Here is a 72,089-nt window from a genome sequence, read left to right as displayed (position 1 = left end):
ATTCAAATTTAAACCACTTTCCCTCCCAAACCCACCCATACATGGCCGAACCCTACCCCTCTCTACATTCCTATATAAACCCATCTTCATTCATTCATTTTCACACATCATACACACTACTTCTCCCCCTTGGCCGAACCACAAAACCCCCTCCATCTCCTCCATTTTCTTCTTCTACTCTTTTCTTTCATCTTTTGCTCGAGGACGAGCAAGCCTTCTAAGTTTGGTATGGTAAAAGCTAAAGCTTTTTATTTTTCCATAACCATTTATGACACCTAAGGCCGGAGAAACCTCTAGAAAGAGGAAAGGGAAGGCAAAAGCTTCCGCCTCCGAGTCATGGGAGATGGAGAGATTCATCTCAAAGATCCATCAAGACCACTTCTATGAAGTTGTGGCCAAGAAGAAGGTGATCCCCGAGGTCCCTTTCAAACTCAAAAAGGGTGAATATCCGGAGATCCGACATGAGATTCGAAGAAGAGGTTGGAAAGTTCTCACCAACCCCATTCAACAAGTTGGAATCTTAATGGCTCAAGAGTTTTATGCCAATGCATGGATCACCAAGAACCATGATCAAAGTGTGAACCCGGACCCAAAGAATTGGCTTACAATGGTCCGGGAGAAATACTTAGATTTCAGTCCGGAAAATGTAAGGTTGGCATTCAACTTGCCAATGATGCAAGGAGATGCACGTCCCTACACTAGAAGGGTCAACTTTGATCAAAGGTTGGACCAAGTCCTCATAGACATTTGTGAAGAGGGCGCTCAATGGAAGAGAGATTCAAGAGGGAAGCTGGTTCAACTAAGAAGGCATGACCTCAAGCCCGTGGCTAGGGGATGGTTGGAGTTTATCCAACGCTCAATCATTCCTACTAGTAACCGGTCTGAAGTTACTATAGACCGGGCTATCATGATCCATAGCATCATAATTGGAGAGGAAGTAGAAGTTCATGAGGTTATATCCCTAGAACTCTACAAGGTGGCGGACAAGTCTTCTACTTTGGCAAGGTTAGCCTTCCCTCATCTCATTTGTCACCTCTGTAATTCAGCTGGAATTGACATAGAGGAAGACATCCTCATTAATGAGGACAACCCCATCACTAAGAAAAGGATGGAGCAAACAAGAGAGCCCACTCATGGACAAGAGCATGAGAAAATTCCTCATCATGAAATCCCTGAGATGTCTCAAGGGATGCATTTTCCTCCATAAAACTATTGGGAACAACTCAACACCTCCCTAGGAGAATTAAGTTCCAACATGGGACAACTAAGGGTGGAGCACCAAGGGCATTCCATCCTCCTCCATGAAATTAGAGAAGACCAAAGAGTCACGAGGGAGGAGAAACAAAGGCAAGGAAGAGACATTGAGGAGCTCAAGGACTCTATAAGATCTTCAAGAGGAAGAACAAGCCGCCATCACTAAGGTGGACCCGTTCTTTAATTTCCTTGTTCTTATTTTTCTGTTTTTCAAAAATTATGCTTTATGTTTTATTTATGTTTGTGTCTTATTACATGATCACTAGTATCTAAGTGTCTATGCCTTAAAGCTATGAATGTCCTATGAATCCATCACCTTTCTTAAATAAAAAGTGTTTTTAATTGCAAAAAGAAAAAGAAGTACATGAATTTCGAATTTTAAAACAGATTAATTATTTTGATATGGTGGCAATACTTTTTGTTTTTCTGAATGAATGCTTGAACAGTGCATATTTTTTAATTTGTTGTTCATGAATGTTAAAATTGTCGGCTCTTGAAAGAATGATGAAAAAAGGAGAAATGCTATTGATAATCTGAAAAATCATAAAATTAATTCTTGAAGCAAGAAAAAGCAGTGAAAAGCTTGCAGAAAAAAAAGAGGCAAAAAATAAAAAAAAATAGAAAGAAAAAGCAAGCAGAAAAAGCCAATAGCCCTTTAAACCAAAAGGCAATGGTAAAATAAAAAGGATCCAAGGCTTTGAGTATCAGTAGATAGGAGGGCCCACAGGAATAAAATCCTGGCCTAAGCGGCTAAACCAAGCTGTCTCTAACCATGTGCTTGTGGCATGAAGGTGTCAAGTGAAAAGCTTGAGACTGAGCGGTTAAAGTCATGGTCCAAAACAATAAGAGTGTGCTTAAGAGCTCTGGACACCTCTAATTGGGGATTCTAGCAAAGCTGAGTCACAATCTGAAAAGGTTCACCCAGTTATGTGTCTGTGGCATTTATGTATCCGGTGGTAATACTGGAAAACAAAATGCTTAGGGTCACGGGCAAGACTCATAAAGTAACTATGTTCAAAAATCAACATGCTGAACTAGGAGAATCAATAACACTATCTAAATTCTGAGTTCCTATAGATGCCAACCATTCTAAACTTCAAAGGATAAAGTGAGATGCCAAAACTGTTCAGAAGCAAAAAGCTAATAGCCCCGCTCATCTAATTAAGACTGATCTTCATAAATGTTTTTGGAATTCATTGTATATTCTCTTCTTTTTATCCTATTTGATTTTCAGTTTCTTGGAGACAAGCAACAATTTAAGTTTGGTGTTGTGATGAGCGGATAATTTATACGCTTTTTGGCATTGTTTTTAGGTAGTTTTTATTATGTTTTAGTTAGTTTTTATTATATTTTTATTAGTTTTTAAATAAAAATCATATTTCTGGACTTTACTATGAGTTTGTGTATTTTTCTGTGATTTCAGGTATTTTCTGGCTGAAATTGAGGGACCTGAGCAAAAATCTGATTCAGAGGCTTAAAAAGGACTGCAGATAATATTGGATTCTGACCTCTCTGAACTCAAAGTGGATTTTCTGGAGCTACAAAAGCCCAATTGGCGCTCTCTCAATTGCGTTGGAAAGTAGACATCCTGGGCTTTCCAGAAATATATAATAGTCCATACTTTGCCTGAGATTTGATGGCCCAAACTGGCGTTCTAAATCAACATAAAAATTCCTGGCGTCAAAACGCCAGAACTGGCATAAAAGCTGGAGTTAAACGCCCAAACTGGCACAAAAGCTGGCGTTTAACTCCAAGAGAAGCCTCTACACGTGAAAGCTTCAATGCTTAGCCCAAGCACACACCAAGTGGGCCCAGAAGTGGATTTCTGCATCATTTACTTATTTCTCTAAATCCTAGGCTATTAGTTCTCTATAAATAGGACCTTTTGCTATTGTATTTTCATCTTTCAATCAATCTTTTAATCATGTTTTGATGATTGAACCCTCTTTGGGAGGCTGGCCATTCGGCCATGGCTAGACCTTTTGTTCTTATGTATTTTCAACGGTGGAGTTTCTACACCCCATAGATTAAGGTGTGGAGCTTTGCTGTTCCTCATGAATTAATGCAAAGTACTATTATTTTTCTATTCAACTCAAGCCTATTTCTTCTCCAAGATATTCATTCACACTCAAGAACATGATGAATGTGATGATTATGTGACACTCATCACCATTCTCACCTATGAACGCGTGCCCGACAACCACTTCCATTCTACATGCAAACAAGCTTGAATGTGTATCTCTTGGGTTTCTAATCTAAGATTGGAACCTTCGTGGTATAGGCTAGAATTATTGGTGGCCATTCCTGAGATCCGAAAAGTCTAAACCTTGTCTGTGGTATTCCGAGTAGGATCTGGGAAGAGATGACAGTGACGGGCTTCAAACTCGCGAGTGTTAGGCGTAGTGACAGACGCAAAAGGATCAATGGATCCTATTCCAACATGATCGAGAACCGACAGATGCTTACTGTGCGGTGACAGCACATTTGGACCATTTTCAATGAGAGGACGGGAGGTAGCCATTGACAACGGTGAAACCCAACATACAGCTTGCCATGGAATGGAGTATGAATGATTGGATGAAGACAATAGGAAAGCAGAAGTTCAGGAGGAACAAAGCATCTTCATACACTTATCTGAAATTCTCACCAATGAATTACATAAGTATCTCTATCTTATTTTATATTTTATTCATCTTTTAATTATCAATTCTCCATAACCATTTGAATCCGCCTAACTGAGATTTACAAGATGAGCATAGCTTGCTTCAAGCTGACAATCTCCATGGGATCGACCCTTACTCACATAAGGTTTATTACTTGGACGACCCAGTGCACTTGCTGGTTAGTTGTGCGGAGTTGTGACAAAGAGTTGAGATTACAATTGTGCGTACCAAGTTGTTGGCGCCATTGATGATCATAATTTCGTGCACCAACCTTGCAAAAGTTCAGCGACGCGTACGCATGGGCGATGCGTACGCATGACAAAGCCACGTGCTGGACGTATCAAAAATTGCTAGGGGCGATTTCTGTGCTGTTTTTGGCCCAGTTTCAATCCCGAAAAGCACATATTAGAGGCTGTAGAGTGGGGGAATCACATTGATTCATTCACACAACTTTCATTAACATAATTTTAGGTTTTAGATGTAGTTTCTAGAGAGAGAGACGCTCTCTCCTCTCTCTAGGTTTTAGGGTTCTTAGGTTTAATTCTTCCAAATTTTAGATTTCTATCTTAGTTTAAATTAGTTTCTCTTCTACTTTTATTTGTCTTAGCATTCTAGTCTATTTAATTCCCTTATTGATTATTTTATGTTCCCAATTTAGTTTATGAATTCTCATGTTAGATTTAATTTTCTATTTAATGCAATTTGAGGTATTTCATATTTATTGCTTCTTCTATTATTTGTGAGTCATCGATGTTTGCAATTGGTTATTTGGATTTAATATTCCTTGCTAGTTTTCTATGTTTTTATGTTGTGCCTTCCAAGTGTTTGATAAAATGCTTAATTGGATTTTAGTGTAGATTTCTCTCCTCTTGGCTTTGGTTGAGTAATTGGAGACTCTTGAGTTATCAAACTCCTTTGTTGACTGATAATTGAAATTCGCCAGTTGATTTGAATCCCTCTAAAGCTAGTCTTTTCTTAGGAGTTGACTAGGACTTGAGGAATCCAATTGATTCGTCCACTTGACTTTCCTTTATAGTTAGAGGTTAACTAAGTAGGAGCAATGGACAATTGATGTCACAATTGATAAGGATAGCTAGGATAGGACGTCTAGTTCTCATACCTTACCAAATACCAAGAGCTTTTCTTAGTTATTAATTCAATTCCTTGTTATTTACATTCCTTGTTCCACATTTTAAAAACCCAAAAAGATACTTTTCCATAACCAATAATAAATACACCTCCCTGCAATTCCTTGAGAGACAACCTGAGGTTTAAATACTTCGGTTTATTTTTATTGGGTTTGCTTTAGTGACAAAAAAAATTTGTATGAAAGGATTCTTTGTTGGTTTAGAAACTATACTAGCAACGAGACTTCAATTGTGAAATTCTAAACCGTCAAAAATCCGTTCATCATAGGTCGCAACCCACCTCGGTGAGTTATCTGGTTGGTGATAGGAGCAGAGGATTCGGATACTTCTTTTGAGTCTTTTGATTTATTTTGAATATGTCTCTCATTATTGTATTTTGTTTTGCCTAGAGGCTTGTATTTGTTAGAACAAAACTTCTATAAGCTGTTTTTACTATCGGTTGTTATGTATGGTCTATATATGGCTAGTCGGCTTAAACTCCGCGATCCGTGGCTAGTTTCTTATGATATTATATACTTACTTTTTGTTATATTACCTTTCTTTCTTGTGCTTTAAGTTAGTAGCTTCGATAGTACGTTTTGCGCCATTTCAAATTCTGATTTTGAGCTATATCCTTCATCGGGCTTCTAGATATTATTAATTCCTTCTATATATGATATGTATAAGCTTAGAACTGTCGTAACCTTTGATTAACCTTTGCTTTACGATGCAAGGTAAGGCTTAGGCTAATTAGGGTGTTACATTTAGTGGTATCAGAGCGGTTCATCCTTGTGAGCCTGAGGGATGGACCGATTGTGCTTCATTGCATACTCTGTGTGTCTTTTCTTTTATGCTATTAGGTTATCTACTTGATATCACATAGCATGCTTGTTTGTGAGTGCATGTTTGAGATAATTGAAGCACTAGGCTTTTGATATTGAGACTGATCACCTTGATATCAATTGTTTAGTGTAGACAAGAACCCCAATGGCCACTTACGGATGAGGTCGTATGCGTTCACGAGGAGAGAGTAAGAATGAGCGACCGGCCAATAACCATGCTGAGTTCATGGTGGCAATGGCGAATCTTGTGAACATCATGGGGGCTACCGCTACTGCGACTCTGCAAGCTGTGCAGAGGTTAGGCCAACCGGCCAAAAACGGAAACAGAAATGGTGAAGGAAATGCGAATGAGAATGCGGAAGGAAACGGAGATAACACGGGAGGCGCTCCGATGACCTTGGCGACCTTTCTCAAGGTTCATCCTCCGATTTTTTGAGGTTCAACTAATCCCACGAAAGCGAATAACTGGTTCCAAGCTATGAAATACGCACTGCAAGCACAGCATGTCCCGCATAACCAATACGTGGAGTTTGCTGCTTATCAACTTCAGGAAGAGGCCCAGCATTGGTGGTAAGCAGAGTGCCGCTTGTTACAGCTTCAAAACGCCGACGTTCCTTGGGATGTATTCCAAACGGCCTTCTACCAGAAGTATTTTCCTGAGTCTGCAAGGGAAGCAAAGGAGATAGAACTGATGCAACTGAAGCAAGGTTCTTTGTCTGTGGCAGATTACACAAGCAAATTTGAGAAACTTTGTAGGTTCTCTAGGGCGTGTCAGGGTGCCCCGGAGACCTATGAAAGTTGGAAGTGTATCAGCTACCAAAGGGGTTTGAAGGACGACATCATAACTGATGTGGCTCCTATGGAGATTTGTATTTTCTCTGATTTGGTGAACAAGGCAAGAGTGGTTGAAGAATATGCAAAAATAGTAGCCTCGTCAAAGGATACTTCTGGAGGAAATACTAGTAGGGAGCGTAACGATCACCTTGGACCAAGGGGACAGAACTTTAAGAGAAATGAACACACTCCTCAGCATCTGCGAGGTCAAGGGGATTTCAGAAGAAACAACAACGATCAGTTCCACATGGCAAAGGGAGATGGTCGATGCTACACTTGCGGATTACCAGGGCACCTTGCTAAGGACTGCCATAGAGGGAGGAACCGAGGTGTGGGTAGGAGTCAACAACCAGGCTGAGATTTTACTTTGGGTGCACGTGATGTGATGGGGTCGGATCCTCTGACGAAAGGTAAGCGTATGCTTTGAGTATTATATTGCCGGGACCTGAGGATAGCTTGGTTCTCTCTTTTGCAAAGTCGTCGTTAGGGTTACGGGAGCTTAGAGTTGTGTTGGGAGTAAACCATGGGAAAAGAAGGATTTTAGTGGTGGTAGCCGAGGATTTCGGACTTGTGATGACGAGTGATCAGAGTGGACGTACCGGGAGGGTCACCAGGCATGACTGGAAGTCTTGTCGGTACCCTGTATGAGTGATGGGTGCGGTTCAGCACTAGTGGCAACGGAAGTACCGACTGACGCCTTTACGGTTTCTAAATCATGATTTTTGCGGTTTTAAGGTTTAGAATGATTTTCAAAATCTGGTTTGGGGCTTTGGTTTAAACAATTTGGTTTTGAAACTAGGATTAGAACTTTTGATCAAATGACACTATTTAGAAAGGAAAAGTGAGTCCTAAAATTTTGTTCACTTGTGAATTTGGTTTGTAAATTTTAACTTATCCAAAAGTAATTCAAATGGAAAGGTTTTGATTTAAGGGTTTCAATGAATTTATGAAAATCATGCCTTAAAATGATTGATTTACAAATAAAAAGTTATTGATTCTTTTGATAAGGTTTTAACAATGGACTCACTTAAATTGAGCTTGTTTTTAAAGGTTTTGAAAAATACTACAAAAATCAATATTTGGGTTAAGAAAAAATTTCGAGGTCTTAACAACGATAATCAGAGTGACGCAACAGAAGCTGAGAGAGAATATCGACACGGTAGGACGATAGTGGACGAGATACTTGGGCAACTTGTTGGGTTGGCAACGTCGAAAATAAGATGCTTCGTGGAGAATATATATATATATGTATGTATGTATGTATGTATGTATGTATGTATGTATGTATGTATGTATGTATGTATGTATGTATGTATGTATGTATGTATGTATGTATGTGTATATTACATCGCGTGGCTCGGATTTTCGAGGGTGAAAATCTTTTTAAGGAGGGGAGGATGTAAGAACCCGAGTTTTCACAAATAAAATTATTTAAATACCCAAATTAAATTCCGGAAAGTTAGGATGAGAATTTAGGGATTTAAATATAATTTTTGGACTCAGTAGGTCCTTTCGAGTCAGAAAATGTGTTTTCTGTGAAAAAAAGTGAAGAACCGCGAACCGGCTGTCGAACCGGTTAAACTGGTTCAAGTCTGCTCGGTGCTGCGCGAGAAGCAGTGAAAACAGCCGAAAACCTTAGAAAAATATTAGAAATGGAAAACTGGGCATTAATTTTAAAGGTTTGGCCCGAAGTTAGGCCAAACGGGTTAAAAACGCCAACGGATTGGATCGGGCCCAAATTGGGCCCAAGCCCAACATATAAAAGGTTCATTAATGAACCCATTTCCAGTACACACACATAAACACAACACACCCATTCTGAAATAGAAAGGGGAGAAGAGGAAGAAGAAAACACTATTCACCCATCTCTTCTCTTCGCGATATCTCGAGCTACGGTACTTTGATTTGCGTGCCATCAGTGGCTACGCGTTTCTAGTAAAGAGCTCTACAAAACTCGTTTAAGAAACTGGTAAGGAAAGCTCAAATCCCTCTCAGCTTCTCTCTTCAAAATTTTGGGTTTATTAAGGCTTTGGGTTAAATAAGTTTTTGTGATTTTGGATGTTTAGGTTTGCTCTAATCCTTGCTTAGCATTAAATTTTTGCTATCAAATCTGTTGGAAAAGGTAAGAGCTACTAAACCCTTGTGATTTTATGTTTAAATGGAACCCTAGGTTGATTTGTGATGGTTTATGCATATATAGTTTGATTATTGTGAGTTTGGAGCTTGTTGGTGCTTGTTGGAGTTACATTGGTGGCTTACTTGTGGTGGAAAACTCAACTTGTGCTATTTTGAGATTTTGGTGCATATAGGGAATCGGCCAAGGTTTGGTTTTGGTCTCCTCTATGTAGTATATAATATTCATGGACACTTAGGCTAGTGACTCATAGGATAAGTTTGGATTTATGTGGTTGTTGATGATGGTTGGTTGATGTTGTATGTTGAGATGATATTGCTATGTTAAGAATTAATGATGATAAGATATGAAGCTTGATGATTTTGAATTATTGTATATTGTTGGATATGGATTTAAAGCATGAATGAGTTTGATTATGTGAATTGATAGAGATGAGGTAATGATTGGAATGTATTGGTGGAGGATTAATTTTAGAGTCATATATTTGAGGATTGATGGTTGAGAATGGTGGTTGGTAATCCTAGGAGGTAATATGTGTTATAAATGGGGGTTTGGTATTGAGCTAGTTGGATGTGGCTTGAGAATTGGTAATTTTGAGTATATGTGAATTTGGGTAAAGAGGGAATTTTGGTGAACTTTATTTGATCATAACTTTTGCCTCAGTTTTTGAAATTGATTTAAATTTGTTTAGAATTAAAGATCTTTGAAAACCCTTTAAATTGATATAAAGTTTGTGAAAATTGGAATTTTGTAAAGGAAGTTATGATCATTCAAAGTTGGTGTTGAAAATCTGAAATTATGCAGAGTTGAAGAATTTCAGGATTTCTTATATGTGTGTATGCACAGCCTTGTGCTAACGCACAGTCCTATAAAATTCCTATTATGTGCGGGCGCACAGACCTGTGCGTACGCACAGGCAGGAAAAGGCTCTCGGGTTGCAGCATTAGCACAGCTTGTGCGCGCGCACATCAATGAAGGATTGCGACCTGTGCGGACGCACAGCCTGTGCGCACGCACAAGTCGGGAAGGATCGTCTGTTGGGAGCGCTAGCACACCCTGTGCGAGTGAACAAACCTTACAAGTTTTTATACCTATGCGTACACACACTCATATGCGTACGCACACTTTCAAAATTTTCCTGGGCGTCCGCACGCACACCCCTGTGCGGACGCACACACCTTGTTCCATAAATTTTAACTTTGTTTTCAACTATTTCACCTTTCCAACAAGGTTGTAAGCTTCTGTCACACCATTTTAAGACTCTTGAGCTTTTTTTAGAGCGTTGAAATATGGGAAAGGTCCTAGGGGTTTAAGTTGAGTTTTCCTTTGAAAAGTTAGCAAACGGAGGTTAGGTTTCTGGTGCATTGCTGATGCGTGAGCATCTTATCTATCTTTTCCTTATGAATTTGCACTTGAATTGCCAAGTTTAATCAAAATTTAAATATCTTTTAGCCACTATGGATGCTACTTTGAGTTGTGCACAATTCTATATATTTCAAGTAGCATTTGGATGGATTTGACGGAGTTTTGTAGCAGAAAAGGGAGAAAGCGAAAGATGCTGTCAATCCTGACCTCTTTGCACTCAAACAAGAATAACTTGAGCTACAAAGGTCCAATCGACGTAATTCCAATGGCGTTGGAAAGCTAACTTCCAGGGCTTTTCAACTATATATAATAGTTTATACTTCTTTTCCAGAAACCTCTGCCTCCTCCACATTGAACTTGGCCCCTGCCAAGTTCAGCGTGGAACTTGAAAGCTCCCAGGGAAGCACGCGCCACATCCCACACTGAACTTGGAAAAAGCCAAGTTCAGCGTGGACTCAAAGGGAAACAAGCAAAACGTTGTTGCCTCCGCGATGCTAAACTTGGGAATTTCCAACTTCAGCGTGGACTCAAACCTATGTGCACAAGACTCCACTGTATCATCCACGCTGAACTTGGGAAAAGCCAAGTTCAGCGTGGACCTCGACATCTCCAGTGGTCCCCATTCACTCCAACAAAGGCTACACGCAGAATTTAATGTATTTTTTATTAAACTTTTATTATTTTTATAATTAGAAAAAGATATTATTTAGTTTTTAGGAAATATATTTTACATTAATTATGATTAGATATAAAAGGGAAAAGAATCAACCCTTCAGGCTCATCTCTTCTCTTCTACCTCATTCCGCAATTTACAGTTTTTCAGAATCCTTATTTTTTCTCTGAACCATGAGCAACTAAACCTCCACTGTTAAGGTTAGGAGCTCTGTCTATTGTATGGATTGATACTATTATTTTTCTATTTTAATTCATGTACTGATTTATATTTCAAGAATTGTTTTTGTTATTTATCTTATGAATTTGGGTGGAATGGAAGTATGACCATTGTTCTAATTGAGTTCTTGTATAACTTGGAAAAGCGCTTTACTTGAACAACAGCTTGAAAACATATTCTCCTAAATTTCTAATTATCTGGACTTAACGGGATACGTGACATATAATCCTCTTATATTTGGGTAATTAGAATTTTTGTGGCATATAACTAGAATTAAACTTCACCCTCTAATTGGAATTAAGTGACCAAGGAATTGGCGGTTGATGAATTTTAGAAGAGACTAAAAAGGTCTAAAGAATTAGAGTTTAGTCACAAATAGTTTTCCATGAATTGAATCTTGCATGATTAAAATAGTCAGTAATAAAAGTCAATCCGGAAAATAGATAACTCTGAAGTCTTAACTATTTCTCCATATATTATTTATAACTTGTTTACTGCTTGCTTTCTGATATTCTGAATTTATTGTTAATGCTTTTGAACTCTCAAAACACCATTTTCTGCTTGTCTGACTAAGTCAATCACTTAACCATTGTTGCTTGATCCATCAATCCTCATGGGATCGACCCTCATTCATTTGAGGTACTACTTGGTACGACCCGGTGCACTTGCCGGTTAGTTTGTGGGTTATAAATTCCGCCCTAAGTTTTTGGCGCCGTTGCCGGGGATTGATTGTGATTGACAACTACTAGTTATTTGATTGCTTAGATTAGGCGCTTTAGCTTTAATTTTATTTCAACTTTGCTTTAGTATTTGCGAAAAAAATACAAAAAAATTTAAATAAATAAATAGCACTAATATTTTTCCTTAATTTCTGAAATTAAGTTTGGTGTCACCTAGTTAATTTCATTTTAATTTTCTTGTTTATTTTCCCTGTTATTTTTCGAAATTTTTTTTGTCTAATTTCAGTTATCATTTTCGAATTTTTTCTATTTTATTTATTTAGTATTTCTATTTTATTATTTTACACAGGTTACCTCACTAGGAGTTCTCTACAATCTGACGTAGAGAATTCCATCTTTTCTTGTCTTATGTCTGTTTATGAGCAGGAATAGGGACAAGGAACCTCTGTTAGACTTTGATCCTGAACCTGAAAGGACTTTTAGGCGACGTTTACAACAAGCAAGACTTTACAAGGCTACAGAGTCCAACATGGATCATAATAATCATGCTACTAATGCCAATGTGGAAAATCCAATTAGGAATGAAGAACCTAGAAGAGTGCTTGGCTCTTACACTGCTCCCAATGCAGATCTTTATGGAAAAAGCATTGTGGTGCCTCCTATAGCTGCGAACAATTTTGAACTGAAGCCTCAACTTGTCACTCTTATACAACAAAATTGTCAGTATCATGGACTTCCTCATGAAGACCCAAATCAATTTATCTCTGATTTTCTGCAGATTTGTGATACTGTGAAGACCAATAGAGTGAATCCTGAGGTGTACAAACTCATGCTCTTCCCATTTGCTGTGAGGGATAGAGTAAAACTGTGGTTAGATTCTCAACCCAAGGAGAGTCTGGATACTTGGGACAAGGTTGTCACTGGATTTTTGACAAAAAATTTTTCACCTCAAAAGCTTACTAAGCTAAGGGTCGAGGTTCAGACTTTCAGACAGAAAGAGGGTGAGACCCTTTTATGAAGCTTGGGAAAAGATTCAAGCTACTGACTAGGCAATGCCCTTCGGACATGTTCTCTAGATGAACTCAGCTGGATATCTTTTATGAGGGCTTATGTGAAATGTCCAAGATGCGCTTGGATAATTCTGCAGGTGGTTCTTCGCACATGAAGAAGACACCAGAGGAGACTACTGAGCTTATTGAGTTAGTTGCTAACAACCAATACTTATATTCCTCTAACAGGAATCCTGTGAACTCTCAGACCTCTCAAAAGAGAGGCGTGTTGGAAGTGGAAGCTGTTAATGCTCTTCTTGCTCAGAACAAGCTTATGTCTCAACAAATAAATTTACTTACTCAACAATTGAGTGGAATGCAAGTTTCAGCTGTCAACACCCAAAATCCACATCAAGAGGTCCCTTATGACATGACAGGTAATTTTATGCAAAATGAAAATTATAATTATGCTCAATCTTCTTCTGAACAGGTCAATTACATGGGGAGTGCTCCTAGAAATCCCAATAATGATCCCTATTCTAAGACCTACAATCAGGGGTGGAGAAATCACCCAAATTTTGGGTGGAGCGAGCAACCTCAGAGGCCACATAATTTTAATAATAATTCTCAGGGTGGTTTTCAACAGAATAATTTTAATAACCACCAGTTTCAGTCATCTCAGCAAGCAACTTCTCAGCCCCAGCAAAACAATGATTTAGAAGCAATATTGGTAAGTTTTAGACAGGAAACCAGAGCATCAATCAAGAACTTGGAGATTCAGATGGGTCAATTAGCCACAAAAGTTAATGAAATTGATCAGAGGACCACTAATAGCCTTCATGGTAACACAATTCCAAACCCAAGAGAGGAATGCAAGGCTATCACCTTAATAAGTGGAGAAGTGGCAAGTACGGAAGCACAAGTTAATGAGAAGCCAGTTGAAAAAGAAGCTCCAGAGGAGAAGAAGGAAGAAGTAGAGCACGTCCCTCCAAAGCGTGCAGACAACCCATTGCCAGACTCCTTGACACTTATCCTACATTGCCAAAGGCTCCTGAATACAAGCCTAAAATGCCATATCCTCAGAGACTTCAAAAAGAGACCAAGGACAAGTAGTTTTCAAAGTTCTTGGAAGTTTTCAGAAAGTTGCAAATCAATATTCCTTTTGCTGAGGTTTTGGAGCAAATGCCTCTCTATGTCAAGTTCATGAAGGAGCTGTTGTCAAAGAAGAAACCTTTAAGGGAGATGAGACAGTGGTCCTGACTAAGGAATGCAGTGCCATAATTCAGAATAACTTGCCAAGAAAGATGCCAGATCCAGGGAGCTTTCAAATTCCATGCACCATTGGGAGCACAACCTTTGAGAAAGCGTTATGTGATCTGGGAGCAAGCATCAATTTAATGCCCTTGTCTATGATGAAGAAGCTGCAAATCCAAGAGGCACAACCCACAAGGATAGCATTACAGATGGCAGACAAATCTATAAAGCCTGCATACGGATTAGTGGAGAATATCTTGGTCAAAGTGGGTAAGTTCTTCCTCCCAGCAGATTTTGTGATTCTTGATACAGGGGAGGATGAGAATGCCTCTATAATTCTAGGAAGACCATTCCTAGCCACTGGAAGAGCTCTAATTGATGTGGAAGAAGGTGAATTAGTGCTTAGAGTGCATAATGAGCAACTAGTCCTTCATGTCTTCAAAGATATACATTCAACAGGTGAAGAAGAGAGGTGCATGCAAACTGAGCTTATTGATCCAAACCTTCAAGAATCCCCTGATGATGCACAGCAGAAATTGCAACTCAAACCTCCTTTAGTGACAACCAATAAAATTTCTCCTAATATCAAACCTAAGTTTGGTGTCGGAAATGCATCATCCACCAAAGAGGAGGTCCCCAAAAAGAAGAAAGTACCCAGGGGATGGAGAAACAAAAGGATCTCCACTGAAGGTTTCTCCCCAGGAATAAAAGTGGTGTTGACTAGCAATCTAGTGTGGATTTATACAGTAAACAGAATCCTCTCTCTGGAGCATATTGAGCTAATTTATGGAGACACAGGAAAGAAGTTCAAAGTAAGGGGTGAAGAGCTGAGCCCCTATGATCCTCCTCCTTAGAAGAGCTGGCCGTCAAGCTAGTGACGGTAAAGAAACGCTTGTCGGGAGGCAACCCGATGATTTCGTATCCTTAGTTATTTTTTCGTTGCGTTGATTATATTACTTGTTTGATTTTTTATTGAGTTTCTACTGTTTTTCATTGTTTTACTTGTGTTTTGATCATGCAGATATTTTAAAACAGGAACCAGACATTTAGAAAAATTTTTGAACACTCTGGAGGAGGTTGATTCTGCCAGTTCCACGCTGAACTTGGGATTTTCCAAGTCTAGCGTGACATGTGCGTGTAATTTGGAAGGGAGTCTCTGCCAGTTCCACGCTAAACTTAGAATTTTCCAAGTTTAGCGTGGTTAGAAGCGTGCAAGGAGGGAGTTCTTACTGCCAAATCCACGCTGAACTTGGAAACTTCCAAATTCAGCGTGGCCAACGACGTCAATTAGCGTACACCAAGACTAGACTCCACGCTGAATTTAGGCTACACCAAGTTCAACGTGGAGATGCCAAATCACAACAAATCTTACCCAAATCCCCCATCTTGGTCCCCACATCTCTCTCAACTTTTCCTGATCCCCTGCCCCTTATTCATTCCCCATTTACTCTTTTTCTCCTTTTCCCAACCTGTACCCCAGCTCAAAAACCCCTTCCCCACACTATGATACCCCCTTTGACCATATACCCCCCATTCTCAAAGCCTCACCCATGACCCCTTCCCTCCTGAATCCAACACACCCTGCACCCTTCCATTAAACCTGACCCCCAACCCCTTCTATATATGTAACCAACCACCCCCCATCCCCTTATATATCTACGTTTCCCATTATATATATATATATATATATATATATATATATATATATATATATATATATATATATTACTACCCCCCCCTTATATTTATATGTACGTCCCCCCTAGTTTATATATATATACACACACACGTTCCCCCCCCCCCCTCCCTTTTATATATATAAGTAAATAAATCAATAAATAAATCATTCTATATATATATAATAAAAAAACACAAACTATAAAAGGAAAATAAAATAAAATAAAATAAATTATAAACTCTATATATATCTATATATATTTTAATTATTTTACTTTCTCTTATCCTTTTATTATTCTATTTTTTTACACTAATATTTGTCTTTACTCCTCCGTCTGTCTTTTTATGTTTCTCTCTGTTTTCAGTTCTTCTTTGCTTGAGGACAAGCAAACTTTTAAGTTTGATGTCGTCGCTTCGCTTGTGGATTTTCTGTTTATTTTAATGACACCAAAGGGAGGCGAATCATCTCCACGGAGGAGCACAGCCAGAAGAATGAGATGGCCACTAGGATAACTGAGGTGGTTAAGTTCCTTTCATTCTATATTTTTTTCCGTTCTTATTATGTTATATTCCTATTTTCTACTATTTTTGTTATTGCATGATCAATTGTTATTTCAATTCCTAGGTTTTAGTTTAATTTATTGTCTATTTTATTATTTGATTTCTTTTTATGCTGAAAAAGAGTGTCTCATGTATTGCTCACTGAGCTTGAAAATCAAAAGAAAAGAAAGAAATGATATAATGCATGAAAAGAGTGAGTTTATATTTAAGATTAACCTTATTTACTTAAATTTGGTGGTACTATTTGTAATTCTAAATGAATGACATAAATAGTGCATATTTTAATTTGAATCAAGAGATGTTGATGTATGAGGAACGGGGATTTAGAGAATTATTATGAGTTCTCTGAAGTAAACAAAAGCTTAATCCTTGAAGCAAAAAAAAAAAAAAGAGCAAGGTCCAAGGCTTTGACCATCAATGACTAGGGAGGTCTGACATGATTAAAAGCTCAAAGAATTATTTTCCTAGTTATATGATTGTGGTATTCTTGTTTCAAGTAACCTTTGAGACAGAATATTTAGAGTCGTGACCAAATGCATTCAGCAGAGTACGCCAAAGGCTTTGAGCACCACTGTCTGGAAGAAAAAAAATCAAAATTTAGAAAGAGTTTCCCAGTCAAGTGCTCGTGCTGTTTCTGTGTCAAGTAAAGCTTGAAACAAAACATTTAAAGTCACGGCTAGGTTCAAGGTGCAAAGCACCAAAGAAAAGAGAATTAAAGTAAATTTTGCTGTGTTCAAGGATTAACTGGAGTATAAAGATTAGAGAATTCATATTATGATCTGAATTCTAATTCCGAATGACACTGACATTCCTCTGATTCAAGGGAGAGCAAGATGCCAAAACTGTTCAGAGTTACAATGAATAAACCCCATTTTAAGAATAGACTTGAGCATGACTAAACTCTCACTTCTCATGCAAATTCACAATTTAATCATGCACTTATTTCAGTTGCTTGAGGACAGGCAACAATTCAAGTTTGGTGTTGTGATGCGTGAGCATCTTATCTATCTTTTCCTTGTGAATTTGTACTTGAATTGCCAAGTTTAATCAAAATTTAAATATCTTTTAGCCACTATGGATGCTACTTTGAGTTGTGCACAATTCTATTTATTTCAGGTAGCATTTGGATGGATTTGACGGAGTTTTGTAGCAGAAAAGGGAGAAAGCGAATGATGCTGTCAATCCTGACCTCTTTGCACTCAAACCGGAATAACTTGAGCTACAAAGGTCCAATTGACAATATTCCAACGGCATTGAAAAATTAACTTCCAGGGATTTCTAACGATATATAATAGTACATACTTCTTCTCCAGAAACCTCTGCCTCCTCCACGTTGAACTTGGCCTCTGCCAAGTTCAGCGTGGAACTTGAAAGCTCCCAAGGAAGCACGCGCCACATCCCACGCTGAACTTGGAAAAAGCCAAGTTCAGCGTGGACTCAAAGGGAAACAAGCAAAATGATGCTGCCTCCACCACGCTGAACTTGGGAATTTTCAAGTGCAGCGTGGACTCAAACCTATGCACACAAGACTCCACTGTATCATCCAGTGGTCCCCATTCACTCCAACAAAGGCTACACGCAGAATTTAATGTATTTTTTATTAAACTTTTATTATTTTTATAATTAGGAAAAGATATTATTTGGTTTTTAGGAAATATATTTTACATTAATTAGGATTAGATATAAAAGGGAAAAGAATCAACCCTTCAGGCTCATCTCTTCTCTTCTACCTCATTCTGCAATTTACAGTTTTTCAGAATCCTTATTTTTTCTCTGAACCATGAGCAACTAAACCTCCACTGTTAAGGTTAGGAGCTCTGTCTATTGTATGGATTGATACTATTATTTTTCTATTTTAATTCATGTACTGATTTATATTTCAAGAATTGTTTTCGTTATTTATCTTATGAATTTGGGTGGAACGGAAGTATGACCCTTGTTCTAATTGAGTTCTTGTATAACTTGAAAAAGCGCTTTACTTGAACAACAGCTTGAAAATATATTCTCCTAAATTTCTAAGTATCTGGACTTAACAGGATATGTGACATATAATCCTCTTATATTTGGGTAATTAGAATTTTTGTGGCATATAACTAGAATTGAACTTCACCCTCTAATTGGAATTAAGTGACTAAGAAATTGGCGGTTGATGAATTTTAGAGGAGACTAAAAGGGTCTAAGGAATTAGGGTTTAGTCACATATAGTTTGCCATGAATTGAATCTTGCATGATTAAAATAGTCAGTAATAAAAGTCAATCCAGAAAATAGATAACTCTGAAGCCTTAACTATTTCTCCATATATTATTTACAACTTGTTTACTGCTTGCTTTCTGATATTCTGAATTTATTGTTAATGCTTTTGAACTCTCAAAACACCATTTTCTGCTTGTCTGACTAAGTCAATCACTTAACCTTTGTTGCTTGATCCATCAATCCTCGTGGGATCGACCCTCATTCACCTGAGGTACTACTTGGTACTACCCGGTGCACTTGCCGGTTAGTTTGTGGGTTATAAATTCCGCACCAATTGCGGATGAGTTAGTTGAGAGAGAAGGAAGAGTGGTGCATATGGTGATTGTTGACAATGAATTGAGAAGGTGATGAACTAATGAGCTCGGAATGGAAGTGATGAATTGATGATGGTTATGATGAGTTGAGGACTCAAGGAGGAATGATGATCTCGTTGAATAATGAGAGTGTGTCAGACACTATATTATTGGGTCAAGTATGATAGTATGTAGTGTATTATGTCCCTGGGATTGAATTATGATTGATAATATTTTCTATTACAAGAGTGTGTCAGGCACTGTATCCTTGGGTTATGCATGCAAGTGTGCCCGGCACTATATCCGTGGGTGAATAGCATGTGCCCGACACTATATCTGTGGGTCAATAGAGTGTGCCCGACACTATAATCGTGGGTGTGGCAGAAAAGCGACATCCCAAAGGATATGTCGGGTTGGCAATTATGGACCGACAAGTGATATCACGAGCCAATAGGATAGACATTCATCATGTGCATTTTCTATCTGTTTGTATGATTTGCCGACTTGAAATTATATGCCTAAATGAATAACATGCCTATTTGCTTACTTGAACTACTTGCTCTATACGCTTCTACTTGTGTTTTACTTGCTTGCATTAATTGTGTTTGTCTGGTGCTGAGGAGATTAGGTAGGCGGTGGCGAAGGGATCGCATGGAGGATAGGTTGGTGAAGGCTGTGGGACAGCGGTATTTAGTTAGAATAGAAATCCCTTAAGCTAGAATATCATGTTTAGTTATGCTTATTTGGTTTAGAATGCTTTAAGTTTGAATCTTGTGATGGATATGGAGTCTAGGATTGCCTTTGGCGTCCCGGGTCTTATATCCTACATCACTAGGCACTGTTAACATACTGAGAACCTCCGGTTCTCATACCATATTTCTGTTGTATTTTTCAGATGTAGGTCGCAACCCACCTCGATGAGTTGTCTGGTTGGTGACAGGAGCGGAGGATTCGGATACTTCTTTCGAGTCTTTTGATTTATTTTGAATATGTCTCTCATTTTTTTTATTTTGTTTTGCCTAGAGGCTTGTATTTGAGAGAACAAAACTTGTATAAGCTGTTTTTACTATCGATTGTTATGTATGGTCTGTATATGGCTAGCCAGCTTAAACTCCGCGAGCCGTGGCTAGTTTCTTATGATATTATATACTTACTTTTTGTTATATTACCTTTGTTTTTTGTGCTTTAAGTTAGTAGCTTCGATAGTACGTTTTGCGCCATTTCAAATGCTGATTTTGAGCTATATCCTTCATTGGGCTTCTAGATATTATTAATTCCTTCTATATATGATATGTATAAGCTTAGAACTGTCGTAACTTTTGATTAACCTTTACTTTACGACGCGAGGTAAGGCTTAGGCTAATTAGGGTGTTACAGTTTTGATTATAAATAACTTTTTTACATGTCAAGCGACATGTGGCGTGCCATTTGTCACTGATCTGACACGTCAACCAATCATCTTGTGACACGTGGCATTAACCCACCATGTCATCATGCCACGTGGCATTTAACGTGACACGTCATCATCCAACTGATGGAATGACTAATGTGACCAAGTTGTGTATCTTTTGGGAATGATTTCGATTAATTTTGTCTTTCTAAGACTAAAATAGAGATCGAAATATCTTTTAGAGACGATTTTGACTATTAACTCTTGAAAAAAATGATAATTTATTTTCTTATTAGACGCATGCAGCCAAGCACCCTCGTTCATTTTTATCAAGAAGCTAATTAAGGACATTATATTATGGCATGTTGTGAGGCACTACTTTCACAGCCAGAAATACTCTTTTTTTTTTTTTTATAATTTGTAATGGTGTATCCTTGTCATTGATGAATTAAATTAAACAAGGATTTAGTATTTTTAAGCAACTCAAAGGGCGGTTAGGTAATATTTTACATCAAATGCATCTTTGGGACTTAATTAGTACAGCTAGACGCACATGTAACTACTAATTAATCATATATTAGTAGTAATAATTTAGTATACTATTATCCAAAAATGTTTATATAACATACCAACCGTCTAAGTCCTAACTTTTTAAAATGCGAATGGACTTAGCTGTTTTATACTTTAAAAAAATGAAAAATATTTTTATATTTTTAATTAGTTGATAATTTATTTATTTTTAAAATAAAAAAAATTAAAAACTTAATTATCGTTTATTATTATTATTATTATTATTATTATTATTATTATTATTATTATTATTATTGAATTAAAAAATTAATAAGATTATGAAAATTAAATTTTTTATAGATCTGATAAAATTAGATGTTCAAAAATTTAAGTGTTCAACCGAAACTCAATTGAAATTGAATTAGATATAATAAAATAATATATTTATATAAAAAATATATATTTCTTTTAAAAAATTTTTTGTATATTATTATTTTAAACCGATTAACCGTTAAAAAATCATACCGGTTCAATAGGTTAAATCAAATTTTTAACCAATTTTTCTAGTTTTTTTATCAGTTTATTGCTAGCTTTTTTTACTTTAACCGAATTAATTTGGTGACCGACTTGATTAATCTCGTTGAATCAACCCGTTTCGATTAGATTTTTAAAACTATAGAAATTAGTAGGATAATTTACCGAAATTTACTAGGTGACCTGTAGTCAACTTCACATGAAGCTGTTTCTAAATTAATGACACGTGTTATTATTTGGTTTGATAAAAAAATCAATTTATTTTATACAAATAATTTTTTTGAAAAAATCAGTTCGAATAAATCAAATAACCATCTTTTAATGATTTTTTTTTCAATTCTTTCTGCGTATTATTTCTAAATGATGAATTTGGTACGTTCTTTTCCATCCTTCTTGACCAAATTTGTTTCTTTAAATTTATCTTTTACTTTTATTTATTTAATTCTGGTAAATCTATGTATACAGAATTGTTTGAAAATGTAAAATTTGGTATTTTGAACAAAAAAAAAAAGCCTCACATCTTTTTGTTTGTATAGGATGACAAAGGAAAAAAAAATAGGAATCAGAATGAAAAGAAAAAAATTAGGGTTCACATGGAAGGAGAAATCGAGTTTACTATACAAATAAAAGTTCATAAATAGTACCATCTTTTTCTATTTCGTCCTAAATATCAAATAATGTGATGAAATGAACAGTTATGTATTTATTAAATGATTTTTATTATTCATAAAGAATTGAATAAAAACAAAAATTAAAAATATATTTGAAATAAGAAATTTGATTTAAAAATACAAATAAGAAGAATATACTCGATCAATTAAAAATTTGAGATTAGTTCTCAAAAATTGAAAGAGAACGAATTTTAAAAGTATAACAAAGAAAAAGAGAATAAAAAGTGCCACAAATTGAGCCTCTTTGAGTTTTGGAAAGTGTTTTTTCTTTCAATTCAACTATGAACTATCACTATAGCAGTTAATTTCGGCCAACAAATATTGAATTGCATTGGTCAAACAAACTTACTCGAACAAAACAAAAACCAATAGAGACGAAAACTACTTCAGATCTTGTTGCAAGTGATCGTTTATTCTCTTGGCTAATCCAGATTTGCCAAAGAGATTTGCACTTGATGATGCTCCGCTCTCAACAAATATAATCATCAAGCATTCTACACTTGTGATCCAATTCTTGGTTACACTTATTATCCATTTCTTGAATAAAGTCACGTTTCATAATTGTTGTTTATTAGTTTAATTAAGAACGATTATGAATCTATATTTGTTTGGGTCATTGCTTAGAATGAAGTAGATGTATATAATACTAATTATATATTGTGCAAGACTGCAAGGTTCAATATTTAGCTCATTACATGTAACTACTGTATATTTTGTTTGCAATGGTTGAAAACAGAAACTCCTAAGTCCTAAGGGCAACGGATTTTAGTAATTTTGGCTAATATTTGATCGGTATAAATATTAAATTATTTTTAATAAATAAATTTTATTAATTTATGTGTGTAAATTTTAATAATATAAATGTAATTTGTATTGATTAATATGTATAAATTTTGATAAATATAGATATAAATTATATATTTTTTGTGTACAAATTTTTGTAACGATAAGTATAAATTATTACGAATAAGTACTGACCCAAAATGACAATATTTAATGGACATATAACATTGTTAAATTAAAAATAAATAATACCACTATAATCTAATTTATTATGTGTCATATTTTTATTATTATTTTATATGTATTATTCAATTAAATAAATAATATAATAAATTTACTTATTAAATTTAAAGATTTATTATTATTATTATTATTATTATTATTATTATTGTTATTATTATTATATATTCAGTCTAGTTATATATCCAAGCGTTTTTGCTAATTAGATCCAATTAAGTTGACTCAAATTCAACGAAAAATTTATTCACAGAAGTTATCAGTTGGTTGAAATTAAATAATTGTGAATTATTATTAGATTATATCTTGGAGTATTTAATTATTTAATTTGGTTAAGGACTTTGTTACTGTGAAAGGCTTCTTGATTGTTAAATGTTAATTTGAGTTTATGTTTAATGGTTAATCAATATAGAAATAGGTGTTGTTGGAAAGAAAAAATTGTCCACAAGATTCAGTATGATAGCTACCCAAAGCGTCCCTTGGTGACGCCAACAAGATTGACTTCTAAAGATGATTCTTCTTTCGACTTAACTAGTAACTAATATTATAGCAGTGAATTTCAGCTAACAAGTATTGGATTGGTCAAACAAACTCACTCGAACAAAACATAAACCAAAAGAGGCGAAAACAACTTCAGATCTTGTTGCAAATGCTCGTTTGTTCTTGGTTACCTGATTATCCATTTCTTGACTCCAAAGTTCCCAATCCATAACAAGGTTCCCAAAACATAACAAGCTGCAAATTATAGATTGAAAACTATACTTTTAGCTTAAAAGTTTTAATAAAGTTAACACTTAAGAATAAAGTTGAAGGATAATTTTACTTTCAGCTATATATATTTAGACAGAATATTATTTATTTATGAAATTATATTGCAGCCAACTAGCTATGAATGATTAGTCTGTACTAATGTAATAAATTTGATAAATGTTTGTCATAATATCGTGTGGGGGTATATATATATAATTCACCAAATATGAATTCAGTAGGAATTATACATGTTGTAATAAAGTTTCGAGGAAAAATCAGAATCATGGCTGTTAAGGAGCAAAAGTTAACATACAGAATTACAGATACAGCAATGTATTTAATTGCTGCTTGTTCCACGTCTTCTTGCAAATAACCCTCTTTGAAGAATTCACTCTTATGCAGAAATTGCTAAGCTCATCATCGGATTCTGAATTGAGTTCCGACGGCACCTTGAATATAGTAGCGGATCAATCCATATCAGAGTCATTAGCAGGTGCTATGAGCACTTTATAGTCCAATGAGCAATGACACATCCAGAAAAAAGCATCATTGTAATAGAAACCAAAATTATATAACACATCTAGCATTCCTTAACAAAAAGAATGAAACTCTACATTCAACCCCATGGGGCTATTATGAACCTGAAATCATCTGCAAATAGGAATTTTGACTTGGATTGAAACTGATGCATCAGCACATGGTTGTAGATGTGTAGTATTAAGACTGGTGCTTATAACTCGTCAAAATTTAAGCATCAGGGAAGAATTTGCTTAAGATCTACCAGAAGAGCTTGATCCAGAAGCAACAGCAGTGTATGGATTCAAGAAATCCCTTCTTCTGCCATCTTCTCTCTCAATTTAGAGGCTTCATTAAGATCACCAATTCTACAGTAACCACCGATTAGTATGTTATAGGTAACAGCATTAGGAACTAAGCCCTTGCGATGAAGTTTAGCAAAAAGTCTATGCGCTCGACCCATATTTCCTAATTTGCACAAACCATTTATTAGTGCATTGTATGTAGTGATATTTGGAATAATCCCTCTTCCCAGCATCTCATCCCTTAAGTTGAAAGCATCATCCACATTGCCAGCCATGGAATAAGCATGAATTAAGGTGCAGTATGTGAAATTATCAGGAAGAAAGCCTCTAGATGACCATGTTGACAAAAAACTTCTTGCTTCCTCAACCTTCCCAGATTTACAAAGCCCTGCAATAGCTATGTTGTACATAATGTTATTTGGAAGAGAATTACACATATCACTTTTATCAAGGGAATCGACAATTTTCCGAGCTTCTTGACTTATGATGTCATTTTCAACAAACTTATCAGAACAATTATGAATTGTAAGAAGATCAAAATCCACCATTTTGTCCAGAATCACAGTTGCTTCGTTGATTCTGTCAAACTTATAAAGGCTGCTAACAATTTTGCTACAGATCACCAAATTAGGCGTGAAACCCATTTCAATCATCTCAGAATATAAATTAAAAGCTTTATCTAGCTTCCCCTCGTCACACCATCCAGAAATTAGGCTTCCATAGGTAACAGCATTTGGTGATAATCCAATTGTTTGCATCTCAACAAGGAGATTAGCGACATCGTTAGACTTCTTAGACTTAAAAAGTCCATCAATAAGGGAATTGTACATTTCGATGGACGGAGAAATTGCTTGTCTTTCCATTACAGCTTTAATTCTAAATGCTTCAAGAATATTACCACTTTTACAATAGCCATCACTCAGGGTCCTATATGTTATTTCATCTGGTAAACATCCAAGTTCCTCCATCCTAATTAAAATAGCCACTGCTTCAACCATTTTCCCCATCTTACATAATCCATTAATCATCGTATTGAATGCAACTGTGCTTTTAGTGAATCCCCTGCCTAAAATTTCTTTCCACACCCTCATAGACCTCTCCAAGTCTCTCATTTTGAGAAAGCAATCAAGAAGTGTACAGTAGCTGACCTCATTGGGAGCCACACCTCTTTGTATCATTGAATTCCAAAGGCACAAAGCATCGTCATATAAACCCACACGAACCAATCCCTTCAGAACAGTATTGTAGGTCACAACCGATGCACTAATACCTTCACGCAACATCTCTTCACAGAACATAAATGCTTTACTTATTTCCCCTTCTCTGCAGTATCCATCTAACAATGTATTATAGCTATAAGAATCTGGCCTCAAATTCCAACATGACATATTCCTGAACACTTCCTCAGCTTTGCAAACCTGGCTGTGCTTACAATACCCATTAATCAAAGAATTACAGACAAAAATATTCATTTTCAATCCAGCCCTCAACATCTCATCTCGAATCCTAACAGCATCATCCATTTTTCCCACCTGACAATACCCATCCACAAGAACACCGTAAACACGTTCATCCACAACCAGCATCTCATCCTCCTCCACATCACGAAGCACCCTTTCTGCTTCTTCCAACCTAAATTTCTTACAATAACCTTTCATCAACAATGTACAAGAAACCACATTCCTCAAAATCCCTTTTTCCAACATCAAACCAATCACCCTTTCAGCACCTTCTACATCCCCCACATTAACATACCCATTAACTAAAGCATTGTAGGTCACAACATTAGTCTCAAATCCCATCCTTTCCATCTTCTCCACAAACTCTACAGCCCGATCAAGCTTTCCCTCGCAACAATGCGCATTCACAACAATACTACACATGTACACATCTGGCACAATCCCCATCCTCTCAATCTGCTCGAAAACCATCAAAGCAATGCTTCCTTCATTGGTACTAACCAACTTGCCCAGCAAGAAATTGCAGGACCTCAAACTCGGGGTCCTACCCAACCTTCCCATTTCATCAAACACATGGAGTGCAGCCTTAGTCATCCCTTTCTCCGTAAAAACCTTAAGAATCATGTCAAAAACCACAGGCGAAAACCTAAATTCCCGGTAAACGGCAACTATCTCATCCCAAACTGCGAACGTCCAGTAATTGTTCTTGCAATATAGAGATACAAGCTTGTGCAGAAATGACCGCGTTTCGGGGTACATTCTGGCTCGGGCAAGAATATGGGCAATGAGACAGTAGGACTTGAAGTGAGGGCCATAGGTCTGGTGGTTGTCGGCAATTTGGAAGAATTCGAGGCAGGCAGAGGGGTGGAGGCGTAGGCGGCGGAGGAGGGCATCAGTGAGGTGGTCGGAGAATTGGAATGAGAGGCGGGAGAGGGCGTGGGGGCGGCCGAGGAGGAGGAGGTGGGAAATGCGGTCAAGGAGCTCTGGGTAGGGGAGGTTGTATTCTTCTCGAAGCTTCCATTGAAGTTGGGAAGTGTGGTGAATGGATCTGTGGCGAGGAAGTGGAAACAGAAGAAGACAATGTCGATGGAGAATGGGTTTAGAGAGGAAAGAAAACATTGATTGGGGAGAGATGCTAACATAGCTGCTTTGGATCAATTTGGTTACCGATGGACAGCCTGCAGTTGCTATCTACTAAAATATAAAGTTATGTAGCAAGAAGGAGATGAAGGTGAAGTGTCAAGCTGAGACAAAAAGGGTGCAGCACATGCAGGCAGGCAGTGATTACATCGGACTTTCACACTTTTTCCACTGCTGCAAATTTGAAAAAGTGAACCTGCACATTAATAAGAAATTAGCTGAGTTACAGTCAAGAGAAGTTATTAGTGAATAATGTTAAAATTCGAAGAGAAATTTACTTTATATAAGTAGAGTTGAGAGTTGAAATTCTCATTATTCTCTTGCAATTTGTCTAATTTCATATGTTTAGCTCGGCTAGTTTTTTTTTTTTTTTTTTTTTTTCAGGATAGGAAGATGGCCAAATTCAGGCTATTCAAAGGAGGCAAACGGGCAAAGTTGTAGCTTCATTCGAGGAGAGCAAGGTTCTTGTCTCTTTTTGCTCCCTCTCTTTCCTTCATTCTTCTCCTTTATCCTCTCTCTCTCTCTCAATATATGTAGAAGCTATAGTTATATGCAGAGCTAAGTAGAACTATCAAGTTCAATCACATATATAAACCAGTCTTTAACTAAACATTTCAAACTGACACAAAAACCAAAATTATATGGAAACTAAGGTTAACAAAGTTCTAGTTTCTTTTGGTCCATCACTTCCCTTCATTCTTCTCTTCTAGCCTCCTCTCAATTTAAACTTCAAATAAAAAGGTAGAAAACTTTACCTTAACAGAATATTGAGCCAGGTTGAAGGGGCACAGACAGAAGGGAAGCAGAAATAGTCCAAAATCCCTGAACAAGAAGAAGAATATCTCTGGAGGCAGAAAATTAACAGCAGCATCAAGAACAAATAACAAATCAGATTTGACATAGAGATGAGAAACAAGCAACAAGAACAGGAAATTAAATTACTTGAACAGTTGAAGTCACTGAAGGAAACTAGCAGCAACTGCAGAGATCACAGGTGAGATTTCTTCTTCTCAATGCGAAATGGAACTGATACTGAAAAATTTTCCCCTAATGCCAGAGGGAGCAGTCCAATCGTAATTCCAGCACAGAGGACGGTAAGAGTCGAGGGGACGAGAAACTAGCTGGCGAGGATGGTGAGCAGCTGGAAGCGGCCCTCGAGGATGAGTGTTGAGGGGAGGCGCGAGGGGAATGAGACTGAAACTGAAAGGAGGATTGTTAAGGTTGAAAAGAGATAAAATTCACTTAGAAAACATATAGCAAGCAGCAATCAAATTCTAGAACTAAAGCATAATCACCAGGCAATACTAATAATACAAATATTTAAGTAACATACAAATAACACAAAATATTATAACATGGTCTAAAGTCTTATACATCCTAAACACAAAACATTAACTTATAACCAGAACAAATCAACCATATAATTCAGCAACAGAGAAATCAACCATGGTAATGCTAATAAATTAGATCAATATAATCAGAACAAATCAACCACATGATCAGAACAATAAAGCATTATCCTATAATCAGGACAAATTTTAAAAATTAGAAAAGATTAAGAATCAGAACAAATCAAGCATTAGCTTAAAAATTAGAACAAATTAAAATTTATAATCAGACCTTAATTTAAAAAATTATCTGTGGTGGTGGCGTGACTGAGCTTAATTATAATCAGACCTAAATTAAAATAAAATAAAAAACTGAAAATAACAGTTTACCTGAGATGAGCTTGAGAACAGGGGAAGGGGCAGCTGAGCTGAGGTGGCGGAGGGGCTGGCGGCGGGGTGACTGAGCTTCGGACTGAGTCGCGAGCAGCACGGAGAGGAGAGGAGAGCAGCGCGAGAAGAAGAAGTCGACCAGTGCAGCGCCGGCACGGAGAAGAAGATTGATTGAGGCTGGTGATGGTGGCTGAGCAGGGGGCACGAAGAAGGGATTGAGACTCAGAGAGGGCTGAGAGTAACTCGGTACGTATGTTTAGGGCCTTTTTCGTTTTTGTCAAGCTTGTTTTCGGAAATGAACAAATCGGCCCAAAATCCATGGATGAGTCCAACAATGTACTACACAATATATAAATTACATCTAACAGAAAAAAAATATATCAATTACAAATCTTTGAAGCCGGAATCCAGCACGGTTAGAATTCATGAGCCAGTATGGTGTCATGGTGTGCACTTAAACCACCTATAACACTAGAACCTAAAATTTCCTTTTCCTCTTATCTTGAATCAAATCTCTATATATGCACACATGATGCATCAAAACTATAATAATCAGTTTACAAGAGTGGTGTGAGAAAAGTATAATTCTTATTGCATTTTGTCAAGGTTAAGTACGTGTGTTAGTTGGATTGGGCTAGATCTTTGGTTGCATTGGTTTCTGAAAATGTAAAATTACTAAAAAAAATAAGAGAGTAAAATGAACTACTTTGTTAGTTTAGCCATCCGTTTAAATAAGGGTCGGGAGTTCAAATTTCTAGCAATCCATTCAGTTTACAATTTATGCAAACTTGAAGGAAATGTGGCTTTGATTACTGGTAGGGGTAGGGGCATCGGTGAGTGCCAACATTCGAGACCAACAAGGACTCACTTTCCAAGATGACATAGGAGTTAAATTCGCAACCTATGTACATTGTGATGTAGCAAAAGAAGATGATGTTAAAAATGCAGTTAACATAGCAATAATCAAAGTATTAAAATCTAGACATAATTGTGAACAACGCTGCAGCAATAGATGATGCTAACCCTAGCATTCTTGACAATGATGTGGCAGATTTTCAGCGCGTTTTTAGTGTCAACATTACGGGGCCTTTTTTGGGAATCAAGTATGCAGCTAGAGTGATGATCCCAACCAAAAAGGGTAGTATTGTAAACATAAGGACTGTAAGTTCAAGAGTTGGAGAGGCTGCAACTCATGCGAATACAAGTTCCAAACATGGCTTAATTGGACTCACAAAGAATGCAGCTGCTGAGCTTTGAAATTTTGGCATAATAGTGAATTGTTTGTCACCTTACTCCGTTGCTAACAGTGCTGGAATTAGAGGGTTCTTTAAACTTGATGATGAAGGGTGTTCAAATGTTTATTCGAATTTTAAAGGTGTTCATTTGATGGAAGAAGATGTAGCACAAACTGCACTCTATTTGGCTAGTGATGAGTCCAAGTACATCAATGGTCATAATCTAGCTATTGATGGTGGTTTTACTACTATTAATCTAATGTTCGGTTTGTTTTCACAATCTTAATTAAGTTTTAACACTTTAAACTTTTATATATGTCCTATTTTGTTTACTAATTTATTAGTCTTGCTCTCAATGATGTGTAATAGTATTGTACTGTTTTCTGTATAATAATACAACAATGCTAGGAAATCAAGAGGGTATCAGCCAAAAATCAGCCAAATGCTTTTGGGTGAATCCAAAATCTCTACGTGAATGATGCTTATATTAGGCATTAAGATGTTTCTTCTTTTACTAAGTATCAGAATGTTTCTTTTTCATACTAAATGGATGTTCTTTTATATATTTTATAAATTTTTTTATATACTAAGAATCGGGATTGTTGGAAGTTCCGTGATCCCCGCCTCTATTTCTCCAACGTATCATTCAGAATTTTAATTTGGGGTGAGAAGTAATTAATATCAAATATTATAAATTAAAAATAAATAAAATTAGTTAAATATAATTATAAATTAGTTAAGTTGTTTACTTTTTGACTGATCACCTCTTAGTTTCATATACTTTTCCATAATAAAATAAAGCGAAGATTTCTTGGGTACTAATTAAGAGGTTTTTATTTTTTCTCCCCCTTCTCCGTAACCTTCATAAATCATAATAAGTGACATATCAACAAACTTGAAGGAGAGATAGGGTTTGTTGACTTTTTTAAATATAAAAAAATAATTTTAAACAATAAAAAATTCATGTTACTAATATTTATTTACCAAAAAATATTTATTTTTGTTAGAAAATATTTTTTATAAACGAAGACTAAATTCTTAAAGTGGTTTTTTAGATTTATAGTTTTTATTATTTTAATTCATCAAATTGAAGTACTACAAATTAAAGTACTGCTCTGATTTGTCTCGCTGGACACAAGTCTAAACGACGTCGTTTTGTTTTAGCGCTTAGACAAGGCAAAATTGAAAAGACGAAGAAAAGTTTTTATGATGTGCAAACCGTGTTATCTTTTCTTATTCTCCAAAATGACTTGTTTTTGTATTGTTTAAGTGCCAAAATGAAACAATATCATTCGATCATGTGTTTAACGTGACAAATCAGAGCTAACTGAATATTCTGTTTGTTGATTCAAAACCAGAAAGGGTTTAGAAACTAATATGATGCCTAAAACTAGATTTCGAAGATCAATATAATAAATTTTAATTTAAGTGACTAAAATAGTGAAAGTCGTAAATCTTAAAGATTACTATAAAAATTTAAGCTACAAACGACTGTTAAAATGGATAAAACTCATCGGATCAATTTATTTATGCTTTAAATAGATAGATTTCTCTCTCTCTCAAGTTATTAAAAACAAAATATTAAATAGCTTCAATGCAATTAGTTAAAAAAAGAAGGGGTTAAATATGTTGTAAAACAACTAAATAAATAAGGAAGATGTAAATATAAAATAGAGAAATATAAACTTGTTCTTATCTCACTATAATATAAGTAGTTACTATAATATAAGTAGTTTATCTATTTACTAATATTATAAATATTGTAATTTGAAATTACAGAGAAATAAAAGAGAGAGAGAGTTTATTAACAGTGTATAAAGAAAAGAATATTATAGTAAAAGAGAGAGAGAAGGAAATATTTTATTGTTCTTGTCTATTCCTTCTACATCAGGTCATGCCTATTTATAGGCGTACAAAAGCATTGATATTTGGTTTCATTAATTTCATTTCATATTGAGAAACTAAGTTCTCATTCTGAGAATAGTGAACCGCCCATTAAATGGGCATCCACATCACAAGGCTTATCTTAACACTCCCCCTTGGACGACCATTTAGGAATATGCCTCGTTAAAACCTTACTAAAGAAAACCCAATGGAAAAAAACTTTAGTGAAGGAAAAAGAGTACAAAATCCTTTGTAATGGGGACTGCCTCATTAAAAACCTTGTCAACAAAAACCCAATGGGAAAAAACCTGACCAAGGAAAAAAAAGAGTACAGTCTCCTTCTCTTGTCAACATCATTTATTGTCTCGAAATCGACGCATCCCAATCCCATGTACCAATCTTTCAAAGGAGGATTTTGGGAGTGACTTTGTGAATAAATCTGTCAGATTGTCACTTGAGTGGATCTGTTGGACATCAATTATCCCTTGATTTTGAAGATCATGAGTGAATAAGAATTTGGGAGAAATATGCTTTGTTCTATCACCTTTGATGTATCCGCCTTTAAGTTGAGCAATGCATAATGTATTATCTTCAAACAGGACAGTTGGAGCTATCTTATGATCAATCAATCCACATGATGACAGAATATATTGAATCAGACTCCTGAGCCAAAAACACTCGCGACTAGCTTCATGAATCGCCAGTATTTCAGCATGATTAGAGGAGGTTGATGCTATCGTCTGTTTCGTGGACCTCCATGATATAACTGTACCACCATATGTGAACAGGTATCCTGTTTGAGATCTCCCTTTATGTGGATCAGACAAGTAGTCAGCATCTGCATAACCAACTAATTGTGACTTGGATCCATAAGGATAAAACATTCCCATATCAACCGTTTCATGAAGATATCAAAAGATTTGCTTAATTCCGCTCCAATGTCTTTTGGTTGGAGAGGAACTATACCTTGCTAGTAAGTTCACAGTAAATGATATATCGGGTCGTGTATTATTAGCAAGATACATTAGCGCTCTAATGACACTAAGATATGGTACTTCTTGACCAAGGATATCTTCATTTTCTTCTTTAGGACGGACTTGATCCTTCTCCACATCCAAAGATCTTACGATCATTGGGGTACTCAAGGGATGTGACTTATCCATATAAAATTTTTTCAAGATCTTTTCTGTGTATGTTGTTTGATGAATAAAGATCTCATTTTTTATATGCTCGATCTGCAGGCCGAGACAAAATTTAGTCCTTCCAAGATCTTTCATCTCAAACTCTTCTTTTAGCGTTTTTATAATTGTTGGAATCTCTTCAGGAGTCCCAATGATATTTAAATCATCAACATACACAGCAATTATAATGAATCCAGATGCAGTTTTCTTTATGAAAACACACGGACATATTTCATCATTCTTGAATCTGTTTTTGGCCAAATACTCAGTAAGACGATTATACCACATTCGTCCAGATTGCTTTAGGCCGTATAAAGATCTTTGCAATTTGACTGAGTATAACCCTTGTGAATATTCATTGGATGGTTTAGATATCTTTAGTCCTTCAGGGACTTTCATATAGATATCCCGATCTAATGAGCCATATAAATAGGCTGTTACCACATCCATTAAATGCATATGCAGTTTATGATATGCAGATAAACTGACCAAATAATGCAATGTTATTGCATCCACTACAGGGGAATACGTTTCTTCATAATCTATACCGGGCCTTTGTGAAAATTCTTGTGCCACAAGTCAAGCTTTATAGCGCACAAATTCATTTTTCTCATTTCGTTTTCTCACAAATACCCATCGGTATCCAACAGGTTTTACATCTTCAGGTGTACAGACTACAGGTCCAAAGACTTCACGTTTTGCAAGTGAGTCTAATTCAGCCTTCATGGCTTCTTCCCATTTTGGCCAATCATTTCTTTGTCGACATTCTTCGACTGATCTTGGCTCAAGATCCTTACTTTCATGCATGATATTTAATGCCACATTATATGCAAATATTTCATTGACAATTGTCTTATTTCGGTCTCATTTCTCTCCTGTAAAGACATAATTTATTGAGATCTTGTCATTTTCACAATTTTCAGGTACCTAAACTTCTTCTGGCGTTAAAACTATATCAGAATTTTGGACAACTGCAGGTGTCTCTACTATGTCTTTCTCAACAGGAATAGTATTTACCTCTTTTCTCTTTCGAGAATTTTTATCTTTAGAACCGACAGGCCTGCCACGCTTCTGGCATGAATTTGCTTCAGTGGCTACTTGTCCTATTGGGACATCAATTCGAATTGGGGCATTTTCCGCAGGTATATAAGATTTGGTTATCCTCTTTGTATCGGAAAATGCATCCGTCAATTTATTTGCTATTCTTTGCAAATGTATAATCTTTTGAACTTCTAGTTCACATTACCCTGATCGAGGATCTAAATGCATCAAGGATGATTCATTCCAATTAAGTTCCTTTTCAGGAAGCTTATTCTCTCCCCCCTAATGTTGGAAATTTTGATTCATCAAAATGACAATCCACAAACCAAGCTTTAAATACATCTCTAGTTTGTATCTCAAGATACCTCACTATAGAGGGAGAATCATATCCAACATATATCTCCAATTTTCTTTGGGGTCCCATTTTGGTTTGATTAGGTGGTGCAATGGGAATATATATCGCACACCCAAATATTCTTAAATGGGAGACATTTGGCTGCTGGCCAAAAGCTAATTGCATAGGAGAGAACTGATGGTAACTCGTTGGCCTCAAACGAATAAGTGCTGCGGCATGTAAAACAGCATGCCCCCAAACCGAGGTTGGGAGATTTGTTCTCATAAGCAAGGGTCTAGTAATTAATTGGAGGTGCTTAATAAGTGATTCTGCTAACCCATTTTGTGTGTGAACATAAGCTACTGGATGTTCAACACTTATTTCATTAGCTATACAATAAGCATCAAAAGCTTGGGAAGTAAATTCACCAGCATTATCCAGACGAATTGCTTTGATTGGATTTTCTGGAAATTGTGCTTTTAATCGAATAATTTGAGCCAGTAATCTCGCAAACGCCAGGTTGCGAGAAGATAATAAGCACATATGTGACCATCTCGAAGATGCGTCTATCAGGACCATAAAATATCTAAAAGATCCACATGGTGGATGAATAGGTCCACATATATCACCTTGAATCCTTTCTAGGAATTCAGGGGACTCAAATCCAATCTTTACTAGTGATGGCCTTAAAATTAACTTTCCCTGAGAACATGCAGCACAACAAAATTCACTAGTTTAAGAATCTTCTGGTTCTTTAGTGAATTTCCATGGGAGTTTTCAATAATTCTCCTCATCATGGTTGTTTCCGGATGACCCAATCGGTCGTGCCAAGTTATGAATTCATTTGGGCTAGTAAACTTCTGGTTTACAGTGGCATGTGATTCAATTGCACTAATCTTGGTATAATATAACCCAGATGAAAGTGAGGGAAACTTTTCTAATATAACATTTTTATTTGAATCATGAGTTATGATACATAAGTACTCATGACTTCCCTCATTCATAGTCTCAATATGATATCCATTTTGACGAATATCTTTAAAGCTCAACAAGTTTCTTCGAGACTTGGTAGACAATAGTGCATTATTTATTATGAATTTTGTTCCTCCGGAAAACAAAATTATAGCTCTTCCGGAGCCTTCAATCACATTATCTGAGCCGATAATAGTATTAACACATTCTTCTTTTGGCACAAGATGGGTAAAATATATATCACTTTTGAGAATAGTGTGCGAACTTGCACTATTCGCAAGGCATACATCTTCATTATATATCCTTGCCATTCTCTTCAAAGACAAATAATAATAAAATGAGTAGTATGCACAGCTAAATTGAATACTTGATCAGAATTATTTTTCTAAGAAATACTGCATATAAAAATAATGTCATATACTAAAATTTTATTTTAAAACATGACACATTTAATGATTTCAAAATTCATAAACATTAATATTTTATATACATCATATTTGAAACTTAAATACATAGAAAATAAAACTTAATAATAAGTTCTTTACATTATTTATTTACATGAATACTTAACAATCTCACACATTAAACTATTCCATCATTTATCAAATGACCAATATTCCTTCAGGATCCTCAAAGAAATCAGATACATCATAATGAGTGGTGGAATTTTCAGCATCATTTGAAACGAAATTCGATTCTTTTCCCTTGTCGTCCTTTTTCAAAGATGCCTGGTAAAGATCGACTAGGTGCCTTGGGGTACGACAGGTACGTGACCAATGGCCCTTTCCACCACAACGGAAATACTTATCCTTTGTTGATTTATTCTACCCGATATTTCTTTCTTTATCCCACTTCTGGTGAGATCCTCTCTTTTGAATATAATTCCTCTTCCTTCCATAATTTTTCTTGTTATTAAAACCTTGCCATTTACCTCTTCTGGGGTAATTTGCCACATTTACTTCAAGAAATGGGACGGCGCCAGCTGGGCGCGCTTCATGATTTTTCAAGAGCAACTCATTGTTGCGTTCAGCAATAAGAAGGCAAGAAATTAACTCAGAATATTTTTTAAACCCTTTTTCTCGATACTGCTGCTGTAGGAGCACATTCGAGGTATGGAAGGTTGAGAAAGTTTTCTCCAACATATCATGATCAGTTATCTTTTCCCCACATAATTTCATTCGTGAGGTGATTCGAAACATTGCAGAATTATATTCATTTATAGATTTAAAATCTTGTAGACACAAGTGCGTCCATTCATATCGGGCTTGAGGAAGTATCGCCGTTTTTTGATGATTGTACTTTTCTTCAAGGTCTTTCCAAAGATCTGTAGGATCTTTTAATGTGAGATATTCATTTTTCAATTCTTCATCAAGATGGCGATGAAGAAAAATCATGGCTTTAGCTTTATCCTTCTGGGATGCATTATTTTCAGCCTTAATGGTATCCCCAAGATCCATTGAATCAAGATGGATTTCAGCATCTAGTATCCATGATAAATAATTGTTTCCAGATATATCAAGAGCATTGAATTCAAGATGAGAGAGTTTCGACATAATGAAAATTTGTTACCTGAGTCTTCTTAAAAATTTGATCAGAGTCTCGTGCTGATAACGTGTTGTAAAATAACTAAATAAATAAGGAAGATGTAAATATAAAATAGAGAAATATAAACTTGCTCTTATCTCACTATAATATAAGTAGTTACTATAATATAAGTAGTTTATCTATTTATTAATATTATAAATATTGTAGTTTGAAATTACAGAGAAATAAAAGAGAGAGTTTATTAACAGTGTATAAAGAGAAGAATATTATAGTAAAAGAGAGAGAAGAAAATATTTTATTGTTCTTGTCTATTCCTTCTATACCTATTTATAGGCGTACAAAAGCATTGATATTTGATTTTATTAATTTCATTTCATATTGAGAAACTAAGTTCTCATCCTGGAAATAGTGAACTGCCCATTAAATGAGCATCCACATCACAAGGCTTATCTTAACAAAATAGACTAGTCTACACAATAAATAAATAGTTCGTTTAATATTTTATTTTTTATAATTTTTATTTGCGGAAATTAATCCAACTCAATTTCTTGCAAGACAAGGAATTTCATCACTTCAACTATAAACGGCATTAAGTAGTTTTCGACTATTTCTTTTTTCTCCAAAATTGGGTTTTTGAACAACAATAAACGGATACTTCATGTAACTCGTTTGCTGTCACTAAATGGATCGGGTTTTAATTAGAGGCCCAAAACTATTTATAATAAGACAAACACATTTCGTTTAGGCGAACTGAACCTAAACAGATGTGAACAAACCCAATTGACAGCTCTATTTTTAAGTCTTAACTAAATATTTACCAAACTGAAAAAAAAATTTATTAAAATACTTGATGCAACTTAGATATTCAATTTTATTTTATAGATACCTATTGCCCATAAGTGAATTTATGTTTCTTCTTTTTCTTTTTTCTATTTTTCTCTTTTAAATTAGACCCATTGATGGTTAAAGTGAATGCATGTTTCTTTAAAATTAGATCAATTGATAACCATGATTCATCTTAACTCTTGTTAACAATGCAGTATAAAAAGTTATAATAATAATAAAAAAAAACTCTCTTTCTTAAAATAATTTCTATTTGTAACTTTTGATACTACTAAATAAAATAGACATTTAGTAATAAATATATTTTTTTAATAAACTCAACTTTTGACAAAAGATTTTTTTTTTATTCCTTCTAATAACATCAGAAACAATAATGAAATTGGCCTGAGTCATGTTGACAAATTTTTACCATAATAATTATATAAATTATATACACCCATATATATAATTTTTCATGAACATAAGCGTATATAGTTATAATTTTTTAAGAGGGTAATTTTTATTATCAATCATATATTTTAGCGCAACTAAAAATTAATAAATAATCCTAGTAAAAATTATTTATGTCTTACTAAATTATTTATTCGAGCAACATTTTATTTAATATGTATCCAATTCTTTCATTTTAAAAAGTGTCTTTGTTATAAATTATACTTATCAAAATTTAAAAGTAAAAAATTACATTATAACTTCAAATAATTTACATTCATTATTGTTTTTAGTTATTTTTAAGAGGATAATTGGGGATCGAAAATAATACTTATTTGCTATAAAATTGTCAAAGTATCCCTAAGTATATATTCAATTAGGTGGTATTTGTTTTAAAACTAGAATTAGAACTAGAAAATTAAAATTTAATATTGTATTTGATAGCTAGAGACTCATATTAAAATTTTAACCTATTCAATATTTTTAGAAAGTGAAAATATCATAAATTAAAATTTTTGTGGATGAAAATTAAAATTTTAACAAAATTCTGTATACTTTATTTCAAGCATAATCTAAAAAGTTAATTAAGTCTCAATTTTTTTGTCTCTATCTTTGTCTCATGCAACCTTGGATGTAGATAATTTGGTTCAATCCGCCTGACTCAAGCCTAATAATACTGGGCCAATTTTAGTTTGGTTTTATTGGACTGAAGTCAGATCCGATATTTAAAAATGGATCCGAGTTAACTATCCAATAGGATTTGGTCCAAGTATTGGATCGCCCGACCGGATGAAAAATTAAAAGAATATGCTGTATGCATTAGGTCATGCACTGTCACAACGTCCGTGTGAGACTGTCCCTTCCCCAACAAGTGCAGAAGGTGCTGTTCAGGGTCTACTACCTTCACTCACTCGCCCAATCTTTCTCGCGGGTTCAGTCTCCTCTCTTTTTTGTGCTTTACCAGTCACTCCCATCACCACGAGTCCACCACGCAGCAGCCACAACAACCCAATCTTCTTCCCCTCAGCGATTCTCATTTACATGTCCATGACCATTTACATAAGTTTCAACCTAACAACCCTCCTTTCAGTTTCAGTCTCATTCCCCTCGTGCTTCCCCTTACCACTCATCCTCGCCGAATCAGCTGGTTTCTCGTCCCCTCGACTCTCCGCGTCCCCTGTGCCGGAATAACGATTGGACTGCTCCCCCTATCGTGAGGGGAAAATTCTTCACTATCAATTCCATCTCGCATTGAGAAGAAGAAATCTTGCTGGCGGTCTCTGCTATCGTTGCTAGTTTCCTTCGGTGACTTCAACTGTTCAAAGTAATTTAATTTTCTGTTCTTGTTGCTCGTTTCTCATCTCGATGTCAAATCTAATTTGTTATTTGTTCTTCTTCTTATTGCTTGGTTCAAGGATTTTGGACTCTTTCTGCTTCCCTTCTCTCTGTTGCCCTTCACCTTGGCTCATCATTCTGTTAAGGTAAAGTTTTCTACCTTTTTTATTTGATGATTTTCTTATTTGTTACCTATATTATTAGGCTGAAAAATGAGAAGTTTGAATTGAGAGGCTAAAATAGAAGAATGAAGAGAAGTGAGGGATCCAAGAGAAACTACAACCTTATTCATTTAACTTAATATCCATATAATTTTTGTTTTTGGGTGAAATGTTTAGTTAAAGATTGGCTTCTATATTTGATTGAAATTGATAGTTCTACTTAGCTCTCCATATATATATATATATATATATATATATATATATATATATATATATATATATATATATATATATATATATATATATAGAGAGAGAGAGAGAGAGAGAGAGAGAGAAAAAGAGAGAGAGGCAAAAATCTTGTTCTCCTTGAGTGAAGCCTCAACTTTGCTGGTTTCCCTCCTTTGAATAGCTTGAATTTTGCCATCTTCTTATCCTGAAAGCTAGAAAAAAAAAAAAAAGGCATAGCAGAGCTTAACATATGAAATTAGACAAATTGGAAGAGAATAATGAGAATTTCAACTCTCAATTCTACTTATATAAAATAAATTTCTCTGTGAATTTTAATATTATTGTCTAATGTTTTAATATATCAAACTTCTCTTGAATGTAACTCAGCTAATTATTATTAATGTGCAGGCAGGTTCACTTTTTCAAATTTGCAGCAGAGAAGAAAGTGTGGAAGTCCGACGTAAACACTAACTGCCTGCATGTGCTGCACCCTTTTTGTCTCAGCCTGACACCTCACCTTCATCTCCTTCTTGCTACTTAAATTTATATTTTAATAGATAGCCATTGCAGGCAGTCCATCAGTAACAAATTGACCCAAAGCAACTATGTTAACATCTCTCCCCAATCAATGTTTTATTCCCTCTCTATACCCATTCTCCATCGACATTGCCTTCTTCTCTTTCCACTTCCTCACCACAGTCCTTAACTCCAATGGAAGTTTCGAGAAGAATACAACCTCCACCACTCCGAGTTCCTTGATCGCATTTCCTGCCTCCTCCTCCTCCTCCGTCACCCCCACAACCTCTCCCGCCTCTCATTCCAATTCTCCGACCACCTCAACAACGCCTTCCTTTGCCGCCTCCGCCTCCACCCTTCTGCCTACCTCGAATTCTTCTGAATCGCTGCCAACCACCAAACCTATGGCTCTCACTTCAAGTCCTACTGCCTCATTGCCCACATTCTTGCCTGAGCCATAATGTACCACGAAATGCGGTCCTTTCTGCCCAAGCTTGTTACTCTATATTGCAAGAACAATCACTAGACGTTCGCAGTTTGGGATGAGATAGTTGCCATTTACTAGGAGTTTGGGTTTTCGCCTATGGTTTATGACATGATTCTTAAGGTTTTGCGGAGAAAGGGATGACTAAGGTTGCACTCCATGTAGGGGTGGCAATGGGCGGGTAGGGGCGGGTTTTTGCCCCACCCGACTCCCCCGGCCCTACAATAACCCCCATTGAACCCATCACGCCTCTACCTGCGGTAGTAAAATGTTAAACCCCACCCCGTCCCTGCGGGTACCCGCCCCGCCCCTATAATTATTAAAATCTAACAAATAAAATTAAATTTTAAAATTTATATAACCATCATTATATACATAACATAAATTAAAATAAAATTTAAATATGATACAATATGATTAATCATTTTACTAATTATTTTATATATATTATATACCGAGGCAGGTAGGGGTGGGTTTAACCTAAACCCGCCCCGTCCCGCCCCGGTGCGAGGACGGGTAATTACCCACCCCGAGCGGGTAGGGGCGGGGGTGGGTACCCGTAGGTTCGGGTAGTATTGCCACTCCTATCCATGAGTACTATATAGAGTATTTTATTTACCGATCATAAGTGTAAATTCTAGAGCTAAAATTTTGTATTTTGTTTTTTAATTATCTTTTCTTAACTATTTCACACAATAATCATGCATTTTTTTTTATCGAAATTGATATTTTTTAGGTTTAAATTAGAATTTCACCTTTTTTTTATAAATTCAATCTTACTTTTATTCTTTTAATTATATAATGAGTGTTCTTACTCAATTTATTTTCTTTTATCCTTACAATAAAATTATTTTTTACCGCAATCATTTACAATGCATCGCATTCATCGTATTCCATCTCAAGTTATTTTATTGATTCGGGTGCTAATTATATGAATATAAGAGTTCAACATAGCAGAGGCAGTGAACTTCATTTTACTGAAGAATAGCTGGATATGACTAAGTTGACTAGAAAGGACACGTCATTTGTTTGCACTTTTGAATGCGAGAAAAGTTTTCAAGCATTGAAGTGAAAACTAACTACAACGCCTATGTTAGTATTGCCGGAGCCTAACGAACCTTTTGAGTTATACTGTGACGCATCATTGAAGGGTCTGGGGTGTGTGCTGATGCAACACCGTAATGTTGTGGTATACGCTTCACGGTAGTTGAGATTGCACGAAATGAATCATCCGACTCATAATCTTGAACTAGCTATGGTTGTGTTTGCTCTGAAAGTCTGAAGACATTATCTATAAGGCGTCAAGTTTCAAGTCTTCTCGGACCACAAAATTTTGAAGTACCTTTTCAATCTGAAAGACCTGAATATGCGTCAGAGGAGGTGGATGGAGCTTTTAAAGGATTATGATTTTGAATTAAATTACCACCCAGAAAAAGCTAATGTTGTGGCGGACGCCTTGAACCAAAAGTTGTTAACGGTCACTTGGATGATGATTAAGGAAGAGGAGTTGGTGAGCAACCTTGGGGATTTGAGACTGCGTGTCGGAGAGTTTGATGGGAGGGTATGCCTGAACCAACTGTAGATCTCTAGTGACTTCAAGGCCAAAATTTTAAAAGCTCAACAAGACTATCAGGAGTTACAGAAGGTGTTGCCGACAATTAAGCAAGGAAAGCGATGGGGAGTTTCGTGGGATGGAGATGGCATATGGAGGTACAAAGGTAGGATTTGCGTGCCTAATGTTGGGAATTTGAGGCAAGATATCTTGAAGGAGGCGCATAGGAGTGGATTCTCTATCCACCCATGAAGTACCAAGATGTACCATGATCTGAAGGCGTTGTTTTGGTGACTAGGAATGAAGGCCGATGTAGCGTCACACGTTTCTAAGTGCCTAACTTATCAGAAATTCAAGATTGAACACCAAAAATCATCCAAAACCCTTTAACCTTTAGAAATTTCACAATGGAAGTAGAAAAGCATTGCAATGGATTTTGTGCCAGGTATGCCAAAAACTCGAGCTGGATTTGACACTATTTGGGTGATTGTGGATCGGCTGACAAAGTCGGCTCACTTTTTATCCATTCGGATAAATTGTACCTTAGAGGAGCTAGCACGTTTGTACATCAAGAAAATTATAAGGTTTCATGGTGTGCCTACCACCATAATCTCCGATAGAGATTCTCGTTTCACTTCAAGATTCTGGGGAGCTTTCCAGCGGGCGTTTGGAACTCAGTTGAGTTTAAGTACACCCTACCATCTTCAAACCGATGGCCAGTCAAAGAGGATAATGTAAACCCTAGAGGATATGTTGAGGGCTTGCGTTTTGGACCAACGAGCAAGTTGGGATCGGTATATGCCGCTAGTGGAGTTTGCGTATAATAAAAGTTAGGGTTAAGTACGGTTTTGGTCCCTAAAGTTGAGCGTGAAAATCAAAACCGTCCCTCATCTAATTTTCAATTTAGAATCGTTCTTAATATTTTTTTCGTATTAAAATCGTCCTTTTTAATAAAATTTTTTTCTAAATGACAAAAATACCCTTTTTTTCCACCATTTCATTCTTCTTGTTCTTCTTCTTCTTCTTCCAGGAGAATTGTTCTTCTTCTTCCATTAACAAATTCTTTAATTACAGATTCAGAACAATTTCAGAAGAACAAATTCTTCTTCCATTAACAAAACTCAAAATTTCAAAATTTTAAATACGGTTAACAAAATTCAATTGCAAGAATTAAAAATATCCAAATTCATCTTCAATTACAAAAATAAAAAATCTATAAATTTAGGAAAATAAGAAACAGATTAGGAAAATAAGAAATAAGAACAAAATAAGAAACAAGAACAAGAAATAAGAACAGATTAAGAAAATCCAGAACAAGAACAAGAACAGATTAGGAAAATCCAGAACAACATCAAATTCAATGGCAAAATAAAAAATAGAAGAATCAGAAACAGATGCAACAGATGCAGAAAAAGAAGCAAATTCAATAACAAAATCCAACAGATGCAGAAGAAGAAGCAAAATTCAGATGCAACAGCAAAAACAGATGCAGAAACAACAAATTTAACAGCAAAATTCAACAGCAAATTTTTCAGCAAAAACAGCAAATTCAACGACAAAATTCAACAGCAAAATCAGAAACAGATGCAGAAGAAGAAGCAGATACAAAAGCCGAAGCAGAAGAAGAAGCCGAAGAAGAAGGAGATGCAGATGCAAATGCAGAAGCAGAATCAGAAGCAGATGCAGGAGAAGAAACAGATGCGAAAGCCGAAGCAGACCCACTCGCACATCTCCTCTCTTCTCTGTTCTGCTTCTGCGACGGTAGCTCATGGGCCAATCGGCGGTGACGGCTCAGCGGCGTGGTCTCCCTCCAAGGCCCGATGACGACGCGACGGCGGCGGTGAGCCCTAGCAGCGCCGGCATCTCCTTTCCCTCTTCTCTTCTCCCCCTGTCGCAGCCCCTCTCTCGTTTCTTCTTTCTTTCTTTCTTTTGGGTTTCCTGACGGCGACGACGGCTTCAAGCTTTGCCGCTGACGCCGTACCCCTCCCCCCTTCCCCTTCTCCCTTGCCCCTTTTCCTCCCCCTTCCCCTTTTTCTTTCTCCCCTCCCCTGGCGTTCTTTTCTTCTTCTTTTTTTAAATTTTATTTATTTTTTATTTATTAGAATAGGGGTATTTTTGTAATAAAATAAAAAAATTTATTTAAAAGGACGATTTTAATACGAAAAAAATGTTAAGGACGATTCTAAATCGAAAATTAGATGAGGGACGGTTTCGATTTTCATGCTCAACTTTAGGGACCAAAACTGTACTTAACCCTAAAAGTTACTATGCAAGCATCGGAATGGCTCCGTATGAGGCTCTGTATGGGAGGAAGTACCAATCTCCGTTATGCTGGTATAAAGCTGGGGAAACAAGCTTATTAGGGCCTAAGTTAGTAGCTGAAACCACCGAAGAGATTAAGAAAATCCGAAGCCGAATGCTTACCACTCAAAGCCGCCAGAAAAGCTACGCCGATCAAAGGTGGAAGCCTTTAGAGTTTGGAGAAGGAGAACATGTGTTCCTGAAGGTTACTCCGACAACCAGAGTGAGTAGAGCGATAAAAATCGAAGAAGCTAAACCCTCGTTATATCGGTCCATTTCAGATTCTGAAGAGGATTAGACCGGTAGCCTACCATATAACCTTACCCCCCGCATCTTTCGAACCTGCACGACGTGTTTCACATGTCGTAGTTTCGGAAGTATACTCCTGATGCCAGTCATGTTCTGGAACCTGAGTCGGTTCAAGTAAGAGAAGATTTGACACTTCAAGTAATCTCGGTTAAAATTGACGACACCAGCATCAAATGATTACGTGGAAAATAGGTTTAACTGGTTAAAGTTGCTTGCAGTCGGACTAGAATTGAGGAACATACTTGGGAACACAAATCTGAAATGCGGAAGGACTACCCACACTTATATTCAGGTAACTAAATTTGAATTTTGTGGGTAAAATTCTTATACAGGTGGGTGGGATATAAACCCTGCGAAATTAGCGACTACTTAGCTAATAAATTAATTATTAATCAAAGAAATTAGAAAATTTAATTTTATAGTTAATGAGATAGAAATAATTAAAATAAGAATTTTGACACTAAATTTAAGGATTTTGGCCCAAAATTTGGCCGAACAGGCCAAACCGATCGAACCGGACCCAAACCGAGTCCAAGACCCAACCCAATTCATAAAACACATGAGCTTCAACTCATCCTCCTCCTACACAAAGTGAAACACGTTGAAGCTCATAGAAGGGAGAAGAAGAAGAACTTCAAACCCTAACCCTTCACTAAATTCCACATATCTCACAATTCGGAGCTCCGATCGCGCGCACCGTTTGCAGCCACACGTCCACCGCGTCAAGCTCTACAAAGCCCACTAACTAATTTGGTAAGGAATCTCGATCTCACTCTCAGCCTCTCTTTTCCCCTAATTTTCAAAATTGTGAGCCAATGGGTATTGAAATTCTCATGTCTTGATGTTAGGATCAAATTGACTTGAGGAATTAGCAAGTTTTTGTTTAATTGAGGAACTAGCAAGGTAAGGACTCTCCAAACTTTGTGCATTCTTGGGTTATATGAGTTTGGGTATTGAAATTTTGTGTATAGATGTGATAATATGCATTAGGAAGTGTATATGTGAATTTGGAACACAATTGTGGAGGTTGGAAGCTTGGTTGAGCTTTGGGGTGCTGGAATCTTGGAGGTTGGGAACTTTCAAGGCTAAGATTTGTGCCAATTTAAGGTGTCTTTGGCTTAGGAAGAAATTGGCCAAGGTATGGTTTTGGTTTCTCATATGTAATATATAATGTTTTGTGAAAACTTAGGCTAGACGACCTAGGATAAGTTGAATATGAGTTTGGAGCATGTTTAGTGATTTTAGTTGACAATGTATGTTAAATTGATGAGGTATGGTTAGATTGATTATTCATTGATGTGAATATGATTGGTGTTGGTCACGGACGGAGATACATACAACTAAAGGGGCAATGCCACCCCCCCCCAATTTTAATTTTTATTTAAAAAAAAAGTCTAGCCCCCCCTCCTTTTTTATTTCCCAACCCTCCCCCCTTGTTCCATAACTTTCCCAGCCCCCCTTTTAATTCATACAAAAAACTCAGCCCAATAGTCCATTCCTGATTCTCCGCTGCCTTTATTTATTTCCTAGCGTCCCCTCCCTTCCTGCCTTCACTTTCTAGAATTTCAGGTAACAACTTTTTCTATTCTTCTTCTTCTTTATCTCTTTAATCTTCTTATCTTTTACCTCTTTGACTCTTGTTTTTTTTCTTTTGCAGATTATAAAAAAAAAAAGATAGTAGTTCAACAAGTGGTTCTTCACTCCTCTTTCTCAAAAAATGTTCTATTTTTATTCTTTTTTATTTCAAGAAAATTATTAAACTAATAATAAGGAGACATAGTCATACAAAAATAGAACAAATGAATTGTATTTAATCTAGCATTGTAATTTTCTTTTATATTTTTTTATTATTTTCTGTTAGCTAGTCTTGTCTAATTTTTTTATGTTTTTTTATATATTTAGTTATTTACTTAATTTATTATTATTTGTTAATTAAGTTTATGTTATTATATGTTAGTTTGTATATTTAGTTTTTTTATTAGTTAACTATTTAATTACAATTTTATATTATTTATACTACAATGTTAGTATTATTGTTCTGAATTTTAATATCTTATTTTGAATTGAAATATAATTTTTATATTTTATAAAGATTTAGATTGTAATTTATACTTTTTACTAAATATATTTTTAATTATAGGAACTTATTTGGCCATTTGAATTATGAGTAAGTTCAAAACCATTGATACATTTTTTAAAAGAAAAGATCAAGAGAATGAAGATGCTTCTACTCTTACTACTCCAATACTTGAGGGGTCATCAAATTTCATTACTTCAAGTTCTCCATTGAATAGCTCAAAGCGTCCACAACTTCTTCCAAATCAACTGGATGTTTTTCGTTTGGAAAGAGATCCTGGAATGCGACCAATGATTTGGAAGTTTCCTCCAAATAAAAGAGATAAAATCCATCGGGCTTATATTAAAGTTGGGCCAAATCAACCAATTCTTGATAATTATCCATTTTCTGGTGATAAAACTCATCGTCGCTTTCAAGCTTCATGGTTTAAATTGTTCCAATCTTGGTTAGAATATTCTATAGAAGATGATGCTATATATTGTTTTCCATGCTTTCTTTTTGCTAAGGAACCTTCAATCAATACGGGTTCAAATACTTTTATTGAGAATGGTTTCAGGAGTTGGAAGAAAGTAAATAGTGAAAAAGAATGTGCTCTTTTGAATCACATTGGCAAAGGTCCCAACTCATTCCATCATAAGGCGCTGAAATCATGTGATGATTTGATGAAACAATCACAACATATCGACAGACTTCTTCATAAGCAAACATCAGAAGAGATTGAAAAGAATCGAATTCGATTAGGAGCATCTATATATTGCATTAGATGGTTGACATTTCAAGGTTGCGCATACAGAGGACATGATGAAAGCCAAAGTTCAAGCAACAGAGGTAACTTTTTGGAAATGTTGAAATTTTTGGGATCTTACAATGAAAGAGTGAAAAAGAATGTTTTGGAAAATGCTCCAAAAAATGCTAAATATACTTCAAATGATGTCCAAAAAAAATTCTACATATTCTTGCTACTAAGGTGAGAAATTCAATTAGAGAAGAGATTGGAGATGCCAAATTTTGTATTATTGTTGATGAAGCTAGAAATGAATCTAAAAAGGAGAAAATGGCCATTGTTTTAAGATTTGTTACTCTAGATGGTTTTGTTAAAGAGAGATTCTTTGATCTTGTACATGTCACTAATACTTGTGCAACAACTTTAAAGAAAGAATTGATTTCTGTCCTTTCTCATTATAATATCCAAGTTGAAAATATTAGGGATCAAGGGTATGATAGTACTAGCAACATGCGGGGTGAGTGGAATGGTTTGCAAGCTTTGTTTCTTAAAGATTTTCCACAAGCATACTATGTACATTGTTTTGCTCATAGGTTACAATTAGCATTGGTGGCAGCTTCAAGAGAGGTACTTCAAATTCATGAATTTTTTACTCAATTAAACTCTATTGTCACTATTGTTAGTGCTTCTTCAAAAAGACATGATCAATTACAAGAAGTTCAAGCAATTGAAAATGCAAACTTGGTTGCTCAAAATGAATTAAAAACAGGCAAAAGTGCGAATCAAATAAGCACTTTACAAAGAGCTGGAGATACTCGATGGAGCTCTCACTTTAATTCTATTTGCAGTTACTGCTACCAACATTGTTCTCAATAATATCATTGAAGACGGGACAACTTATGCACAAAGAGGTGAGGCTTATGGTGTTAGTAAAATATTATTGTCATTAGAATTTGTTTTCACTTTGCACTTGATGAAAGAGATTATAGGAATCACTAATGTTCTTTGCCAAGCACTGCAACAACAATCTCAAGATATTCTTAATGCAATCATATTGTTTCTACATGAAAGTTACTTCTTCAACAATTAAGAGATGGTGGATGGTGCAATTTTCTTGCAAATGTTAAAGATTTTTGTGAAAAGCATGAAATTGAAATCCCTAATATGAGTGCACAATATTTTTTTGGAAGAGGTCGATCTCGTCAACCAAGTATGACAGTTGAGCATCATTATCGAATAGATGTATTCTTGGCAACAATTGACTCTCAAATACAAGAGTTGAATAGTAGATTTAATGAGCAAACAATAGAGCTTTTGACTTTGAGTTGTGCTTTGGATCCTAATGACAATTTCAAATCATTTAATATTGAAGAAATTAGCAAGTTAGCAGAGAAATTTTATCCCCTTGACTTTCCTTATAATGAGCTAAATATTTTGAAATCTCAGTTGCAACATTATCAGCATAATATACCAAATCATTTGAAAGGCATTGGTACACTTTCTGAATTGTGCAACAAGTTGCAAGAAACAGGAAAATCAAGAACTTATCACATGGTTGATAGATTAATACATCTTGTTTTGACTCTACCAGTGTCTACAGTAACAACAAAAAGAGCTTTTTCAGCAATGAAAATTGTTAAGACAAGACTCCGAAATAAGATGGCTGATAAATTTCTTGCAGACAATTTGGTCATCTATATAGAAAAAGAATTAGCATCTATTTTCGACACAAATTCAATTATAGATGATTTTGAAAATAGAAAAAAACGTCGAATAACATTTTCATGATACAAAACTGTAAGTGGTAACTTTTATATATTATTGTCTTACTTTGATTGAGATTATATATTTAATTTTTTTAATTTTATCAATAGAAATAGTAATATAAAATATTTTTAGTAAATTATTAAACACCGCCCCCGCTAAATAGTTAGTCTAGCTCCGCCCCTGCTTTTCATGATACAAAACTGTAAGTGGTAACTTTTATATATTATTGTCTTACTTTGATTGAAATTATATATTTAAATTTTTTTTAATTTTATCAATAGAAATAGTAATATAAAATATTTTTAGTAAATTATTAAATACCGCCCCCCTAAATAGTTAGTCTAGCTCCGCCTCTGGTGTTAGTAAAGTAGATTGATGAATGATGATTTGATGGTAATGGATGAGAATAATGACCGTGAACATATGAATATTGATAACTGTGTTGTATAATTGAGAATTCTTTGAATGAAGTGGCAATTTGAGGTATGGTTGGTTGTGATAGAATATGGAGTAGTGTTGGATGTGTTTGGAGTCATTTTGAAATGTAGAACTTTGATTTTGGTAAAGGAAATTGTGAAAATAGTGGTTTATGATTTTTGTGCAAAACTTGGTTTTTGGCCAAAATTCGGCGAACCCTAACTTGACTTTCAGACCCTCAATTACCCCTAAACTTGTTTTATATGAAAATTGGGTTGGTGAAGTTTAAACCATTCGAAGAACGGATAAAAAATAATTTTAACAAAAAAGTTATGTGCATAAAAAAATTGGTGGGAACAAGGAAATTCTGCAGCATTAACAGTTTTTTGGCATTTTTAAGGGGCTCGCATCTGCGAATGCACACGCGACGCAACCGTTTGGTTCTACCCAGATGTGCTCGCGTATGCGGGAGTGTGCCTGCGTACACCGAAGGTTAAATTTACACGGTTGCATACGTGGGCAAGTATCACGCGATGCGAGCAATCAATTCTGTCCAGGGAAACTCGCGTATGCGGAGTGAGGAAATTTACGCCCCTGCGTACGTGCAACATGGCATGTGTACGCGGGACCCTATTTTTCAGCAACTTTGTGTTTTGTGATTTAAACAAGATTTCAAACCTCTAAACTTCTATTTTTACTCTCTAAGACCCTAAAACTTAGTTGAAATCATGGTGAATGGGTTGAACCTTGAAGGGGAGGTAACTTGGAAGTGAAGAAAGTTTGAGATAAGGTGAATTATAGTTGAGAAGTACGGAAATGTTAAATATGTGATGAAGATTGTCTATAATGAAATCGAATGAATGATCTGAATGTTAATTTGGCTTATGCACCTCTTATTTTCTGAGATACGAGTTTTCCTGAGTAGATGCAGTGGCTTGCCACCACTTGCTCCAAGTTGAGACTCGATACTCTGTTAACCCTACGTCGCAAGATGTGGCCGGGCACTTTAACTTCCCGAAAATTCTCCCAATGAGCTGGATTTGATATGTATATTTGAGAAAAAGTTATGCATAGACTCTTGGGGATGCGCGCACGAGGGACTGTCCAAGGTTAACTACTGGATATGTCGGGTTGGCTTGATAACCGACAGATGAGACTCATCAATCATAGGGCAGGCATACATCATATATATATGTTTATTTTGTGTGCTTGTGCATTATTTGGATTTGCCTTCGTAAATCAATGTGCTTATTTGCCATACTTGCTATTTGTAATAACTGTACTCTACTTGTGTTTTCTTTGTCTGTCTTTTTTGTCTGTGCATTTGAGATGTCCTTTGTTTGGCGGAGGAATGACGGGGTGGTTCCACTGAAGTGTTGGAGGCTTGGAGGAATGGGTGAATGTTGAGGGGTTAAGTTAGGGGTTAGACTAGAACTTAAGCACCCTAGATTGATTGCCTTGTTATGGTTTCAAATTTCAACTTTAAGTTTTAAAATCTGAGTGTCGGAGTTCTAGGATTGCTTCTGGTTTTTCCAGAACCTTATATCTTATGTATGTAGGCACCATTACCATGTTGAGAACATCCGGTTCTCATCCCATACATATATTGTCTTTTACAGATGCAGGTCAAGAGGCACCTTGTTAGGCGTCTGAAGTTTCATTTGCTGCAAAGTTGGGATTTTTGCTTATGTCTTTTGCTATATTATTATTATTATTATTATTCACACATGTACCTCATAGAGACTTTTGATGGAGAACTAAGGTTTATTTGAGTATTTTGAAAACTTGGGTTTGTATACACTTATGTAAATATCCTCCGATCAGCTTTAGCTTCGCATCGCAGGTTGAGCTTGGAGTTTGAATATTTGTATCCTTGACTCTCTGCTCTTAGCTATATGTATATATATTTCTTTACCTTTCTTCGTATGCAAGTAATCGTTAGCTTGAGCGTTACGCTTTTATTTTTTACTATTTTGATTAACCAACTTTCAAGACTTCTCGAATATTATATTCTTTTAATTATATTATGTATGTAGATTTTATTTTTAGAGATCGTAATACCACACCACCTCTGTTTTACGACTTAAGTGTAAAGCTCTATGTGGTAGAGTGTTACACTTAATACGGTAGAGCAGTAGAAGAAGGTCATTGCCGATGAAGGAGACTATGCAGGAATTAGTGAAGAGAGTCGACGGAGGCGTGCATGGATGTCATTAATGCTGACAGCATCACGAGAACAGTTGCAGGTAAAAGAGAGAGAAGAGAAATTTGAGGTTGCTGGTTGAAGATTCTAAAAAGTGGTGGCAGATTGGAACCCCCTAATTTTGAGGTGGGCCTTTATTGGTTGGACTTTTACTCAAGTCCAACTCAAATTCACAAGTGGGTCAAGTGTTATAAAAAATTATTGTAATCACATAAAAGATCCAATTTTTTTTAAAACAATAGAATCTTGAGGGCAAATTTTTATTTTGAACAGTAGCGTAAAAAATATTATTTAAAAATTAAATATTTTTCTATTATTGTAATTAGAATTTATATTTCGATTAGGATTTGCTTTTTTTTTTCACAAGCATGAGAACAAAGTTGTCGTTAAGAAAAATATCATATAAGGAGTAAAAATGGGCCCAGTAACATAATTGGTGAAGTCTCATTAAAAGTAGACTTTACTATAAATAAAATAATAGTAATAGAATCAACGAACTATGAATTGAATAATTTGTATCTTTTTTTTTTAGAAAATTAGGGAGAATCAAGAGAACGAGAGAGAATAATTTAATTCCATTAATGAAATTAAAAAAAAAATGATACAAATTATTCAATTCATGGTGTATTAATTTTATTATTAATATTTTATTTATAATAAATTTTATTTTTAATGAGACTTCTCCAATTAGACTATTAAATCTATTTTTACTTCTTATAAAAATATTTAAATTATTTTAATTGTTAATCACACTTTAAAAAATATTTAAAATAATATTATATATTAATTTAATAGTTAGTTTTTTTGTATTTATAGACTTTTGTGCATCATTACATGGGTTTAGGAGTATTCTTTTAGAAGTACGTAGTTATTAATTCGTTTGAAAAAATCTAATTATGAATATAAAGAAAATGATAAGATACTCTTGTAATATTGGTTAAAGTCATGGGTTTAAAGATTAATCTTATTAGATAATGGAGTTGCTCAGCCTACTATATATGAAATCAATAATTAAAGGAGCGGTATAGCTGGAGAAAGATTAGTCATACTATATTACTATATATAGAGGTTTTCGTTTGTCCTTTATTATTGTTCAAACTGGGTGTGAAGTACTTAATAATTAGTTAATTACTAGTAGCTTAATTAACTGGAGTACGTAGCATAGACTTTTCATCACTCTATTATAGTTAGGGGTGACAAACGGTGGAGTCGTCGTCCTACCAAAAGTCCGTTGACGGGTTAATTTATCTCGTTTTATTTAGTGAAACGATTTTAAATTTCTCTCTCATTTTACTTAACGGCGGGCTAGCAGATTGACGATTCAAATTTACCAATTTTTTTATTTTTTAATAAATTATTAAATATTAAACAATATATATAATTTTATAATTATTTTAATAAATTTATAATTTTTAAATTTACAAACATTAAAATCTTTATAATTATAAATATGTAACAAACATAATTATAAATCAAATTTTTTGAAACAATAATAAAACCAACATTATCCAAAACAAAACAAACATTGTCTAAACCACATAATTAAATATATTTAATTTTATAATCAATCAAACATAAAATATAACTTAGAACATCGTCAATTATCATCTTCATTCTCTTGTAGATCAATAATATCGTAGAAATTTGTAAAAAGTTGGCCCTGACAAAAAAAAATGTCTAGTCTGCCGAAAAAGCCCGCTCTATGCTGTCGAAGCCCGCCAAAGTCCACAGATTAGGTGGTGCGGGTTAGGCGGTCTTAAGTTTAGTAGTTTCAAATTTCTAGCCCAACCTGTCTTTTTTAGCGAGTGTTAATCCAGCAAATTTTGACATGTTTGCCACCCCTAATTATAACTATGGTTTAGGAATATAATAATTTTGGGTAACCTAGTTTAATAATTTAGTCCATATATGATGCATAAAGCAACAAATTGGGTTTCCATGACAATTAGATATTAACCAATTAAACTCAAGCTAGATTTAAAATTGTGTCCATGAAATCTCAACAAGGAGTAGATATTTTTTTGACTAGGGGACAGAAACAAATTAAGCAATCAATATACAAATTGGCAAGATATTTGTTAAAGGGTGAAAGACTAATAGAGAAAATGACATGATTGATTAATAAGACGAAACAAATCACAGCTACTCGTTGTTAATATATGCCTTGTTGATCAAATTATCTGCGCCCCATTGATAGGGCAGACATAACAGGCTTGACGATAACAACGTAACTTAAAAGTATTCAATGAATAGAAAGATATTCTATCGTAGTTGGAGTAACGGTCAAAATATCAAGTTATGGGTCAATTTTTTTTTTTTTTTTGGTGACTAAGTTGTGTGTCAATTTGATCTTGAAAAATTAGATGTTTCGAATTTTTAAAAATATAAAGTGAATCAAATTAATTTTTCTGTCGATTATTATTCAAGAAGATGATGTCGCAAGACTATTTATATCGTGTTATTATTTAAATGATAAAAAGATCAATTTAACTTATTACACTTATATCTTCTACGAAAAATTTTAAAGCATTTAATTTTTTAATAATTAAATTGATTCATAAGTACTTTTTATGGCCTATTTTAATTATTTATATTTCACATTATTATATTACACTTCTTGCATTATCATAACAGATATATTTGACACATTTATAGAAGAACCTAATGTTAGAAAACAATAAAAGTTAACCAATAATCAATTAACACAAATTTCACGCATCTAAAAACTTTAAACATTACACATTATTAAAAACCTTAAAATCACATATTGAAAATTTATATAGGTTAATTTTTGGCTGATTTTTATTATTTTTCCATAATTATCCATCAAAAATAACGTTAGTATATAACTTTATGAATAACAAAGTATTGTGTGTAACATAATCTGGCTTAAAAATAAATTGGTGTAATTTATACTACGTCATAGTGGACATATCTCAGCGGCCATTTTGCGGCATTTTTCATAACCGCCACTAGGATGAACTAGGATGGTGGTAGGGATGAATTCATTGGAAGGGAAACTATGAGTTTAAACAGAGTTGAAAATATAGATATTATGATTGGATGCTATTACATTTGAAATATATAATTTTTAAGTTACTTGATTACGAAACTCTAAATTATACATGTATTTTATCGTCATTAAATACATACATACATCTATTTTTTTTTTTTTTTTTTTTTTTTTGGTGACTGAAATAAATTAAACAAAGAAAAACAAAAGAAACAAAACAAGGAACTGCTTAAATAGAGGGACAGTCCCGTTTAAGACTACTCTTAAACTCCTTCCAAGGTGAAAGAAGCTCCACATGCGAAAGTTGTAACTTCATCGCCATCTTTGCCATAGTATCTGCCACCGTGTTTGCATCTCTCATAATCAAACGAAAGTCAACACGCCAATTCCAATGCATGATATCTCTTATTTTGAGCACCAGTGGATCAATAAACCCAAAACCATCTTGAGTAACAAGATTAAATGCTTCCACACAATCCGTCTCACAAATAACATCTCGTTGACCCACATCCCAAGCTAAGAGATATCCTCTCCAAATAGCAAACAATTCTCCTTGAAGAATACTATTACTCTCAATCATTCCCAAACACCCCCTTTGCCAGCTCCCATTACAATCTCTAATAACACAAGCAAAACCAACACTATCACCCGAACCAAAATAACTAGCATCACAATTAATCTTAAAAGTACCAATGGATGGGGGATTCCAAAAACCATTTAGAGTAGAGGGAAGGGACATACGTTGTAATTCAAAAATATTTCTAAGCTCCTTTTCTGAAGTTAATGCCAGACAAATGACTTTTTCCGGAGGCCAAGTTTCATGGGGATTAAAGATGTCGTTATTCCTTGCTCGCCATATCCACCAAAGTCCCGAAAAGAACTTGAACGGGTGCTCTCTGCTATGATACAAGAACCAGTTCTTCAAATCCAAAGGATGACAAGGAATATCCAACCTTTGCCAGACAAGCTGAGCTTTTGGACAATCCCGAATACAATGTATAACCGATTCCTGGCTAGAAAGACATCTTGGACACCTATCCGATGACGACATCCCTCTTCTAAAGCGAAAACTTGCAGTAGGAAGAGCCTCCTTAAGACACAACCAAGCCAAAAACTTATGCTTTTCCGGAACAAGCTGACGCCAAAGCCAAAGCCAATTCTCCCTCTCCTCCCAACCAAACAGCTGCTTACACAACCACAAGTAACCATTGCGTGAGTCATAGACTTTGGCAGCAGACCCACTCCAATACCAACCCACTTCCGGACCTGCTTGTTCATCTGGATTGTAAGAGAGAATATTATCTTTCAGATTTTGAGATAAAGGAGAATAAAGAGTATCCAAATGCCACCTACCAACCGACCAAATATCCTGTATCCGGAGATTCGAATCAGAAATGTGGACATAATCCATCTCATTAGATAACCGTCCTTCTCTCCTCCAGCTAGAAAACCAAAAATTCTGGTTCAAATCTCCAATACACCAAGCAAACCCATCCTTCAACACTTTCCAAGCCTTGCAAAGACACCTCCAAATGGGAGAGTCCTTGTTCTTAGGATAACTAAAACAGTCATATAGAGATGATCGGTATTTGGCATCCAATAATTGGACCCATAGCTTGTTTGGCTGCTGGAAAAAAGTCCAAACTAGCTTCCCAAGAAGAGAAATATTTACACAATAAGGATCTCTAATCCCCAAACCTCCATATTTTTTTGGAGTAACCAGTACCTTCCAACTAACAAGATTCAATCCTCTTCCATCAACTTGTCCTTTCCAAAGAAAATTCCTCATCATAGACTCCAATTTACTAATGATTCCTTTGGGAAAAATAGAGACCTGCATCTGGTACGTGGGAATAGCAGCGGCAACAGAATTAACCAAGCAGAGTCTACCAGCCCGATTGAGTAAACTCCCTTTCCAGCTTGCTAGCCTACTCCGAATCTTATCCAGGACACCATTGAAAGCTGAACGAGTCACTCTAGAATGGCTAAGGGTAACTCCAAGATACTTGCCCAAATCCTGGACAAATCTGATAGAGGATACCCCAGTGAAAACCTCTTTCCTTGTTGCAGAGACATTCTTGGAGCAAAGCGCTTTAGACTTCTCCACATTAATCTTCATCCCAGATGCTTTGCAAAAAGTCTCTAAAACCAACATCACATTTTGCACTTGTCTCTTTGTAGCTTTACAGAATAGAAGCAAGTCATCCGCAGACATTAAATGGGATATTCTTGGTCCCCCTCTAGAAATAGCAACCGGCTCCCACAAGCCCAAATCAACCTGATGACTAATAAAGCATGCCAGTCGCTCCATACACAACACAAAAAGATAGGGTGACATAGGGTCTCCTTGTCTAAGACCTCGACTAGGAGTAAAGCCATTCAGACGACTCCCATTCCAAAGAATAGATAAGGAAGAAGCAGTGACACAATTCATAATCAAATTAAGTGTAGGAATAGGAAAACCAAAGCTCTTAAGGGTATGAGCTAAAAACCTCCAGTCAACTCTGTCATAAGCTTTCTCCAGATCAATCTTAAAGGCCAGTGTGCCTTTCTTTGATTTAGTCTTCTTCATAAAGTGGAGGACTTCTTGAGCAATAATGATGTTGTCAGGAGTTCCTCGTCCCGGAATAAATCCTCCTTGAAGCGGGCCAACAATCTCCGCAAGATGAGGACGAAGCCTATTAACAAGGACCTTCGTGATGATCTTGTAAACTACATTGCAGAGACTAATCGGCCTGAAATCTTTCATAGATACCGGTGATTCAACCTTTGGAATGAGAACCAGTAAAGTCTCCAACATTCTCGGATCAAGAGTAACACCGGAGAATGCCTGCTTAACCATCTTCCAAACATCAAGACCAATGATCTCCCAATATTCTTTGAAGAAGAAAGCTTGAAACCCATCCGGACCTGGAGCTTTAAAAGAGTTCATGTGAAAAACAGCTGTTTTGACTTCCTCCATAGTAACTGGTGCCGTAAGATTATTGCAAGCTTCCTCATTCAGAGAAGGAAGAGGCACATCACCAAGGCAACCCAAATCAACATCATCCAAATGACAGAATAAGCTTTTATAGAAAGACTCTGCTTCTTGACTCAGAACTTCTGGATCTGTTTCCCACACTCCATCCTTGAGAAAAAGGCCATGAATCTTATTATGCTTCCTTCGCGCAAGAGTTTGAATATGAAAGAATCTTGTATTCCTATCCCCGAACCTTACCCACTGCTCTCTGGACTTTTGGAACCATAGGAGCTCTTCTTGCACTAGAGTATTATTATAATCATCAAGCAACTGTTGCTCTTTCTGACGCAAATAAATACTATCCACCACTTCCAAACGCTTTTGTAAATAATTAATCTGCTGCTCTAATTCACATTTCTTAACAAAAATGTTACCAAATACCTTCGAGTTAAACTCTAGTGAATTCTTCTGTACTTCTGAAAGCTTGCCATGAATTCCTCTATTACCAGACCACCATGACTGGTTCACAATATCTTTATACCCAGGATGAGTAGCCCAAGCAGCAACAAATCGGAAAGGTCGATTCCCTTTAGGCTGAGGACGACCTTTACAACGCACCAGAATAGGGCAATGATCAGACTGAAGCCTATTTAAAACTTCTGCATAAGCCTCTGGAAAGATAGATAACCAACTACTATTTATACAGACTCGATCAAGCTTTTTTGCCACGTCAACATAATTTTTCACCCTCCTGTACCAAGAAAACTGCCTCCCGATAGTCTTCAGATCAAACAAACCACTATCCCCTAATGAAGTAGCAAACATGTCTGCTCTTTGATGAGAAAATTGACAGCCCTTAGATTCATGAGAGAATTTGACTTCATTAAAATCACCAAGAACAATCCAAGGTCCTTGAAAAACCATGGATTGTGCAACAAGATAATCCCAAAGGAGAACCCTTTTATTAAATTGAGGACTGCCATAAATACCACTACACCTCCAAATTAAATTATCAAAGTGAACCTCAACAGTAACACCCTGATCAAAAGCATCAATGAACTTACAACAAACACCCTTCATAGAGGATAGAAACCAAATACCTCCCTTATGCCCCTGTGCCTCTACTATACCAACAGAGTGATACCCCAACCTTTCCCAAAATAATTTTAAATGCTGAAAAGGGGAGTGAGTTTCAACCACAATAAAGAAAACAGGTCTAAATTTCCTAACAAGTTCCTTACAATGCACCCGGGCTAACTTATTAGAAGCACCCCTAATATTCCAAACAATCATATTTAAACTATCCATAAATAATAGGGACAGAATAAATAAGAACATAAACTCTAAACAGAATCACCAACCTCAATAGGTGGTTTGTCCTGCGGTACTGGCACACTCTGATCCTCAATAATTGCCACCTTTGGACCCCCTGACACTGCACTTGCCATGCTTCCATCTACTAAGGTTTCCTCCGTTGTGCCACCATTTTTATCAACTGGCGAGTTCTGCAAGGAGGAAGGCCGAGGACGCTTCCGTAGAGAAATTCCACGACGTGCAGGAGTTCTGCGCGATGGAGATGGCGCAATTTCATGTTTTTCTTGCTTCCCCATCCTAATGCCAGTTGATTTGCCTCCATCACCATGCAAATTGGGCCTTGGAACCCTTCTCGAACCAAACTTGTGCTGCTTTCCATCTTGGTCCTTCAAACCTGATGACTGGCCCATTGTAAATTTTTTCTTACGCAGCACTTGTTGCCAGCCCTCTCCATCATCCATGCATGCCTCATTAACAAGACCATCAGGCACGTGAGGAGCCAATGATTCCGTAACCACATCATTCCCTTTAACAACTCCTAATTTCTCACCCAAATCACGAGCTTCTGATTCAGCTTCTTTTTGAATCTCATGATTGTTGTGTGGCACTAGTGTTGGGGCTTCATTATTTTTTCCATCACCAAAGGAATTTATGTTTCCTTCCAAGGACTCCTTCTCCATGCACAACGATTTATCATGCCCATACCGTGCACAAGTAGCACAAATCAACTGTAAACTCTCGTACTCCACTTCATAAGTCACACCCTCCACTATAATATGTTTGATTACAGGCAACTCAAGATTAATTTGAACACAAGCTCGGGCATATTTTCCTCTTTCTGCGAGCTTAGTAGCCAAATCTACTTTCATCGGAATCCCAATTACAGAAGCAATTCGCAGCATTGCTTGTTCCTGGTAGCACCAAATTGGAAGTCCCGAGACTCGAATCCATACCAGCGTTGATCCAAAGGATTTTTCGCATGGCCTAAAATCCACATCCCATGGCTTTACTGCAACATAGTGACCGTCTATCAACCACGGGCCACCAAGAATGACTTTCTCACGATCCCCAGCAATATCAAATTTAACCAAAAAATATCCAAATCCCACATCCAACAAATCAAACCCTCCTTTGATGCGCCATACTATCCGGAGCTTATGCATGAGAGCCGTGTAGCCATAATACTTATCCAACACCTTGATCACGATGGCTTCCTTATAAGGTTCAGCTAGACAGCTCTTTGCCTCCTTGGTAAAACTGACACTTGGTGGACGAGAATCACCCTGCTTACCTGTCACCGTTGCGATACCATCCCCAGATAAAGACCCTACTAATGCAAAGGCCTTAGACTTTTCTGCACCAATGACTTTATCTCTAAAAGAGACCTTGGATGGCTTTCCTAACCCCTCTCGAGAAGAACCCTCCTTAACACCGGATACACACCCACCCACGCTCTCCCCCTTATCTCTTCCGATGGCATGGCCATCTTCCTCACCGTGTTTCACCCTCAACCGCTCGCCCCCGCTTTCTCCTTCTCTCATTCTCTTTGAGTACGGAGTACGTACTCTTTCTCTGCTAGGGTTTTTTCGAATGGATCACGTTTTTGTGTATACATACATACATCTATTTAATTTGCATTTATATATTTAGTTATTTACGAGTTTTTTTTATCAATTTAGATTAATAGAGAAAAACATAATATTTTTTTAAACAAAAGTATATCTTAAAAAGTAACAGAACAATATGAAAAATATTTAAAAAGAAAATAACAAATAAAAAATGGCGGTTAGCTAGAGACCTCTCTACAGCCTGGTGTTGCAAAACGTTAATGGTTTTGCGGTAGTTTTAAAGGCGGCTCTACCAACTGTTATAAATCACCACAAAAAAAAATGAAAATTTCATGTTCTTAGATAATGGCAGTTTAAAATTGTCGCAAAAAAAAAAAAATTGACGCAATATTCAATATACCTGCAGTTACGCTAACGGTTGCTGGAAACCATCACATATCCGTTTGCCAACATCTTAAAGGTCGGCAGTCCACAAAATGTTGTTGATCCGTTTCGTGATGTTTTGGTTTGAAACTGTCGTAAATCCCTTTGAAAATTGTCATCATTTCACGTACTCCTTGAATAATTATTTTATATTATTCCTTAACAAAGAGTAGTTTCATCATTTGTGTGTATTGAAGAATAGAATTTTGTTCAAATTTTACATCACAAAAAATTGGATTTTTTTTATTTAAATGAAAAACTACTTTATTTATCAGATTATATAGAGTGAAAGAATTTTACCTTTTTAAATATTATGAGAATGTTTTTCGAGCTAGATTGCAAAATTAAGAATTTATACACGTATTGCACTATGAAGCCTACAAAATGAATTTAAAAATTTAAACATATTTCTTGAGCAAGATTGCAAAATGTAGGTTAAAAATATTTGAACGTATTTCGCACATTAGGTACATAGCAAAATACAACTAAAATCAATTTCAAATTCGAACCTATTTTGCAATCTTGCTCATGAAATACTTGCTTATAGAAAATGTAGAGGTCACCACAAGAAAAAAGTCTTGTCGCCACACCTTTTTTAGCTATGCTTTAGTTAATGGCCACACTTTTATGGGGGTAGCGATTAGTTATAGCTTTGGCAACATTTTTTATGTTATGTTCGTAAAATGTGGGAATATATGGAAATCGGCACATTTCTTAAGCGTGGCTAATTTTTTTGTGTTTTAGTCACTATTTTCATGTCCATTTCCTCTAACTATTTAGGTATCCAAGAAGAAAAATGTGACAATAGAGTTACACATGCATAATGCCACGCTTTTTAAGCACGACAACAAGTCCATATCAAAGGCCACTTTTTTTTTTTAACAAAAAAGCATAGCAAAAAGTCAAGCGTGGCAATTAATAAAAAGTATGGCCACACTTTTTTAAATGTGGCAATAACTATATTTTCTTGTAGTGCGTATTTTGCACTCTAAGTTGCAAAGTAAAGTTGAAAGTTGCCTATAAATATGACAACCAAGACTGAGAGAAGAGGCATTGCTTCATTCCACTTCCACCTTGTTTTTTATAGTGTTTTGTGCATTTTGGGCGGAAGAAAACCAGAAAGAAAAGAAAGGGGGGGGGGGAGAAAAATGGAGACAAAGAAATTATGGGTAGTAGAGATATTAATCCGCTCAATATAGATAAATATATTATTGATCATCTCAAGGATGAAGATAATACAGTATAGATATATGAGTTTTATGTGTAGGATTAATTTCATATTATGTATTAAGGTAAGCATTTATGCATATTATGAACCTAAATAAGATATCATTTAACTTTTTAATATGTACTGTTTAAAGGGTGGTGATTTATATGAATATTTTAGATAATAAATTTATTTATGGATCTCTTTAAGTTTAAATTTTTATTTATAAGTTTAAATTTTTTAGAATAACCGAAAAATACTATAAAAAACGTTAAATATTGTCAAATTTTCCGTCAGATTTACCGACGAAAGAGGCAACAAAGTGATCAGGTCAAAACATTACTAGCAGATTTCTTTTTCCGATGATAAAGTTACTGGTAACAATTAGAGGAAAAAAATGAAAGAAGCGCAAAAATTAGAGTTGGATTTGACAAATCCACCGGTAAATCCAACGATAATGTTCTCCTAAATTCAAAATGCACAACCTTCCCCCCTCATTTTCAAAGCCATTCTCTCTCTCTACCACTCTCCTTTCTCTTTCTCTCTCCCCTGCAACTACCTCCGGCAGCCCCTCCGGCCAACATTTGCCAGTGCCGGCTACCTCCAATCTCCTCCAAAGACTGCGTGGACTCGCTTGGTTGCGGTTTTGTCGTGTGAAACGAAGCTTCTCCCTTGTCGCTGCCGTTGGGGTTGCCAACAGAGCTGCATCTCTCCTCCCTCCTCCAAGTAGGTTTTCCTCACAGTACAAGAAATCATCAAAATAACGATCGATTTAGCGACTGGTTTTTCTTGAGAATCGGTTAATAAACCCTTAGCTACCGAAGTCGCTAAAACCTTGACCGCTAAATTAGAAAATAGCAACCGAAGTTGGTCGCTAACTGGCAGCAACCGATTTCCAACTAAGGCCACCAAAGACATACCAAACTATATCGGTCGCTAAATCAGTTGTTGAGAAAATTGGTCGCTAAATGGAAACCAACTTTTCGATCGCTAAATCAATCGTTGAAGAAATCTGCCGCTAAATGGCTACCGGATTTTCGATAGCTAAATAGTCACTGAAAAAATCGGTCGTTAAATGGAAACCAATTCCTTGATCACATAATCAATCGCTAATTTTTCGGCCACAAATCGGTCGATAATATCTTACTTCAAAAACTCAGAATCTGTCACTAGATCAGTAGCTATTACTACGTCTTTAATAATAAATTTTAACCCAATTTCGCATATATCTCTATTAAAACTTATTTTCAAATATAATTTGAATTCAACAAAATATATAAATAATCAAAGATAGATAAAATTTTTCATACAAATACCAAATAACATTCATAATATCTGCATAACTAATAAAAAAGATTAACGTTTACATAATTAAATACTTAACATGTGGTTAACATTTTACCAAACGAAAAATAGATATGACATACAAATAATAACACTACAACTATTGAACCAAAAAATAAAAGAATTGAACAGACTAATAACCACACTTTCTTCTTCAACTTCTCTGCTTTTCTCTGCAACAAGCAGTAATGATAGTGTTGTTTTCAACATTAGTGTGTTGAACTCAATCCATAAATAGAAAAGTTTTAATTTACTATTGGCACCATTGATATCCACTATGGTAAGTCTTGGTTCAATTCAACGTTATTAATCCTACAAATGTCATTTTACAATCGATTAAACAGAAAAGACACCTAGACGAAATTTACTGTCATAAAATAATGCAAATTCCAATAATAGATCACTCGGATTTACCAGTTTTAGCTTCAAATCGGAGATCGTCTACTATCTCTGATGAGCAAAAAACTTCAGTGACTGAAATAACAGAAAGCAAACCACTCTAAATAGAAAAAAGGAATCCAAAAAACGGGAAAGAAAAACCATATATAAAGGATTTGGATGCAAATTTTCCAAAGGAAACTAGGAGATTAGTGAGATGCTAAAGAAGGAAATCTTACACCGAGATTTTTTGGTTAGGAGAATTTTTGCTACCTTTTTTGAAGGCCTAAATTGATACTCTAATAAACAATGAATTAACATGCAGTCATTGTGAAAGAGAAACAAACATATAGAGCAATCAATGTTAATAACGCACAGAATCTAGAAAGAGAAAATGAGCAAAAAAGGAAAAGATCGATCGAGAAGCCAAACTAAATGAATGATGGAATAAATAACACTTTGGATTTTAGCAAGTCATTTAGGATCTGAAAGGACTGAACATTTAGAATCCAATCTAATTCTCAAAAAGAATACACCTACAACTAACAAGCATTTAGGTCAATAGATACATGTTAGGTTGAGTTTGGAAGATTGAAATTATTGAAACTTACGATATAATAAACAATTATTTTAAATTAGTAGCAACACAAACTGCAAATAAAGACAGGATGCAATCTCCAGAGACAAAAATTGGAAGAAAAAGTAGCTCGCCTTTCGCCAGAGATGGAAGAGAAGAAATGAAGAAATCAAAAGCAAAAGAGTGATCGAGTAAGAAATCAAATCTTTTGAAAAACCCAAGATATGCAAGTGAAGGGTTCACGTTTACCAGAAAGGGATGACGGCAATCGACGAGCAACAAGTGACAAGCGTGCAGCGGCAAAATTGAAGACGAGAAGGAGGGTGAGCATGGTTGTGTTTGTGACAAAGCATGGCAGTGGTGTATGTGACAAAGGTTTTGGGAATAGAAGGGTTTAGGGTAGAAGGAGATACTTTTGGAGAAAAAGAGGGAGAAGATGGGTAGTTTAGGGTGTATACAACGTAGCAAAAGAGGGGTAAAGAGCTTTTAGGAATGGTAAAAAATATATTTAAAAAATTGTTTTTTAAAATATAATTTATTTATTTTTTTCTTTTGAAATCAAATTTGTTACTATTTTATTATATTTAAAATAGTGATGGATTTCCAACCGATTAGTGTGTCACAAAATTTTTATTCGGTCGCTTAGTATTTAATTAGCAACCGATTTAACGACTAACCATATAGTGACTGATTTAATGACCAACTAATTAATAAAAATAGCGATTGATTTAGCGACTAACTACTTAAAAACCTAGATTTTATAGTTGGTCGCTAAATCGGTCGTTATCTTAATCCTTAGCAATTGATTTTGTGACCAATTCCCCAGCGGCCTTTTGTGACCAACCATTTTTAGAGTATTTTCGTAAACTTCGTTAAATTAGTAAATAATTAGTCAACAAATTAAATTTTAATAAAGAAAATTAAAAATGTGAATATTATATTAGATTAGGATAGAGCTCGTCAAAATGAGAATTTTGACACTAATTTCAAAGAATTCGACCTAAGATTGGACCGAATGGGCTAAACCGGTTGAACCGAGTCGTGGGCCCAACCGGCCCAACATTTAAATGAGCCGAGGCTCTTCTTCCTCCCCAATTCAGCAAAGAGCACGCTGAAAACACATATAGGGGGGGAGAAGAAAGCCAATTTCCTAACCCTAACGCCAAAATAAAACTAACGTAACTTCTCGCTCCGAGCTCCAATCGCCGCATCGTTTGCGGCCACGCGACCACCATGTCAAGCTCTATGTTTCTACCAGAACAATTTTGTGGGTAAGCCACTCTATCTCTCTAAGCCTCTCCTTTCCCTAATTTTTTGAAATTATGTAAGTGGTGTTGAATTTCTTTGTCATTTGATGTATTAGGATCCAATTAGCTTGAGAAAAACATTCACTCTTGCTTATACGATGCTTGGGTAAGGTGAGGATATCATAACTCTATCTAATTTTCTAAATTTGTGCATTGGGCATTGAGTTTGGGTGTATATGTGTTGTATATTTGTATTAGGTGGTGTGTATGTAATTGGAGGTTGAAATTGTGAACATTGGAGGCTTTGGATTGGTGCTGAGGCTTGGTGATTTTGGATAAGTAAAGCTGTATGTGTGTCTTTGGTATTTTGCTTTGATCAATACGTGGAAATCAGCTAAGGTATGGTTTAGGTTTCACGTATTTAATATATAATGTTCTGTGAAAACTTAGGCTAGAGAACCATAGGATATGTTGGAATGATTATGTATGTTGGATGCTTAGCATTAATAACGTTGATTGGTAATATAAATCATGTATGTGTTGGTGGTATTGTTGGTAAGTTGGTGGTAATGATTGCATATGTATGTATGGCAAAATAGTGGTGATTTTGTTGAAGGAAGTATGGAATTTTGTTGATTGGTGGTAATGATTGTTTATGAATAGTAGAGTGATTTGAAGATGTTATATATTGTGTTTGTGCTAAATGTAGGTAAAGGAAGTGAACATTGAAACTGTTTAAATAAAATTGAGGTTTTTGAAGTATAATGAAAATTGGTTTTTGACTGAATTTCAGCAAGCTATAATTTGGCCTCCGGACCCCCAAATGGTTTCAAACTTGTCTTGATAAAAAATTGGGTTTGTGAAGTTTATGCCGTTCGAAGAACGGATAAAAAACGATTTAAAATGATTAAGTTATGCACGTCAGAAGTTTTGGTTTGGAATATGAAAATTCTGTAGCTTTCTAACTTAATCAAAATTATGGAAAACGTATGGCCACGCGTACGAGTGGTATGGAATTTTTGACTGACCTCCTTATATGCGTACGCGAATAGTCCTATGCGTATGCGTAATGGGCCAGCATGCATGTCTACGCATACGCATGATAAGGGATGCGCGCGCAAGCTGCCTTTTTATACTCCCACGTGTACGCGTGAGCCACGCGTACACGTGGTCCTATTATGAGTTTTAAACCTTATTTCAAACTTCTAAACATCTATTTTCATTCTTCTGGTCATAAATAATAGTAATAAGCCTGATAATCAGATGAAGTTAGGAAATTAAGGTAACTTGGAGGTGAAATAAAGTGGGATAAGTGATGAATTAACTATGGAAATGAGTATATTTGAAGTGTATATGGTATTATGGCTTATATGAAATAATTGAGCAAAGATTGCAAAGACTATGAACCTTATTTGTCTTATACACTCAATTAATCTGAGATACGCATTTCCCTGGATAAAATACCGTAGCTTGCCACCACGTGTACCAGGTTGAGACTCGATACTCTGTTGACCCTGCAACGTAAGGATGACCGGGCACTTATAAATTTCTGGAAATGTTAACTCCCATTGAGAAATTATAATTATTTGAGAAAAAGATATGCATAGACTCTTGGGGATGCACATCGAGGGACAGTCCAAGGGTTTAGCAAACCGGACTTGTCGGGTTGGCTTGATAACCGACAGATGAGACTCATCAGCCATAGGACAGGCATGCATCATGTGCATATTACTTGACTTACTTGTCTGTGCATTATCTGGGTGTGCCTAAATGTATTTGCTATGTTAAATTTATATATGATATCTGCAGTACTTGTACCCTTCTTGTGCTTGTCATTATCTGCTTATTTATTTGTGATATGCTATCAGAGATGGAGGTATGGAGGAAAGGTGGTAAAACTTAGAGTTAAGATTAAGTTAAGTTAGACTTAGATACCCCTAGAAGACCACCTTTTTTATGGCTTTTGTTTAATACTTTAAGCTTTATAATCTGAGTGTCGGCGTTCTAGGATTGCCTCTTGCCTTCCCAGTACCTTATATCTTACATACATGGCACCTTTACCATGCTGACAACTTTTGGTTCTCACCTCATACTATGTTGTTGTTTTTCAGATGCAGGTCGAGAGGCACCTCGCTAGGCGTCTAGACTTTTGAAGCGGAGTGGTTTCTGAGTTTCTTTCTAATGTTTAATTATGTATTTATGTACTTAGCTTTCTCTCTGAATAACTAGTTTCTTTTGATCCTCTTAGAGGCTTATGGAGAGACAGGGTTTTGTTTATGTAAATTTGGGTTTTGGATATGTATATATATGTGTAAATATTCTCCGGCCAGCCTTGACTCTGCGGACTGAGTTAGGAGCTTGTTATTTTGTATCTTTGGCCCTTATTCCTTCTTTTTGTTATCTTATGCTTGATAGCTATAGTTTTCTTAGTACGCAAGTTAACTCGTTCTCTAAGCATTGCGCTTTTATTTCGCGATTTTTATTTCATCTGTTCTTTAACGCTCCTAGTTTATTATATTCTTTCTGCTATTATGTGTACACATTTTATTTTAGAGGTCGTAATACCACACCACCTCTATTTTACGGCTTAAGCGTAAAGATCTGTGTGGTAGGGTGTTACAATTTTTATGTTTGGTTGTAAAACTGGTTGCTAAATTAAAAATAGTGGCTGATTTAGCAACTAACGGACCCCGAAGGGTAAGTATTTTATTTTGGTTGTTAATTCAGTTGCCAAGTTAAAAAAAGTGACCGATTTTAACAACCAACTAAGACAACTTTATTATTTGTCACTAAATCGGTCACTAATTTATTTTTTAGCGACTGAATTTCTAAACAATAATGGATTATCGCTAAATTGGTCACTAAATGTATAGGGACCAATTTAGCGACCAATTTTTTTCTGGTCCTAGAAAAATTCAATTCGTCGCAAAATTGGTTGTTAATATCGACCAATTTTATGGGTCACCAAAATCGGTCACTCTTCTAAAACTTTCTTGTAGTGATAATCTCCCTCCCTATTCCATCCCCTTTTTGAACCACCATTCAGTCTGGATACCATGCCACAGCCGCCATCACCGCGCCATTGTCGACCATGCCTAGAAGGTATGTATGGTTTGATTTTTTTTCCTTGTCATAAACTAAATTATATTACTTTTGTTTGTATTATAGGGCATAAGATAACATTTATTAAGGTGTCTCTTTCAACTTTAAGACTATATAGCCTTATGCCAATAATATGACCGACCTTTCATGATTAACTTTATGTATGTGATAAATCATTCCCTAATATCTATCATATGTCACACATAAACGAAATTAAGCACTTGACTCCTTAATAACTTTCATATAATTAAGTTAGATATCTAATTAGTACATCAAAATTAAAGAGATTAATCTCTTTACATTAGTATTGAAATTTAAAAATTGAAAATGATTTTGATGATGTAGTTTTAGATTTGGTTATGCTTGTATTGTATCCACCATTGAGCTTTGATTAATGAAATACGTAATATTGAAAAGGTTGTCTTGTATGTTGCATACAATAACCACTTTATATATTAGGAATTTAGGATTAAATTAAAATATTAGTATTTAATATTTACTTAATTGCATTTGAGAAAGTATGCATATATTTCTTTGTTATTAATTGTTTATTTAATAACTTTTACAATTTATTAACTTTATTTTTATTTTAAGATTTTTTTTGTTTGAAGTTCATTTAGCTTTAATCGTGGGCTGTTCATGCTGAGATACATATGGGTTATTCGTGCAATACTCAGGTTAGTTTTCTGTTTCTAAATGTGTTAAATTATTTAAATTTTATGCTAAACTTACGTTTTCTATGATAGAGTTTTAGGATGAAAGTGGGAGAAATTTGTCTAGTGGTGCCTTCTCGAAACCCTTATTTGTTAAAAAATTGTAGATGAATAAGGGGATCTGCACTAGAATGACTAGAATTTGATTATTTATTGAATGTGTGTTTGTTATAATTTATGCATACAACTGTTTTCTCTGTGAAAATTGATAAATTTTTTTTGTGAAGGTCTCTGAATTAAGGTAAAACTCTGCCAAATTTTTGTTAATATTGTTTAAAAATATGTTTGGTTTGTGAAAAAAAATAAAAATTACATTTGGTGGAGGATTCCAATTATAGAAGAATTTTTGTCGAAAGTTTTAAAAAATTTAATAAGTTGTATTGTTCGTTGAATTCTAGGTTATTTATTGTAAAATGATTCAAAGTCATTGTATATCAATGTATGATATGGATAACGATCAATCAGGAGGGGGTTAAAACCTAATTTATTGAGTATGTCTTCAACATGGAACTGTTTAGGTCCCAAGAGATATCTAGGTGTTCATACTATAAGTGTCAGATGAGTAAAAAGTTAGGACATTCAGATATAACCCTCACCTTTACCGTAATGGGTTTAAGGATAGATATTGGCTGTAATTTGAACATGAAAAAGTTGATGAATAGGAAATCATTCGGTCTACACCAAATTCGAACAGGTCTGAGGGTCAATCAAGGAGGGTTCGAGTGGTTAGGGAAGTGAACATGGAAGAGGTGAATTAAGAGGATAACCAAGAGAGATAAAACGAGATGGTATTTAGTACAATCGGTGTTAATGATACGAAAAATGTTGAAGAAGAGCCTAACCTATAGCCTAAGAGATTTTATTTATCTTAGAATCTTCCACACAACTATTGTTTAAGGGTTGCGCTCACTCAAAATTGTTTGCCTGTATTAGAATGATGAGTATTAAATCTGAGTCAAATCATACCCAAGAGTCTTTTGATAAGTGGGCCACCCTTTGTAACAAATTAGTACCAGTCGGGACTACTAGCATCTCTAGAGCCATTATAAGGCAAAGAAGCTAGCTTCGAAATTAGATCTAAATTTGGTAAAAATTGATTATTGCTCTAACGGTTGTATGTTATATTACAAGGGAGATCTAGACCTCATTGCTTGTAAATTTTGCAATGCACTGAGGTATCAAGTTGAAAGAGAACATATTGATAAACGGAGGTTAAAGAGAGTTCTAAACAAAAGGATGCACTACTTATCCCTAATCCCTATGATAAAAAGATTTTATGCCTCGATGAGTTCGGCCTCTCACATGACATTGCATAGTAACAACAAGAGAAACGATGATTTTATGACGCACTTATCACACGGAGAATCTTGGAATCACTTTGATCATATCCATTCTATATTTGCGAGCGAGGCTAGAAATGTTAGATTAGCTTTATTCTCTGACGGGTTTGCACCGAATTCTAATTTTGGTAATGCGTACTCTTGTTGGTCTGTTGTGGTAATTTTTTATAACCTACCTCCCAAAATGTACATGAAGGAACCATATATGTTCTTAACTTCTATCATACCCGGTGCAAGCAACCAAAAGGCCAAAATTGATACGTTCTTGCAATCCCTTGGTGGATGAGTTGAATGAGTTGTAGATTGATGGTGTAGAAACGTATGATATTTCAACTAAAATAAACTTCCAAATTCACTACGTTGATATGGACCATCAACGATTTTCCTACATTTGGTCAACTCAAGGCAAAATGTCGTGTCCCATTTGCATGGAGGATACAAAGTCATTTTGGCTGAAGAGTGGGGGTAATAATACTTGGTTCAATTATCATCGAAGATTCCTCGAGTTTGATCATCTTTCACAATGCAACAAG

General features: G+C 35.6%; 3 protein-coding genes and 2 pseudogenes across 4 annotated transcripts; 3 read left to right on the top strand and 2 right to left on the bottom strand.

Annotated features, from left to right (window-relative positions):
* Positions 1 to 23,874: 23,874 nt before the first annotated feature.
* LOC107623093 (Pentatricopeptide repeat (PPR) superfamily protein) lies at positions 23,875 to 29,087 on the bottom strand. 2 transcript variants are annotated; one of them, XM_016325236.3, is made up of 4 exons: positions 28,834 to 29,087; positions 28,058 to 28,315; positions 27,871 to 27,959; positions 23,875 to 27,311 (listed from the first exon to the last, which is right to left on the bottom strand). In XM_016325236.3, the coding sequence occupies exon 4, from the start codon at positions 27,092 to 27,094 to the stop codon at positions 24,515 to 24,517; it is 2,580 nt and encodes an 859-aa protein (XP_016180722.1). In that variant the 5' UTR covers positions 27,095 to 27,311; positions 27,871 to 27,959; positions 28,058 to 28,315; positions 28,834 to 29,087; the 3' UTR covers positions 23,875 to 24,514. The 2 variants fall into 2 exon arrangements, with proteins under 2 accessions (XP_016180722.1, XP_016180724.1); XM_016325238.3 differs by having other exon boundaries at positions 28,058 to 28,309.
* LOC107620375 (secoisolariciresinol dehydrogenase pseudogene) lies at positions 28,021 to 30,354 on the top strand (annotated as a pseudogene).
* A 16,992-nt stretch (positions 30,355 to 47,346) lies between these two features.
* On the top strand, positions 47,347 to 48,860 carry LOC107620376 (uncharacterized; annotated as a pseudogene).
* A 336-nt stretch (positions 48,861 to 49,196) lies between these two features.
* On the top strand, positions 49,197 to 49,772 carry LOC107620377 (uncharacterized). Its single transcript, XM_016322543.2, has one exon. It carries the CDS (start codon positions 49,197 to 49,199, stop codon positions 49,770 to 49,772), a length of 576 nt encoding a protein of 191 aa, XP_016178029.2.
* Positions 49,773 to 55,613: 5,841 nt separating this feature from the next.
* Positions 55,614 to 61,198, bottom strand: LOC107633723 (uncharacterized). The gene is made up of 5 exons (XM_088510057.1): positions 59,705 to 61,198; positions 57,877 to 59,381; positions 56,742 to 57,669; positions 56,576 to 56,662; positions 55,614 to 56,474 (listed from the first exon to the last, which is right to left on the bottom strand). Exons 1-5 carry the CDS (start codon positions 61,196 to 61,198, stop codon positions 55,614 to 55,616), a joined length of 4,875 nt encoding a protein of 1,624 aa, XP_088366183.1.
* Positions 61,199 to 72,089: the final 10,891 nt, after the last annotated feature.

The sequence above is a fragment of the Arachis ipaensis genome, chromosome B10 (assembly GCF_059453495.1).
Source record: "Arachis ipaensis isolate K30076 ecotype BB chromosome B10, ASM5945349v1, whole genome shotgun sequence".
NCBI classification, from domain to species: domain Eukaryota; kingdom Viridiplantae; phylum Streptophyta; class Magnoliopsida; order Fabales; family Fabaceae; genus Arachis; species Arachis ipaensis.
Note: the sequence above shows the minus strand (reverse complement) of the source record. Positions and strands in the feature narration are given on the sequence as shown.

What these genes read in the sequence shown, in the direction of transcription:
- LOC107633723 (XM_088510057.1), bottom strand. Translation starts at nt 61,198, where the DNA reads ATGAGAGAAGGAGAAAGCGGGGGCGAGCGGTTGAGGGTGAAACACGGT. An exon ending in AGGACAAACCACCTATTGAG is followed by an intron (nt 59,382 to 59,704) that starts GTTGGTGATTCT and finishes GCTTTTGATCAG; the next exon opens with GGTGTTACTGTTGAGGTTCA. An exon ending in CAATGGTTACTTGTGGTTGT is followed by an intron (nt 56,475 to 56,575) that starts GTAAGCAGCTGT and finishes TTGTGTCTTAAG; the next exon opens with GAGGCTCTTCCTACTGCAAG.
- LOC107620377 (XM_016322543.2), top strand. Translation starts at nt 49,197, where the DNA reads ATGACAGTTGAGCATCATTATCGAATAGATGTATTCTTGGCAACAATT.
- LOC107623093 (XM_016325236.3), bottom strand. Translation starts at nt 27,094, where the DNA reads ATGTTTTCTTTCCTCTCTAAACCCATTCTCCATCGACATTGTCTTCTT.